This window comes from Azolla caroliniana, unplaced genomic scaffold (genome assembly GCF_043228905.1).
Source record: "Azolla caroliniana isolate FFs.n. ecotype wild unplaced genomic scaffold, voAzoCaro1.0.p SCAF_13, whole genome shotgun sequence".
In the NCBI taxonomy this organism is placed as follows: Eukaryota; Viridiplantae; Streptophyta; class Polypodiopsida; order Salviniales; family Salviniaceae; genus Azolla; species Azolla caroliniana.
This window is the reverse complement of record NW_028230448.1, coordinates 17,911,540-17,982,171: the sequence shown is the minus strand read 5'-3', so window position 1 is coordinate 17,982,171 and position 70,632 is coordinate 17,911,540. Positions and strand designations below refer to the sequence as shown.

Sequence of the window (70,632 nt, the reverse complement as noted above, 5' to 3'; positions counted from 1 at the left end):
TTCTAGCACAAATTGATCCCTCTCGAGCATCTTGTTCACAGTCGCAACAACCAGGTACAGACTATCGATAATTCAAATGTCATGATGGATTGCTATTCTTTAAGAAACTCTTGTATGTTCCTAATAGTTCTTGTCACCTTCGAGTAGTCCAAAATTGTCATGACACATATACAACAGAGCATTTTGGTAGTACTAAAAAATTAGATTTAGTACAACGATCATTCTGGTGGCCCCATATGTGACAATTTGTCGAAGAATTTGTTCGAACTTGTGATACATGTTGCAGAGCAAAAATGCCAAGGCATCATCCATATGGTTTATTAGAACCATTACCAATTCCAAGCAAGCCGTGGCAATCCATTGCTCTAGATTTCATCACAGATCTTTCGGTCTCTCAGGGATTCGATGCGATCTTAACAATAGTTAATCGATATACGAAGATGACCCATTTCCTGCCATGTACTAAGGAAATCTCTAGTGAAGAAACCGCTGAAATTGTCATGCGTGAAGTATGTAGGCATCATGGCCTTCCCGATAGTATCATCAACGATCGTGGACCCCAATTCATCTCAAAATTCTGGAAGCACCTCTTTAAAATGCCCAAGGTCACTTGTAACCTCTCCTCCAGCTACCACCCGCAAACAGACAGCCAAGCAGAACAAACAAATCAAACGTTGGAGCAGTATCTTCGGTGCTTTCTAAGCTATCATCAAGATGACTGGGCGAATATTCTCCACTTCGCCAAATTTGCGTATAATAACTCTATTCACTCATCGACAAAGTTTACACCATTTTATGCTTATACGGGTTGTCACCCTCGGTGGTGTGTATTTGAAACCCTAGAGTTACCCACAAATCCTTGCGTAGAGGATCATTTGGAGCGGTTAAGCAAGATACAAGCGGATTTATCTACTCATCTACAACAAGCTCAACAAACACACAAGGTTTACGCAGATCGTCATCGACTTCCATCCAATTTTAACATTGGAGATCGGGTATGGCTACTACGCCGACACATCAAGACTACTCGCCCATGCGAGAAATTGGATTATCGGCGATTATGTCCTTTCTGTATTATCGGAAAAATTAATGATGTCACTTTTCGTCTCGATCTACCTCCACAACTTCGGATACATCCGAAGTTTCATAGTTCTCTCCTCGAACCTTATGAAGACAGCACCATCTCAAGTCGTATTAAAGAACCTCCACCCCCGATCAAACTTGAAGATGGACTTGAGTACGAGGTTGCTGCCATCCTCGATTCCAAGATTGTTTGCAACAAGCTCTACTATTTAGTCGATTGGCTAGGATATAGTCCCAACGAGCATACTTGGAGAATATGACCAATGCTTTTGCTCTTCTTGAAGACTTCCATCTTCAATATCCAAAAAAACCGGGTCCCCAATCCAAAACGACTCGTGACACTCATCGTTTTAAAGGGGGGATAGTGTCATAATATGACAAGACTCGAACCCATGACCTTATGTTACATGGGTCACGCTCTTGACCATTAACTATAGGTTGTAATATAAAGAATATTATATTCATTGAAGTTTTACTATAGAAAATTGATGTATATTCCAGATTTCTCTCGAACATTCTAGAAACTTCAGTAGTACTCCTAAGAACACTATAAAAGGAGTTACAATGCATTATTTCGAACCAAATCGGTTCAACGCCAGTCTTAAGCCTCCTAGCCATCCTTGTATATTCTTTTCACATAATATATCGTTGTCATCATCATTCTCTCTCTCTCTCTCTCTCTCTCTCTCTCTCTCTCTCTCCTTCTCTAGAGTGTTCTACATACTCTTTTCCTCTTAGTACTAATGTTCATCTCTTAGTACTAATTTCCTCTTGGTCTCAGTACTATTCCTGACAACATGGATCATGCTTGAATGTCTGGATGAAGGTCAGTGACGTCGAAATTGACCAACATTTCTTCGTGTAGGAGTCATCTTCCCATCTGGTGATCTTGGGAGAGCCCTACATTACGACGGCCTGGATGGAGACAAAGGTGATCGATAACTATTCGGCCTATGCGAGGGTGAAGAGCCAGGATGGGAGGCACTCTGTCCAAATTTTCATGGTTAGACAAAACCATGAGAGGCGACGACCGTGAGGATTTTTGAAGAGCACTATCAAGGCGTGGGGCCACGATAGTCTGGACATTAGGTAGGAAATTTTGGCTCCTTGACAATGGAGGATGTATTGTAAGCGGCCGGGAAAGATGACATGTCAGGGGGCGTTGTCGTGAGGATTTTTGGTTATGGCGCGAAAACCGAGCGGGACGAATACAATGGGTATGTGCCACATTGCACATGGACTTTATAAATTTGTAAATAGGAATAAGAAAAACAAATGTATGAGGGAAGGTGAAATGTAAGGTGCTAAAAGTACACTAAGAAGTTCATACAGTATAAATGTGATGTGCACTTAGGTGCACATGCACATGTAGACTATGGGGAGTGCATGGAAATACGATTGTAATAAGTAGAGGGCATGGTGGTGTGTGTGTAAAAATGAGAGGGGAGTGAGTTCAGGCCCTATCAATTTCTTCTTCTAAAATCAAGGCAAATATTCCTCTTTGAAAAGAGTGGAATATTTGATCTCTCCTTTTTGTAATAAACCTTACCCCTTTCTACTATAAAAGGGGGTGAGGAGTCACCATAAAAGGGGACCGTCCCCATTTTGATGTTTTGAGGTAGACCGTTAGGGTTTTAGTTATTCTTATCCTCATTTAGTTTTAGGCTTTTGGTTCTAGGTTCCCCTCTTTTGATGTTGTGTTGGAGAAGCCATACACGATCCCCAACACAAATTTTTTTGGAGGAATCTAGGCGATGACGATCTGCAAGCCTCTTGTGTGTAACTTGTGCATCATGTAAATTGTGAAGAATAGCAACGTGAATTTCTTGGAGGGGACTAAGATGATCCGCAACAACAGGGTTGGTACGCACTTGTGGATGCATATTCATTGTCCACCGAGGATGGTGGCCTGTATTTGCGAAAAATGGGGAATAACTCGTAGAAGAATGGACCGAGTTGTTGTAAGCGAATTCAGCCAAGTGCAAAAAATCAACCCAATCATCTTGTTGGTAGTTGATGAAACAACGAAGATATTGCTCCAATGTCTGGTTGGTACGTTCAGTTTGGTCGTTAGTCTTAGGATGAAAGCCCGAAGAAAGCTTAGCTGAAATTCGGAGAAGTTTGAGTATATGCTTCCAAAACTTTGAAATAAATTGTGGACCCCGATCACTAATAATATCATCCGGAAGACCATGGTGCTTAAATACCTCCCACATAACTAGATCGACCACCTCTTGACTAGTAATAGACTTCGTACATGGCACGAAATGTGCCATTTTGGTAAGTCGATCAACCACTGTGAGAATTGCATCATAAACTTTTGAAACTGGGAGATCGGTAATGAAATCCAAGGATATAGAATTCCAAGGATTTTCCGGAATGGGAAGTGGTTGTAGTAAGCCATAGGATCGGTGGCGAGGACTCTTTGATCGACAACAGGAATCACAGTTGCGAACATACTCAACAAAACGACGAAGACGAGGCCACCAATATTGTCGAGAAACTAATTCTAGAGTTTTGCGAAATCCAAAATGTCCAGCCATTGGTGAGTCATGGCAATGTTGTAGAACTTGTAGTCTTGGGGGACCATCAGGAACATACAATAGGATTTGTCGAAATAGAAAACCACCATGCCAATAGAACAAACGATAGTCCTGCTGAGGGTTTTTCGACTGCGAACTAGAAGCACGATTTGGGACAATATGATCCAAAACCTCCTCGGAAAATTCATTAGTGGCCATATGATCTCGAATGGAATCAAGAAGAGTGGAATCTTCAAGTGTTGTTATGGCATTAACTACCATTAATCGTAGGCGATTAGGACCCAAAAGGATTTGTTTTTGATGCTCAAATGCAGGTTCCCCTGGACGAAGTTCCATATAAGAGCGTCGAGAAAGCGCATTTGCTTTACCTTGCTGCATCCCAGGGCGATATATGATTACAAAGTCAAAGTGAGTCAAAAATTGTGCCCACTGGGCTTGTCGCCGACTCAGGACTCGAGCATTTTGGAAATATGTCAAGTTATTATGATCATTGTAGACAATGATCCGCTAAGAAGAGCCTTCTAGAAAATGTCGCCATTGTAGAAAAGAGTCCATGATTGCAAGAAGTTCTTTGTCATGGATCTCGTAGTTGATCTCTGCAGTTTCAAACTTTCGGGAATGAAAGGCGACAGGATGTAGCTCTCCGTCATCTCCAGTTTGCGACAAGACACTTCCTAGTGCAAAATCGGATGCATCAGCTTCAAGGATGAAGCGTTTTGTTGGGTTGACATGCGCTAAGATCGGGGCCGTTGTAAATGCCTGCTTTAAACTTTCAAATGCCTCGGCTGCATCCAAACTCCAAATGAATGGTTGATTTTTGTGTGTGAGTTGAGTGAGCGGAAGCACGACCTTAGAATAATTTTTAATAAATTTCCTATAACTGAAAGGGGAGTCTGCCACTCTAGAATTGCTTGAACCTTCATGGGGTCCATAGAAATACCATTTGAGGATACAACGTACCCCAAAAATTCCACTTGATTTTGGCCGAAACTACACTTTTCTAATTTTGCATAAAGACCATATTCTCGTAGCCGACGTAGTACCTGACGAACATGTTCATCATGTTCCTCTTGGGTCTTCGAATAGATCAAAATGTCATCTCGGTAAACTATAGTGAAGATATCGAGAAAATCTCGAAAAATATCATTCGCCATATGCTGGAAAATTGTAGGTGCATTCGTGAGACCGAATGGCATCACAGTATACTCAAAATGTCGATAGCGAGTGCGAAAAGCAGTCTTCCATTCATCCCTCGGACGAATCTGAACTAGATTATATGCACCACGAAGGTCCAACTTTGTGAAATATTTTGCTCCACTAAGATGTTCCAAAAGATTCGGGATTAACGGTAAAGCATATCGATTCCGGATGGTCACTTTGTTTAGCCCTCGATAATCCACGACCAACCTAAGAGACCCATTCTTTTTCTTAACGAAGAAGATAGGTGCACTAGTAGGGGATCTAGAATGTCGAATGAATCCATTTGTGAGATTCTCCTCGATATATTCTCCTCGATATACAGGGGAAAGATTATAAATTGGGCCCCATGGAGGTTCTTTCCCCGGTTGCAAGTCAATAGGGTAGTTGTATGGCCGATGCTTCGGCAATGTATTGGCCTTCACCTTATCAAAGACATCTGAAAACTCTTTGTATTTATCTGGTAGTTGAATGTCCCCTTCATGTAAGGTGGATGACGGAGTTGCCACTATTGCAAAGAAAAACATATCCTCAGTCCCCCCTTCCTCACGTAATTGGCATAGAGAGATGGTAGATAACTTATGGGGTCTAGGATCAAATGTTGGAGATTTGAGGGATGTGACCTTTGTTCTTTCTTCTTGGGTCTCCTCAATTATTCTTTTCATCCAATCAATCTTCGGGTTATGGAGTTCAAACCAAGGGAGACCTAGAATTATTGGGTGTTCTGGACTACGAATGATGTTGAAAGAGATTATGCTTGCCAAATTGCCAAGAACTATACGAATTGGCTCGGACTCCTCGACTATATCACCTGATGCCATCAATGACTCCTACGGCTACTAGGTGCGGGAGCTTATTCAAGAGGATGTTTTGTGACAATGCAAAGTCACGATCCATGAAACAAGAGTTGGCTCCAGAATCTAGGAGGGCTAGGACTCGATGACATGTAGATGTGGTAAGCTCAACTTGCGCAGAAAAAACTCTACTCACTTGACTTGATAAAATGGAACCACGACTAGGGACTAACTCTACATATCTAGGATGGTCAACCAAATGGCTCCTATTTTGGCCGGACTTAATCGTTTAACACATCCTCTAATTGACTCAATACATTGAATCTATTCTCATGGCATGGACTATTAGGCTTGTTGACGTTATTAGAAGTAACAATGGAGCTCGAAGTAGGAATATCTTGTGCACTTACTTGGTATACTTGACGTCTAGGTTTATGTGGGAAATTCACGACGATATGTCCTGGACCACCGCAATATAGACATAGACGATGCACTCGACGTCGTTGTTTCTTAGCATCAGATAAAGGCCCTCGACGTTGTGTTGTCTCTATTTCCATCGGAGTTGGGCCATCCCTTGTAACGATGTCGTGAAGAATTTCGGCCAGAGGCGAAAACCGGGAAACATTGGCTACATCGATGGGGTGTAGTGTGTGTGCTCACCCTTGTACATTTAGTGTGAATAACGAGGGCGCCTTTATGGCGCCGAAGAGTAGTCAAGTCGGGACAGACGATCCCATGTAAGTCGGGATTTATCCCACATTGTAACGCATCCCTCTCCTTGTTCTATAAAAGGAAGGGAGCGGCCTTTGTGAAATGGTTGCCCATTTTGCGTTAGAGGGTATACCGTTAGATTTAGGGTTAGCTACATTTCTTCTTCTTCTTCTTCTACCCCCTTCGTGTTCGCTTAGGGTTTGCTTCAGCTCGTCTCCTGCGCAAGACCCCGCTTGGCGCGACAAGCCCGTAAGCTCCCCGACCGGCGGCTTGGCAACCGACAACTGCTGTAACCTACCTTGGTCCGGCTCAACGCCGGGAATGTATTCTCCCTTTTATATATATATACGTTTGCGTCTGTCTGTGTATATTCGTGTCTTTGCTGGTGTCGTGTGCTTCCCCCTTCCTGCGTTTCCTGTACATAAGGGCGTGAGTCGGGTTGGCCTGTGTGTGTGTGTGTGTGTGTGAGTTAGTGTCAAGCGCTCTCTCTCTCTCTCTCTCTCTCTCTCTCTCTCTCTCTTTGATTGCTTCCGGTGTGCTTCTGGGATGCCCCGGAAACGGTGAAGTACGACTTCCTACGCTCCGTCACTCCCTAGTCCAAGACCCCCGTGGTCCCACCTTTCTCCACGCACGCGCATAACAACGCGACATCTTTGGTGAACCCAACGTGAAAGGCGGCAAGGGAGGATGGAGTCGGAAGACGATGACCTCGCGGCGATGGTGGCCGAAGTGGTGTTGGAGTCGGCACGAGTGGTGATGAGGTGAGAAGTAGCGCAACAAGCAATTGAGCGAGTGGTCGAAAGAGTCGGCCGTTTCAACGGGGACAAAGTCCCATCTTACTTGGAAGCCTACAACGCGGAAATGGAGGAGCGTGGCGTAGACGAGGCGTTGAGGCTGGGGTTCTTCTGTCGGGTCGTAGATGTCCGGATGCATGCGGAAGTAAAGGAGCTCCATGAGGCTCATAGTTCGTGGGAGGCCTTCGAAGAGGCGCTCCTGAAGGCATACGGAGGACGGCGGAAGAGCCGGGGTCGACATGACTTCGACCAGTGGGTAGCATCGGCAAAGACCCACCGGGGCGCGACCAAGGCGTTCAGAGAGTTTGAGCGACGGCTTGCTCGGCTCCCAGAGCGGGAACAAGGTTTGGTGGGGGCGGACAAGGTCCTATTGTTCATCAGGTCGATCGACTGAGCGGAACGGGAGGCCATCGAGATTGAGCTCGAAGACGATGACGGAGCGAATGGGCTTACGGAGGATTGGTCGAAGGTCGGAAGGGTCTGCCAACGACTAGATGATGAGCGAGCCGAGAAGGCTAAGAGGAAGGGGTGCGACGGCGTGCCATCACAGCAGGAAGAGGCCGGATGACAAAGGGAGTTGGCAAGGATCGGCGTTGAGGCCCGGATTGCGGAGGCGTACGTAGCTCTCGAGGCGATGCTCGAGGAAGAGGAAAGATCGAGGCCACAAGCCGAGACTGAGGAGACGGACTTGCCCCACGCGACGACGGAAGATCGGTACCACGGTACCACGGGAGAGGGTGCGGAACAAAACGCCCTCTCGGCTTGTGGAGATAGAACGGCCAAGGACGAGGCCGAGATACAGATCGCGGAACCGGATAATTGGGACCAGCGGTTTCAGGCGTGTCAGCCCGAAACCCCGGGAATCGGAGAAACAAGCCCAGGCGGGGCTTGCGCGATCGGTAAGAAGACAACCGCCGACCACGAAGAGTCGGTGGCTACAGACAAGGGCGTAAAAGGGACGGGCGATTCTTTGTGTCTTCCCACACTTGCTCCCGAGACGATGGCAGTCGGGCCCAAGTGCCCACGTGAGTCCCAAGCGGAGGAAGGTGGCGGCGAAAGACCAAGAATCACCGGTGAGACGATATGGGGAAGGAGCGGATGAAAGCCCACGGACCCGATTCCGGAGAACTCGGCATTCGGGCCCGTATGCCCATGTAAGACCGAGGAGATGGATGGTAGTACCGAGGAGTCCTGGCATGATGCCAGCGAACATGGATGGGAAACGGCCGGTGAGGAGGCCGAGGACGGACGTGGCACGAGGAGATGGGCTTTCCGATGCGGATGGAGCAGAATCCGGTCGTGGATCGTTCGATCGGGGCCGGATTCGGCATGAAAGTGCCGATACGGAAGGGGGTGCGGGACGAGCCGCCCTCTTTTACATGGGGAGAAAGACCAACCAGGCGAAGGTCGGGATTTGGAAAGGAAGGTGATCAAAGGTTCGGAACAAGTCTGGCAAGGTCGGCATCGGAGCCGAAACTCCGGACATTGGAGAATCAAGCTCAGGCGGGGCTTGATTGATCATAGAGCAGATGCTATCCACCGACACCACTAAAAGGGGCGGTGGTCCGGACGAGTCGCCGAAGGACGTTGCAAAATCGGTTACCCCGCGTCCTATCCGGAGACTTCGGCAGTTCGGCCAAAGAGGCAACGTGAGACCGAAAGAGATGGAGGATGGAGGCGAGAACGCGGAGAGGAGAGAAATGACGAGTTCGGGAGAAGTACAAGGGATGAAGGGAACCAAGACCGGTCCCATGAGATCTTCGCACCAATCTGGCGGTCGGCCCGAGTGCCGGCGTGAGTCCTATAGGAGAGGTTGGTGGCGACAGGAAAACGGGACCCGGCAATCCGGAGAATGACGAACGGACCCGGACGAGAACCGGGCGGAGCGGACTCCTGGATGACCATTCCGGGAGGGAGGAAGAGAGCAGGCCTACGAAGAGGCCGAGGACACGGTACGTCGGTACCATGGGAGAGGGTGCGGAGAAAACCGCCCTCTCGACATGCGGAAAAGGACGGCCCGGGATAGGGTCAGGAAGACAAATCAGAGGCCCAAGGAGGATCCTTCACATCGGATCTAGAGACTTCGGCAGTCGGCAACACGGTCGACGTAAGACCAAGATACTGACGGTGGTAGCGAGGGGACGAAGGCAAGGGCTACGGATGGGCGGTCTATGAAGATCCTCACACCGATCCGGCGGTCGGCCCGAGAGCCGGCGTGAGTCCTATAGGAAGGGACGGTGGCGGCAGGTGAACGTGACCAGGCGGCGAGCGGTGCTGCAGCGACCTTACACACAATGGTTCTGGAGACTCTGGCGATCGGCCCGAGAGTCGACGTGAGACCTAGAGTGAAGAACGGTGGTGGCGGCAAGGCGGGCAAACCGAGGTCCCACGAAGATCCTCACACCGATCCGGCGGTCGACCCGAGAGCCGGCGTGAGTCCCATAGGGAAGATCGGTGGTGGCAGGAGAACGTGATCGGATGACAGAGGTGACGAACGGCAAGGAGGTATCAGGCTGGCGAGGCGGCCACGAACCAAATCGGACCTTCCGGCAAGGTCAGTGAGCGTAAGGAAGTCCGGTCCTACGGGATCCCCACACTTAACCAGAGACTCCGGCAGTTCGGCCAACGTGGCAACATGAGACCGAGAGAGAAGGTTGGTGGCGGCGGGAAACGAGACCCGACTACGCGGAAGACACGAGGAGAGTCCGGGAGGGACTCAAACAAAAGACACCCGAATTTCGGCAAGCATGGAAACGGAGTCCGGTCCTATGGCACCCTCACACCAATCCGGAGACTCTGGCAGTTCGGCCAACGTGGCAACGTGAGACCGAGAGAGAAGGTTGGTGGCGGCGGGAAACGGGACCCGACTACGCGGAAGACACGAGGAGAGTCCGGGAGGGACTCAAACAAAAGACACTCGAATTTCGGCAAGCATGGAAACGGAGTCCGGTCCTATGGGACCCTCACACCGATCCGGAGACTTTGGCAGTTCGGCCAACGTGGCAACGTGAGACCGAGAGAGAAGGTTGGTGTCGGCAGGGAACGGGATCCGACGACACGAGGTTTCGGAAGGAGCCGGTAGGGGCAAACACGAGGAGGTGTGTCGGGCCGGAAAGGCACACCTGGGACGGAACAAGAGTCTCGCAAGTGGCCATCGCGGGCCGGATCGAAGCGTGACTACGGGACAGTGGTTCGGCACGGGCGGTGCCGAACAAAGGAAGCGGAAGACGGCACAAGGGAGGTGCCGGGAAGGAGGTGACGAGTGCCTGGTGGACTGCACAGGGTCGGAGTCAGGGGATGGCAAAAGAGGCCGGAGGAGGATCCTCCACACTTGCTTCATAGATCTCGGTAGCTCCATCGAAGTAGCGAAGACTGACACGGCAAGCCGGGGTGACAAGCTGGTGGGGCGAGGGAACGACGACAAGCGGAAGACTCGGGACCTGTTGCAACAACACGAAGACGGGAAGGGCCAAGCAGGCTACTACGGGGTGTTCCTCGGATGCGGAGGACACCGGTATGCGGGTGAGCGGCAATGCACGATCTGGCCGGGAAAGGGGTCGACAAGGCGTGCAATGAACCGGAGTACGGCACAGGCAGAGCCAAACAACGGACGAGGGTATGTGGCACGCGGAGGTGCCGGAGCGGAAAGGCGAGCGCGGAGATAGGTTGTGCGGTTCAGAGGTAGCGCGTAGAAGGTCAGAAAGCATCCTCCACACCGTCCGGACACCATGGAGGTTTGAGCCGACGCGGCGATGTAAAGAGCATGGGGAAGGAAGGTGGCGGCGAGAGGATGAAGGCAACGCAAAGTAGCATGGGACGGCAATCAGGACAACATGAATGATCAATGGAGGCCAAGCGGGCCGCTACGGGCTTTCCTCGAGCGAAGGACATCGGGCATACGGCGGGGAGCGGGCGTTCATACGGCCGAACAAGGGCCAACGGAAGTACGCGTACTACGGAGATCGCGGCAGAGGACCCATCGACGGGTCGAACGAGCCTACGGGGAGGTAAGCGCGAAGGAAGAATCGAAGCCGACGGATCAAGCCGGCAGTGAGCCGGGATGCGGATCACGGAAGACCGGTTTCTCACCGGCCGAAATCTCTCACCCTTCAACCAGATTTGGCACGTACCGGTGGACGTGTAGTTAGGTGGGGGCGGATGTCGTGAAGAATTTCGGCCAGAGGCGGAAACTGGGAAACATTGGCTACATCGACGGGGTGTAACGTGTGTGCTCACACTTGTACATTTAGTGTGAATAACGAGGGCGCCTTTATGGCGCCGAAGAGTAGTCAAGTCGGGACAGACGATCCCATGTAAGTCGGGATTTATCCCACATTGTAACGCATCCCTCTCCTTGTTCTATAAAAGGAAGGGAGCGGCCTTTGTGAAATGGTTGCCCATTTTGCGTTAGAGGGTATACCGTTAGATTTAGGGTTAGCTACATTTCTTCTTCTTCTTCTTCTTCTTCTACCCCCTTCGTGTTCGCTTAGGGTTTGCTTCAGCTCGTCTCTTGCGCAAGACCCCGCTCGGCGCGACAAGCCCGTGAGCTCCCCGACTGGCGGCTTGGCAACCGACGACTGCTATAACCTACCTTGGTCCGGCTCGACGCCGGGAATGTATTCTCCCTTATATATATATATACGTTTGCGTCTGTCTGTGTATATTCGCGTCTTTGCTGGTGTCGAGTGCTTCCCCCTTCCTGCGTTTCCTGTACATAAGGGCGTGAGTCGGTTTGGCCTGTGTGTGTGTGTGCGCATGTGTGTGCATGAGTTAGTGTCAAGCGCTCTCTCTCTCTCTCTCTCTCTCTTTGATTGCTTCCGGTGTGCTTCTGGGATGCCCCGGAAATGGTGAAGTAAGACTTCCTACGCTCCGTCACTCCCTAGTCCAAGACCCCCGTGGTCTTGCCTTTCTCCACGCACGTGCGTAACAACGCGACAACAGGTCTGGAAACTTGTGGGGGCGTTGCGACTACGGAAGCATACGTTTGTTCTGGTTGGCGATGTAGCATTTGTTGGTGCTCAAAACGTCGCTCAAAAAGACGATTATCACATCGCACAGCTGGACTAATAGCCTCTGTTAGAGACTTCGGATCTTCATGGAAAGTAAGTAGAAGATCTTTGACGTCATTACGTAAACCTTGACGGAATTGATCCATTAAAGCCGCCTCATCCCAAGGGATATCACATGGCAAAAGACAAAAATCAGCTGCATACGCTGACGTGGGACGATCTGCTTGCCGGAGTCTTCGAATCTTGTTTATCGCCGTCCTAGTGCTATCGGTGTCTCCAAAACTAGCCTGAAACTCCTTAACAAATGCCTCAAAATCGTCTATCAATGGTGATTTCTTCTTAAGAAGTGGTGCAAACCATGCTAATGTTGTACCACATAACAAGGTTCCCACTAATCCCACACGAGCCGTGTCAGTTGGGTACCGATTGGGATGTAACTGAATAACCAAACGGACTTGATTCAAAAAACCTCGAAATAAAGACCTCGTACCATCAAATTTGGCAGGGAGACTAATCTTTGGTTCTCGAGGGGAGTTTTGAGCCCCCGACGCTTGTTCCCGTAATGAAAATATAGTAGCCTCGAGTTGGTGAACCCGTTGTGATTCTTCAACTTGTTGAGCTCTTTCGGTACTCACTTGTTGTAGGTCGCCCAATAGCCTTTGATTTTCATGCTCTAATGCCACAAATTTATTCGTGAGCATGTCAAGCTCGGAGAGAACATGGATATATTCTTGTTTGCTCACAGACTCGATGAAGAACGAGGGGAGAGGAGAAGAAATAAGAGAACTTATGGAAGAGGGAGAAAATGAAAAAGAAATTGGTTCAAACTGTCAAGACAAATAGAGAAAGAGAAGAAAGAGAGAGAAAAAAGGGAAAGAGATATATTGATGAGGCAGAAAGAGAGAATTGAAAAGAAAGTATTGTATTGTGATATAAGATGGAGTTCATAGAGTAGGCAATAGGGAGCTATAGGATGGCATTGAACCAATTTGGTTTTTGGATGGTTGATAACTCCTTATTTATAACTCTCTATAGAGTAATCTAGAACACTCTAGGATATTATGGGGTAATCTAGTAATCTAGAAGGTTTATAGCGTATTCTAGAAGGTTCTAGCATATAGAACACTCTAGAATACTCTAGGACATTCTAGAATATAAAGTAATTCAGTTTATCCTTATGATATTAGATTATATATTCTAAAAACAATACACATCAACTTGTTATTACAATGGTTAAGGATTTGACATGTGTATAACAAGGTTGTGGGTTCAATTCCTTTCCAGACAAAATGTGAGTGTCATCATGACACTCTCTCTCTCTTCCGTGTAGTCTCCCTCGCTCCCTCCCTCCCTCTCTCTCTCTCGCTTCTGTGTAGTCTCTCTCTCTCTCTCTCTCAAATTTCTAACTTTCAAGTTTTTCTCTAGCCTAACTAGTAAACCACATAAACGGCTTAACCAGTTTGAGCCGGTTTGGCAAGGCTCAAAACAAGCCGAACCGAGCTCAAACCATTTAGTCAAGCTCAAGCCTAAGCTGAGCCGAGCCGCTAAGCCATTTTAGCTAAACGGTTTAGGCTTGAGCCGAACCGTTGCCGACCCCTACTTCGAGTTGTGTTTTAGTTCAGCCTAAATGGCCGCGGTTGTAATCACATTGTGGCTTTCGTGCCCTATAATGGAATTAGCTTGATGAACCTTGTCTAAATCTAGCTCTTTATCTTGTTAATCTTCACACATTGTTCATCCCCTTTTGTGCTCGGAAGCACGTAAGGGTTAACCTCCCATTCTAATTCGGGCTCTAATGACTCCCTCCTTTTAAATATTTTAATCCTTTTTCCTGCAACTGGGATACGAATTTCTGTCCCATCTAATTCATTGAGGAAATATGTGGCTTTATCTGTTATTTTCCTAACTTTATAAGGTCCAAACCATCTTTTTGCAAACTTTCGAATAGTACTGTATTGATTATCTAGGCTACTATCATATACTAATATCCAATCTCCCTCTTGCACCTTTCTAGGTCATATTCTTTTCATCTTGTCAAATCTGTCCTTATTCTTGATTCTTGCCTCTTTCAATCTAGTAGCTGCTTTTTCTATGTCTTCTATCCTTGATTGAAGTTGTCGTATTCAAACCGCAAGTAAATCTTCCCTACTCATTTCTGATTCCCAAGGCAACACAGCCCATGTAGGTATCTTTTCTTCAATTGACATTATTGGCTTCTGTCCTGTGATTAATTCTGCAGGCATATATCCAGTAACAGTGTTGTGAGTTGTCCTATCAGCCCATAGTGCATAGGGTAAGATTTTTGGCCAATCACTAACCCGTCCTCTACGTGCATTTGCCTAAGCTTTGACTATTGGCCCATGTCCCCTTTCTATCTTTCCATTAGCTTCTAGATTGTACACCGTTGTCAAAGAAAATTGAATTCCTATTTCGTCGAAAAAATCTTGAGCTTCCGCAGAATTGAGTTCTCCCCTATCTGCCACTATCTTCCCGATACATCCATATCTACAAACAATGTCCTCCAAGATGAATTGACATACTCCTAATGTCCCTTTTGTTCTCAATGAACAACCTTCCACTTGATTTGTTAGATCTTCTCTAGCAAGAACCAAGTATCTCTTTTGTCCTACTCCAAGTGGCATTGTTACCAAATCTATCATCCACTTGTAATGCACCCCCGGTGAGTATGTTGGGTTTAACTCATCAAAAAAATTTATATTTGAATAATATTGACAAGTGGGACAAGTTTCTACATACTTCTTTATTTCCTCATAGTATCGAGGCCACCAAAACCGTTCTTTAATCTTACTGAAAGTGGCCCACACTCCTCGATGACCAGCCCATTCTTTGTCATGCAACTCTCTCATTACCTCCTTTCTTTGCACTTCAGAACCTATTACTCTTTGCGGGTTTCCAGTCTTGGTCTTTGGATGTCGCCATAGATATCCTTCATGCAGGAAGAACTTATGGGCTTTCTTGCGAAACTGCGCGAAATCTTTTCCAGATCGACCTTTGTACTTTTCAGGGGTTTGTAGGTATTTCCCTATTTCCTTGAATTCTTCTTCATACTCCTCTTCTAGAAACTGCATCCCTCCTCGGGTAATGCTTGTGGCAAGGACAGTTTGTTCTTTGTCCTCATCGTCCGAGTCTGGAATCTCCTCTTCCTTATACCTTGTTCTTGATAACATATCTGCTACTGCATTTTTATTCCCAGAGATATGTCTAACTTCAGGGTTGACTGATCTAATATAGATACACCATCTTAACATGGCTTGATCTGGAATATCACAATTAGCTATGATACCAAGAATAGGCAAACAATCTATTTCTATTATTACTTCAACACTGATTAAGTAATCTCTGTTTATCTTTACTGATGTTACTATCCCCCATAGCTCTCTTTTCACCTGTGCATATCTTCTTTGTCGACCACTAAGAACCTTTGCTCCGAATCGAATTGGATACCTTTCTTCCCCATCTTGTTGGCTTATCACCCATCCAATTCCAATGGGACTAGAGTCTACTGTGAGATATATGGGTCGGGTGTAGTTAGGTTGCTTTAATGGTGGAGCTTGTGCTAAGTAGTACTTCAATCTCTTCATTGCCTCTGAATGCTCTTCACTCCATTCAAATGTCTCTCCCTTTCTTAGGAGTCTATATAAAGGTTCGAATAAATGGGCATAATGCGGAATCCATTTACAATAAAAAACACATACCCCCAGAAACCTTCGTACTTCTGAGACGGATGTACATTCCTCTTGCATATTTTGAATTGCATTGACCTTGGCTGGGGATGGCTTTCTCTCGTACGGGCCACACATATGACCAACTATTAAGATCTCGTTTGCCCCAAATATTGACTTCGCCCCTGATAAGGTCAAGTGCACTTCTTCCATCCTTGATAGTACCTTCTCACAATCCTTGATATGGTCAGTGATGAATTGATGGCAACCACTTTCGTCCAATTCCTCATTCTTCTCTTCCTCCTTGCATCCCTTAATCGGAACATCATCTAAAAAAGGCATTGTAATATGAGGAATAAAATCACGAAGTACCTTGTTCATTCCATTCATCATATGTGCCACTGAGTTGGTCGCTCCTTGCGGCAAGGTACACATCCGTACTAACCCTATAGGTGTCTTGATAGAAGTTATATCTCAACTTTTGATAGCAACTTGAAATTGATCATACCCGGAATAAAGGTCTCCCATTGAATATATAGCTCTTCTTGCAAACATCTCAGCAAACTCATCCACAATTGGCCCTACTCCCGAGTTTCGGATTGTTACTTTATTCACGGGTTGCATATCTTGGATAAATCGGAGTCGCCCATCTTTCTTTAACACAATGAACCATCGACTCGAGTAAGGAGCGTTCGATGGTTCCAAGATACCCATCCTTATCTTTTCTTTCAGAAGTTCTAATAGTTGAGGGATTCTAGCCCTAGGCATGGGTATTGGCTTAAAGTTCCATGGAATATGAGGAATAATGAAAATAACCATGGGCTCTACAATTTCTGGATCCACACGCCCTATTTCCTCAGGTTGGAATGTGAACGCCTTTCCATGCCTTTTTAACATCTCCCTGAATTACTTTTCTTCAGAAGGTAATAGGAAGACACCCCCTCCTATTTTCATCCCTTGTATTGTTTCCGGAGTAAACACCTGTCCCACCTTTCGTGGATCTCTAACCATTGGCTCTATGGTTGCTTCTTTGATTGCCTTTTCACTATCCCCTGGAAGTGGAATAGCAATAGGACGAACCTTCTTCTCCACTGTCTTGTACTTTGTTAGTACATGTGCTTTATGATCCTTTTGAGCAACTTCTTCAATGACCTCGTACATCTTGATTGAATGGACAGGAACTTGGATTTCGTTGTCTTCTTCCATTGCTTCCAAATGAGTTATTGTATCTTCAAAACTTAATTCTTCAAACATATCCTGAATTTCTTCATCATCATCTATTAATCCAGAACACTTAAAGTACTCGAAAGCATTTTGTATTTTATTGTTATTTACTTTTAGTATAAAAGTAGCACCATTAGATGAGATTGTACAAGGAATATCTTTATTTACATTATTATTCATGGGGTTTTCTTTTATGTTTGGGCTATCACAACCCCTACCTGTAAAAGGCCTATCTAAAAATCCTGGGAAAACTCTTCATCCATCTCTTGAATTGGATGTTCCCTCAAGCATTCTTTGTTTCTTTCATGGTTGGGCCTCACAGTTAAGAATTGGACAGTCTTTCTTCCATCTTAACTCTTGATTCTCGCGAAAGCCGAACCATCATCAATAACCTTTGTTTCCATCCTCACTGCGGTGATGTAGGGCTAATCAAGGATGATGGGGTAGGTTGATCGATCTTGCACAAAGAAATTTTGATTCACCGACACATCACCAATTGTTACCTTCACACTAGGACATGCTCCAAATAGATCCTCCGTAGTCTCTATGGCAGCTCTTATTTTCCACCCATGATTCTTGTTGATCGGCCACCATCCTCGAGCGTAAAATTCTGATGACATCATGTTAATCTCAGATCCATGATCGATCAAAGCAATACATGGAATTTGCTGCTCCCCATATTTTGCAGGTGCCTCCGTTGTTGCTTGAGCCCAATGGTCCCTTGTATAGTGACTCCTATCCCCTTCATGGACGCCAACATCATTCTGGTTTTTTACACTTGCAGCATTGATGGTGCCACCATACAAATCTTGGAGTGTTGCTGCACACCCTCCCGTAATTTCCTCTGTCACCTGTCTCTTCCTTCTAATAATATCTATGATAACTTCATGAAATTCTTTCTTTGCTATACCCAACACTTCTCTTAAAGTAAATTCTACCTTACTATTTAATATTCTTCTTTCTAGTACCTTTTTTATATCCGTCGTTGTTTCTATGTCTGAGGCAAGCTTGAAAGATGGGCCTATCTTTCCTTTTACTTTATCAGCTTCCTTCGGCTCAGTAGCACCCTTTTCCATCTCCCTTCTTTTCTGTTCTCGTGTCTCATGTCTCTTTGTCAAATCAGCTTCCTCAACTCTCTTCCGCTTCTCTTCCACTAGCACATCTTGTGCATTCACTTGGGCGAATGCTGATAGCCGTCTATTGGATCATTTCATCCAGTGAAGTTTCATATTTTATCTCCCGCTCTTTTTAATTCATCCACTCGAACCTTCCCTTTTCTTGCATAATCCATCACATCTTGCCAAAAGCTAGATCCACCATATGAGTCTTCTACGCGGATTGTATCGCTTGAGTCGTTTCTCTCTCGGCATCTTCCATTAGCTTTTTCATTCCTCCTCGCCCGAAGTTGAGTTGAAGTGGTTGTCGAGTCTCTATCGAGTGAATCTTGCCATCTTGATAGTAGATTTTATTATGATTAAGAGCATCCCTATGCTCTTGACAATCTTTCTTCTGGTGGTCGATACTATCACACCACATACACCTTCGGACCATTCCACCTCCATGCCTTGATGAAGTCGAGCTTTATCCCGATTCTAGCTTCGTCACTTTGATCGACAAGTCTCTCATGCCTTTCACCAATTCGTGTAAGAGTGATTCTTCTACTTTCTTTTCTCTCGACTCGTTCCCCGTTTCTTCATCATTTCTATCGGACAACTCCATAAACCATAACTTTCTTTTGCAGAAATGGGCGCACGCCCTTTTCACCTCCTCCCAGTCTTCAATAAGTCCACTTGGACTATTCTGATCTTCTAAGAGCATTCCTAAGTCCTTCCTGTCTTTAATATTAGTAGCTTGTAGAAACAATATTACTTTATCTGGCACTATTATATTTCTATCTCTAACATTTAATTGCTCAAATCTTTCAGAAAACTCTTTTAATACTTCCAAAACACTTAAATGTTTATTAGACTCTACCCAATCCATGAAAGCTCTCCTTGTCATCCTTGACATATCGTTGAGGTTGTATTCATTTAGCAATGCTCTTTCAAAAGTCGCCCATGTCTGATGTTCCCTATGTAGCTCCTGGATCCTTTCTTGTAACCCAATCGCAGCGACTCGACTAAAGCTATTAATTTTTGCCGCTTCGTCGACACCTCGTTTAAGCATTTCCTCTTTGTAAATCTTCAAAAATCTTGTTAAATTCATACCTTCGAAGATTCCTACTCGTGCGAGAATATTGTCGACGGCTTTGTCGATGCTTGCCATCATCCCTTGTTCCCGCATCACTCGTTCCATCATTGTACACATAAGCCTCATTTGCTCCTCCATTTCTCCTTGTCGCCGCCTTCACGTTGGGTTCACCAAATGTGTCGGGGTAGTTGTGGTTCGTGCGGCGAAGTCGCGGGGACTAAGGAAGGGGAGTTGAAGAAACTTAACTTTTAATAAGGCTTGTATGGTGATGATAGAATGGTTAAGGATAGTAAGAAGAAGAGTTACGAGTAATGTGTGTGTGTGTCTGTGTGAGAGAGAGAGACGAGCATAGATAAAAGATAGAGACAATGTATGATTCAAGAAAGAAGATTGAGACAAAGTATGATTCTAGAAAGAAGATTGAGACAAAATATGATTCAAGGAACAAGAGTATATGATATAAACATGATGTATATTAAAAATATAATATTTTACCAACTTTACAATCCTTGATCGCAAACTGAACACATTCTCTACAGACCCTTGATTTGAACCCACGACCTCAACTTCGAAACGAGAGGTTCTCCACCCAATGAGCTAGTCTTCTTTACTTCATTGTATTATTTTCTTATTCTCTCTTCTTTATTCCCTCTTGTTTCCTTGCCCCTCTTTATATAAGTGTTGCCATGCATATGGTAATGTATGGGAGCATGGCATGCATGCAATGCATGAGTTACATGTAATGCATGATCACCATTTGGCACACATGCATTGCATGTGATGCATGATGGCTATGTATGAAAATAGATATGTGATAAGTATAATGATGAAAATGCATTCTAAAATAACTAACCTAGCTTAGTGGTGTATGCTTTGTGTTTGGTATACAAGGTTGAGAGTTCAAATCTCACTATTTTACTCAATACAATATATAGCTTCATTCTTATATCACGAAGGACATTTATTTTACAAACTTTTACAAATAAATAGCCTAGCCTAGTGGTATGTACATTGTAGTTCGTATATAAGGATGTGGGTTCAAGTCTCTCAAATATTATTAAATACAATATTTAAGCTCATTTTTATATCGTGAATCACATTCTTCACGACATCGTGGACCGCCTTGTTAATGCTCGAGAGAGCTCAGGGGGGCTCAACAGAGCCATTAAGACGATAGTTGGCACGATAGGACGATTTAATGGAAAGAATGTCACAACCTACCTGGAGGCCTGCAAGGCTGAAATGCTGATGTTGGCGGTTGTCTGGATTTCCCCGAGTGGTCACATTGAGCATCCGCGCGGAGGTGCTCAAGATACAGTTTCGACAAACAACGAGGGAACGTCATCGGCAAGCCCGACAACAAATGGAGGACCAGAAGACGGCTTGATTTGGACCCAGTTCCGGCCAACGTGTTTGATGGGCCATTGCAAGGCGCAGCACTTGATGAACAGATGAAGATGGTGCACGACCTTCCAATTGCCCAGGTTTGTAGGCATGGCGGGGGTCAATTTCGTGACCGATGCTATGATGATTAGAAGATTGTTGTGTCATAGCTAAGAATAGGAGATGGAAAAGCTCTAAAAAAAGCATGGAAAAGAAAGCAAGGGAAACTAACTTATCTAGTAGAGGAGAACTTCATATAAAGCAAGAAGAGTAAGGTGGTGGTGAAGGGTCTCTTTCTTGTGGTGATTTCTTTCCAATTCATGTAGTGTTGTTTGAGTTCTTATCAATAGATATTTGTAGTTGTATCTTCTTTCTCTTTTCCTTCTATCATGATCATTCATGATCAATAAATCTTTTGTAGTTTTAAATTTATATATCTTCTTTATCTTTTCTTTCTATCACCACTCTTTCATTTTGGCGCTCTAGGGAGGGTTGATCTTTTCCGCATCTTGGGAAGATTGATTGTGTCGTACTATTACGTGGATATGGCTTTTCAATTTGCCTTTGCAGGTGATGGTGTTTAGGATGTTGTAGCTTTTTTGGCATCCTTTGAGCATCATGCGGTTTCAATTGGGAAGGTGAATGAAATAGAGAAACTTCCCTTGTTGGTGGCAACTTTCTACTCAAGGGCTCGGGAATGGTATGAATCCCTATCTCCCAACCAACAATCCAACTACCAATTGCTTGTTCAACAATTTCGAAGCAAGTACATCCGATGTTGTAATGTTATGGAGGTGCGAGAGGAACTCTTCGCGTTGCGTATGTCAACATCGATGGGGTATTCGGAGTACGAAAGGGTGTTCAAAGAGCTTTGGTTAACATGGATCCGTCTATGAGGAGGCGTACAGGACGAGTGGTTGAAGATGGATCGCTTCAAGGCAGGCTTGAATCCTTACTTTGCAATGGAGGCGAATTTGAAGGACCCAACCAATTTTCAAACTCTTCTACAAGTGTGTCAAGTCTATGATAGACAACTAAAAGTGATGCGGATGGGAGGTGATACAACAGTAGCGATAGCTGGTGCGAATGTGGTGCCGACTCTAAACGCTCCACATCTATCCTCTATTTTACATGGAGGCCAGGTTTTTCCAAACATCTTTAATTCAAATATAACTAACCAAGCTAGTATACCAATAATGCGAGATGTAGATAATCTAAGATCTGATGCAACTTTCCCTGAGCAACTAAATTGATGCCTTGATGAGCTAATGAATCAATTCTGCCAAATGCAAGCAAGTTTCAATACCAACCAATTTCGAGAGGTGCCACAAGAAAAATGAGTCTCGGTTTGTTATTCTTGTGGTGTTGAAGTCCATATTGCTACACGGTGTCCTTCAAGATGACAAGGAGGTTTAGGACGAGGTATCTATCAAGTTCAAGGGGGTTCAAATTCCCCTAACAACCATGCAAACAACAATAATCAAGCTTCTATGGATGGAGGACCATTGCCAATGGCTCAAGTTCCAACAATACCTCCCAGTGTAAATCTTCTTGATTTTATGTATGATACTAACAATGATTGTGATGTTGTTCCAATCAAGAGAACTTGGGCAACCCATAAGGGCAAAGAGGTGGAAGGTGAGTCAAGTAACCCTTAAATAAAGAAAAAAGCTAAGGAGTCTATGGAGCCTAAGATGAAGAATCCTTCAAAAAGACGTCGTTCAAGGAAGGAGAAAGATCAATATGGAGGACATGCCTATGGGGAAAGGAGTGGAGCCTTTCCACTTGAAGCAAGAGTTGATTACTAATGGGCCCCAGATCACTTGGCCACAACTTCTTCAACTCTCTCCAAAAATACGGAAGGAATGGGGACGACTAGCGAGTATACGTCAAAGTACCAAAACAACACACTATGCGTGGGTTGTACGAGTGAAGGAACGAAAGGATATCCGACCTACAATGCCTGTATCTATAAAAGGTTATATAGTTAAAGATGCTTTAGTGGACAGTGGTGCTAGAATAAGTTTTATCTCAGAAGTCCTCATAAGTAAGCTTTGTATTCCCATTCATAAAAGTTCCTTTGCAAAAGTAGTTGTAGTTGATAGAGCCTTAGTACCTTGCATGGGGATTATAGAAGATGTTATCCTTGAGTGTTTTGGTATATGTATTTCTATGGTTTTCCATGTTATTCCCCTTAAAGGACCCTCTTATTCCTTGGTGTTGGGAAGACCTTGGATGCAAGAACTAAATGTAATTCAAGATTGGAGTAAGGGTTTGATGACTTTGGCACCTTCCGAAGGTGTCAACATTCTCTATGACATTCGTCTTCAAAAAGTGATCAACGGTGCAAGGGAGAACAACTTATCTTATAGTAAGTATAAAGAAGGGAGTAGTGCAAGTGATAGCGCTTCATCGGATTGGGAGAAGACAACATCATATGTGATGTCCAAGGAGGAGAAAGAAGGCAATAAAGAAGAAGAAACCATTACCCTTGAACAATGGGAGAAGATGATTTCCAAAGATATTCAAGCAGAAGAACGACAAAGGTTTGTTTCCCTACTTTCTGAGTTTCCAAGGTTATTTATAAATGACTATTCACAGATTAGAGGAGTGGATGTCATCAAACACCAAATCAATTTGAAGGAGGGAAGTGAACCGGTTGCTCAAAAACTTCGTCGCTTGGGGACAGTCCAAAAGGAGGCTCTATTAAAGGAGGTTAAAGCTTTGTTGGGGGTTGGTTTCATATACCCAATGGAGGATTCAGAGTGGGTGTCCCCCGTTGTGGTGGTTCCTAAAAAGAATGGCAAATGGCGAGTTTGTGTCAACTTCAAACCTTTCAATGCAGCTACAAAGCGGGATCACTTTCCACTCCCTTTTCAAGATGAGATTTTGGATGAAATTGCGGGGCATGAGATGTACACCGTATGTGATGGGTATTCCAGCTATTTTGCAAATAAGAATTGCAGAAGAGGATCAAAGAAAGACAACCTTCATAACACCTTGGGGTTGTTTTGCTTATAAGTGTATGCCTTTTGGTTTAACCAATGCAGTGTTTACTTTCAATTGTTTGGCCATACATATTTTTCAACCTTTTTTTGGAAAGTTTTTAAGGGTGTTTATAGATGATTTTGCCATCTATAGTACAAGGATTGGTCATCTAGAGAAGGTGCGTGCAACTTTCAAACGTCTTGATGAATGTAAAGGACAACTCAACCCCGAAAAGTGCCATGTTGGAGAAAAAGAGGTGGTGATGCTTGGACATGTGGTGTCTCTTCAAGGAATTAAAGCGGATCCCTCAAAGATCAAAGTGATTGAAAGTTTACCATATCCGAAAGATATCAAGTCGTTGGAAGTTTTTGTTCAAAAGGTGCGATACTTTGAGAGATTTATTCATATGTTAGCCCAAGCTCTTTATCCTTTTAGAGTCATCCTTCACACTAATATCTTTGTGTGGAATCCTTTTGTGCAAGAAAAATTTGATAGAGTAAGAGAGCTATTAACTAGAACCCCTATTCTTAAGCCACCAAATAGAAATTCTACATTCTTTCTTTCTCGTTGTCGCGTTACTACGCGCGTGCATGGAGAAACGAGGCGGGACCACCGAGGTCTTGGACCAAAGAGCAGGTGATAAAAGGGGAATGAGAAAGAGAGAGACGCCCTGTCACGTATGAGTAAGAAACACAGGGGCACGGCCCATCAACACAGAAGACGTGAAGGGACACAGAGATAGGGAGACACAAGTGTTTGTATATTAACGAGTAACAGAATACACAACAAAGCACACGAGCGGTTACAACCGAACAGGCCGGCGAACAGATGCCGATGCCTGTTCGTCTGCGCACGAAAGGAGAAAAGGGTGGAGGTGCTGCCGGAAGCACACGGGCGTTCCTCGAAGCAGCGCGAGCCTCCCGAAAACCTGCAGAGAAGAGCGATGGAGAACGAACAGAGGAGAAGTGTTCGGTTCCGGTCCGACAGCACTTCGTCCTCCTTAATGCGCGATCCCTTCTCCCTGCGTCTCCCTCTCCTTTATAGCGTCAAGAAGGGAGCCGTCTCCCTCATTTACTTCCTACCTACCAAATCTAACTACCCAGGATATCTCTATGTACCTAATTCTCTATTATATACATTAAGAGCGCGCACACGTGAAGGGCTGGTTCATGTGCGCTATTCACCAATTGCGCCAAGGGACGGTTTTCTTCACGACATCCACCCCCACCTAACCGCGCATCCACCGGTATGCGCCAAAATTGGGTTCTGGTTGGAGAAAACCGGTCCGGGTTCCATTTCTTCGTCCATCGGTTCGCCCTCCGTTTTGAACTGTTCTTCTTCGTTGTCGAGGCCTCTTAGATCCGGTTCGTCGTCGTGGCGCTTCTTGAACGCTTTGATCCGCTTCCCTACTACCGGCATCGCCATCCTCGTATCGTCGAGTTCCGCCAGGTGATACGTCCCGTTGTCGTTGGCGCTCGTTACCACATAAGGCCCGAACCACCGCTTCGCAAACTTCCGTGTTGCTCGGTGCTGGTTGTCGAGGCTACTGTCGTAGACTAGCACTCAGTCGCCTTCCTCGATTTTCTTCGGTCGTAGCTGGTGCGTTCGGTCGAACCGGGCTTTGTTCTTCATCCTCGCCGTTCGAAGTCTCTCCGCCGCTCGTTCCACGTCCTCTGGCCTCCGCTCGAGCTGCCGTATACGTGCCGCTAGTAGTTCTTCCCAACTCACCTCGTCCCTCCAATCTACTGTCGCCCAAGAGGAGATCGTCCGTTCCATCGGCATGATCGGCTTCTGTCCGAACATGAGCTCCGACGGCATGAACCCGGTTACCGAACTGTGCGTTGTCTGGTCCGCCCACAAGGCATAAGGTAACAGCTGTGGCCAGTTCCCGACCTGGCCTCCGCATGCCCGGACTAGCACTTTGACGATTGGCCCGTGCCCGCGCTCTACCTTCCCGTTTGCCTCCGGATTGTACGCTGTGGTGAGCGAGAGCTTGACCCCTAACCGGTCGAACAGCTCCTCGGCCTCTTCGGCGTCCAACTCCCTGCGGTCAGCCACGATCTTTCCGACGCACTCGTACCGGCATATCACGTCCTCGATCAGGAACCGACACACAGCCGCGGTCGTTTTGTTCTATAGGGCTCGGCCTTCCACCTGGTTTGTCAAGTCCTCCCGGGCCAGCACCAGATATCGCATCTGCCCTACGCCCATCGACATCGTCACCAAATCTACCATCCATTTGAAGTGGATGGTCGGAGGGTAAGTGGGGTGAAGCTCGTCCCGATCTTGAACTATGGAGTGCATCTGACAGCTCTTACAAGTTGTCACGAACCGATGCACGTCCCGGTACAGTCCCGGCCACCAGTACTTCCCCTTTAGTTTCTCAAACATGGCCCACGTCCCACGGTGTCCAGCCCAGGGGCTGTCGTGGTAGGCCTTCAGCAACTCCTCCTGTTCCTCCTTCATCGCCACTACTCGGAGCGGGATGCCGTTTCTCTTCTTCGGGTGCTTCCACAAGTATCCGTCCCGGAGAAAGAATCGGTATGCTTTCTTCCGGATCCGGTTGGCCTCGTCCTTTGTCCATGACGCGTCCGGCCCCATCGTCCTCAAGAATCCCCCAATCTGCAGCCACTCCCCGTCGTACTTGCTTACGTTGAAATCGTTAAGCGCCGGAGTGCTCCCTCCCTCGGTTGTTGCGTAAGCCACCTCGAAGAAGTCCACACCGACTTCCTCATCCTCCGAAACCATGCCGCCCTCGTCGTTGAATCACACCCTCGAAAGCATGTCGGCCATGGCATTGTCTTTCCCGGAAATGTGCCGTATTTCCGGATCCAGGGACTTGATGTACGCTATCCACCTGAGCATCGCCAGGTCCGGGGTTGCGCATCTGGAAACCATGCCGAGAATCGGCAGGCAGTCCGTCTCGATAATCACTTCTATCCCGATCAGATAGTCTTTATTGGCCTTCACCGTTGAAACGATACCCCAGAGTTCGCGTTTAACCTGGGCGTATCCTCACTGTCGCTCGCTGAGGACCTTCGCGCTGAACCGGATTGGGAACCGAATGTCGTCCTCATCTTCTTGGTTGACAACCCATCCAATCCCGGTCGGACTCGTATCTACTGTTATGTAGATGGGAGTGCCTTTCTCGTAGACAGCCTTCCGGAGTGCCGGTGCTGCAGAAAGAGCCTCCTTCATCTTTCGGACCGACTCCGCATGCTCATCTCGCCACTCGAATTTTCGCCCCTTTTTCAGCAACCCGTATAGCGGCTCGGCAATGTGGGCGTAATGCGGGATCCATATGTGGTAGAACGCGCATGCTCCCAAAAACCTCCGTACCTCCGTGACCGAGTTACAGTCGGGCTTCATTGAGGAGATGGCTTCCACCTTAGCCGGAGACGGTTTCCGGCCATACGGCCCTCATAGATGTCCGACGACCATGATCTCTGATTGCCCGAAGGCCGATTTCTCCCCGGAGAAGGTGAGCCTCGCGTCCTCTAGCCTCTGCAGCACCCTCTCGCAGTCGTCAATGTGTGTCGCCACGAATTTCCGGCATCCGTCCGGTTCAACCGTTTCGTCCCTTTCCTCCACCGGACATCCCTTGATCGGGATGTCGTCCAAGAATGGCATGGCGATGTCCGGTATACAATCCCTCAGCACCTTGTTCATTGCATTCACCATGTGGGCCACCGAGTTCGTCCCTCCTTGTGGCGGGGTGCACATCCGCACTAGGCCGAGAGGAGTCCGCATCGTCGTAATGTCTCTGCTCTCTACGGCTAGTTGGAACTGATCGTACCCCGAGTACAGATCACCGACCGAGTAGATCGACCTTCCGGCGAAGGCCTCCGCGAACTCGTGTATCGTTGGTCCAATTCCTGTGTTCCGAATGGTCACTCTGTTGACCGATTGCAGGTCTTGAATGAAGCGCAACGTCCCATTCTTCTTCGGTGCGGTAAACCACCGGTTCGAGTACGGGGCACTCGACGGTTCGAGGATGCCCATATCGACTTTCTGCCTCAATAGCTCCATCAGCTCCGGGATGTGAGCTCTCGGTACCGAAATTGGCTTTAGATTCCATGGTACATGCGGTACCGTGAATATCACCATCGGCTTCACGACTGTCGGGTCTACGCACCCGATCTCTTCCGGTGAGAATGCGAAGGCTTTCCCGTGCCTTCCGAGCATTCTCCGAAACCGATCTTCTTCCGCCGGCAGTAGGAACCCGCCCCCACCTATTTTGAGCTCCCGTAGCGTTCTGTCGGTGAAGGCGTGCCCTATGCAGGCCGGATCTCGTAAACTGGGGTCCGACGCGACCCCCTCGATTCGCAACTCGCTGCCCTCCGGTAAGGGTGCCGCGACTGGCCTTACCTTCCGGTCTACAGTCTTGTACTTCGTGTTAACCCGGGCCGTCCGATCCGACTCGAGCCCTCAACTGAAGTCCGCGATGACTTCGTACATTTCTTCTGAACAAACCGGTATCATCCGGTCCTCTTTAAGGCCCTCTCCGACCACTTCTCGTAGTATTCCCAAGGTATCGTCGAAGGAGACCGCCTCCACGGCTCCATAGATTTCCTCGCTGGGCCCAAGAACTCTGCACGCCCGAAGTCGCTCTTCCGCCCTTGTCTTTTCTCGGCCAACAACGCCGACTATCGTACACCCTCCATTTTCGGAGAAACAAAACTTCCTACTTATGGTACAAGGTTTCTTCGGTTTCGCATCTATCGTACATATGTGGGGTTTTCCCGGAGTGTCCGGACTGTCGCGGCCCCACGCCTTGGCAGCCCTCTCTAAAAATCCTATCGGTTCTCGCCACCGAGGGACTCGTGGTTTCGCTCGTGGTTTGGTCGCACCGTCAGGAACTGGACCGAATGACGCCCGTCCTGACTCTTGACCCTTGCGTAAGCCGACCCGTTGTCCAGCACCTTGGTCTCCATTCGCGCTGTCGTAATGTACGGTTCTCCTAGTATGACCGGGTGCGAGGACGTCTCCTGCACAAAGAAGTGCTGGTCTATTTCGATGTCGTCAATCTTGACTCGCACGTTTGGGCAGGCCCCGCGCCCGTATCTTCCACTCGTGCTTAGTGTTGATCGGCCATTTCCCTTTCTTGTAGAAGTCCATGGACATCAGGTTTATTTCCGAACCGTGGTCCACCAGCACCACCACCAGTTCCTGAACATCTCCGATCTTCACCGAGGTTTCCGTGGTTGCTCGGGCCCAGTGTGGCCTCGAGTAGTGGCTCTCCGCCCACTCGTCTTCCAACGCCATGTCCTCTATGTGCGCCGTCCGCACCTCCACTGGCCTTCCCGGTTCTGCCTCCGTTGACAGCCTCTTCCTCTTCACCAAGTCCACAATGGAGTCGTGGAACTCCTTCTTGGCGATCCCTAGCACCTCCCGCAACGACAGTTCCACCTTGTTGTTGAGGATTCGTTCTTCCAGGACCTTTCGTAGGTCCGTGGTCCTTTCGATCTCCGTGCCAAAACGGTAGCCACCCTTTTTGTGGTTATCTCGGGCACTGGACTCACCGGCCTCGTTCCGTTTCGGCCCGAATTGGGTTTCGTATCTCTGTGAAGATCCGGCCCCTCTAGGTTTACCTACCCGTTTGTCTTCAACCAGAGCCTCGTAGTTCTGGCAAGCCGCTTCGACGAAACCCGTCTTTTCTTCGACCGGGTCACTCCACCCAGTTACCTTCTGGACTCGCTTCTCCGCGCGGTCCGCCTCGTCTCTCTTTAGTCGGGCACCGGCGAGGCCTTCCAGCACCGTCGGCCAGAACTCGGCTTTGCTCTCGTTCCGGGCCTCGCTGCCTCCGACCCGAATACCGGCTGACGCTGAGTAGTGGACGGTCTCCACGTGCCGGGCTGCCGCCTCTTCCATCAGCCTTTTCATTCCTCCTCGCCCATCGTTTCGGTTCAGGGCCCTCCGGGTATCGCTGGCGTGCACCCGACCTTCCCATAGGTACACTACCCGGCTTCTCAAAGCCTCCATAAATTCCCCGTAGTCTTTCCGGATGTGGCCGACCTCGTCGCACCACATGCACCTACTTCCTGCCGGAGGCCGTCGGTCACAAGCCTGATCGCCGCCTTCTCTCCTAGCCTGGGCGATCTGGAGATCCTTTACCGCTCGTGTCAACTCCTCCAAAGCTGTTCCCCCGGACGAGCCTCTGACCATGCCGGTCGAAGCCGAACCGGTTTCGAGCCACTCCCGGGTCTCTTCCCTTCGCGCCTGTGGTATCGGTTCGAGCTTCCTTGCTGCGACAGGTTCCGCCCCGGCCGCCTCTGTATCAGCCCACTCCCACCGTTTGTCAAAACGGCCGCAGACTCTTTTTACCGCGGCCCAGTCGGCCGTCAGCCCATCTTCGGTTTCCAGTAAGGAGCCAACTTGCCACCGATCCCATGCGTCAACCAATTTGACAAACAGTAGGACACGACTTGTGTCCAGAACGGTCCGATCGAGCGCCGAAAGGCATGCAAAGCGTTCCTCAAACTCCCGGAGGAGTACCGACGCATTTCTTCCTTTGTTGGGGGACTCCACCCACTCCATGAAGCTCCGCTTCGAAAGTCGAAGCGCGTCATCCAGCTCGTATTTCTCCAGAAGCTGTCCTTCAAACTCCTCCCAGGTCCGGACCTCGAGCACCTCCGCATGGATGCCCGGCATCGCCACTCGAGGGAATCCGGCAAGACGCCTCTCTTCCGGAATATCCCTCATCAACATCTCCGCCCAGTAGGACGCCAAATAACTCGTGGCATCCTTTCCACTGAACCGGCTGATCGCCTCAATAGCCCTGTCAAGGGCGCCAATGCCCTCGCGCGTGCTCACTATCCGGTCCACGGCCGAAAGCCATGGCCTCTGCAAGATCCAAACCCCTCATCTTCTGCTCCTCTGCCGCCTGTCTCACGTCGGGTTCACCAAATATGTCGCGTTACTACGCGCGTGCGTGGAGAAACGAGGCGGGACCACCGGGGTCTTGGACCGAAGAGTAGGTGATAAAAGGGGAATGAGAAAGAGAGAGATGCCCTGTCACGTATGAGTAAGAAACACAGGGGCACGGCCCGTCAACACAAAAGACGCGAAGGGACACAGAGATAGGGAGACACAAGTGTTTGTATATTAACGAGTAACAGAATACACAACAAAGCACACGAGCGGTTACAACCGAACAGGCCGGCGAACAGATGCCGATGCCTGTTCGTCTGCGCACGAAAGGAGAAAAGGGTGGAGGTGTTGCCGGAAGCACACGGGCGTTCCTCGAAGCAGCGCGAGCCTCCCGAAAACCTGCAGAGAAGAGCGATGGAGAACGAACAGAGGAGAAGTGTTCGGTTCCGGTCCGACAGCACTTCGTCCTCCTTAATGCGCGATCCCTTCTCCCTGCGTCTCCCTCTCCTTTATAGTGTCAAGAATGGAGCCGTCTCCCTCATTTACTTCCTACCTACCAAATCTAACTACCCAGGATATCTCTATGTACCTAATTCTCTATTATATACATTAAGAGCGCGCACACGTGAAGGGCTGGTTCATGTGCGCTATTCACCAATTGCGCCAAGGGACGGTTTTCTTCACGACATCGTAGTGTTAGCTCTCATGCTATTGGCTCTATTCTCATGCAACAAGATCCTCATAATAGGCTAATGCATCCTATTTACTATATAAGTAGAGTCATAAGTGATGTGGAAAAAACCTTTATGGATGACCGAAAGGCAACAAATTTGACGGTTGGAGGCTTTATATTAAGAATCCCTAATGGACAAGTGGTACACGCTGAAGGGATTCCGCTTCCCAATGCCAACACCAACAATGAAGTGGAATATGCAACCTTGTGCTTTGCCTTGCGACTTTGTAAAGCTAGGGAAATCAAAAGATTAATCATCTAAGGTGATTCACTATTAATTGTCAAACAAATTCACGGCATGTGGAAATGTCAAAGTGATGGATTACGTGGCTTCTATAAGGAGGCACTTAGCTTAATAAAGTCTTTTAATAAAGTACAAGTAAAACATGTAAGTCGTGTGGACAATAAAGAGGCCGACTCGCTTGCACAAGAACAATTAGTAAAGATTATAGGGGACCCTGTGTGTATTTTAGAAGAATGTAAGGGTGCCGAATCTGGGATGGTGTTTTCTTCACTAGTTCTAGTGCTTCATCCAATTGGCCTACACAGCTAAACAGATCAACCATGCAAATTTGATGCCCAACCAATGGATGAATTCCATAATTTCTAGTCATGGCTTCACAATATGTTTGACCTTTATCTACCATGCTTGTATGACTACAAGTATTGAGCACAACAAGAAAGATGACCGGATTTGGTAAAACTCCTTTTCTTCTCATCTGGTCAGATATAGAGAAAACATTTTCAATTTCTCCAACTTGACCATATCTTGTAATCAGAACATTCCATGAGACTATATTTCGAGTTGGAAGCATATCAAGCACTTCACGTGATTTCTCTAAGACTCCACACTTAACATATAGATCAACCAATGCATTGCCAACAACCTGGTTTCTCTTCAACATGCCCATCTCCTCAATCTTTGCATGAATTTCTCTGCCCTTTTCTATTGCTCCATTGCTAGAACAAGCTTTTAGAGTACATGCAAATGTGACAGAATTAGGAGAGATTCTCTGCTTTTGCATATGATCAAAAGCATTAAATGCCTCCTAGTCATGCTCACAATGCACATTACCTGTGATCAATGTATTGTATGTCACTGTATCACATATGGGAAGTTTGTCAAACAATGCCTTTGCTTTTGTTAGCATGCCACATTTCGAATACATATCTACTAGTGCATTTCCAACAAGTTGGCTTTTTCTTGAAAGGCCTTTCCTCTCAGCATCGAAACGTATCTTCGCGCCCTTGTTCGTGAATCTAATGCACCCCCAAGCTTTCAAAATGCATGCATATGTGACCTCATCTCCAAAAATTCCTTGAATTTGCATATTCTTGAATTGATTCAACGCCTCCTCACCTCTTTCCCTTTTTCAAGTGAGCCACATTTGGCATACATGTCAACTACTGCATTGCCAACATTTTGGCTCGTTTTCGATTCAACACCTACTTCAACTGCTGAATTTGTAGACACCAAACTTTCCATGTTGCCCATTCAGCTATTTTCTTCAACATGTGTGTACTTGCATTGCGTTGAAGTTCTGAATTGCAGAATTTGGAATATATTTCGCCGAATACAACAATCACCTACAAAAGAAAATGATTCTATTGTCCGCGTCCCCTCATGAAAGTATGCTTCAGCCCCCAACAACATCACCACACATCCTTATCAAACAAAGACAATATGCTTCCTTTTCCCCAACCAACATGTCGCCGATTACCACCAATGTCCACATCAACCATCTCGCCGTAGAATAGCAAAGTCTTGTACGTACCTAAAAACACAATGACACTACTCTCTTAATCCCTTCATGAAATTCCACTTCTTCCCCCAACACCATTGTCACTCGTCCTTTACTAAAATAGACAATGTTCTTTGTTTTCCACATCAACCGTTTGTTCATTTACCACCAAATTCTTGTACAAACAAAAATATAGTGAATGTGTCGTCCTCATCCCCTCATAAAAAACTGCTTTAGCCCCCAACCCCACCATGAGTCACTCATCCTTAGAAAATAGAAAATTTGCTTCAATGACCACATCAACCATCTCGTTGTATACCACCAAGAACTTGCACCTACAAAAACATAATGAGACTACTTTTGTAATCCCCTCATGAATTATTCTTCATCCCCCTACACCATCATCACTCATCCTTTAAAGAAATAAAAATGTGTTGCGTTTTCCACATCAACCGCATGTTCGTTTACTACAAAAATCCAAATTGAAATGCTTCAATGACCATTGCATCTCATTGTATACCACCAAAGTCCTGTACCTACAAAAAACAAAATGAGACTAAAATTTCTTGGTTTCCACATCAACTTTTGTCTCGATGTTTACCAACAAAATCCATCGGAATCCTCAACCATCTCGCCGAACCACCAATATTGAATAATTATTGTGGATTTCCTATTAAGTCATGTTGTATGCAATATGAATGGTGTCGGTGGCAAAAACAACCAACGAGGTGGAACATAGTTCCACTTAACATCATCACCTGCATCCAACATAAAAGGAATAGCTGACCAAACTCTTCGAATTCTCCTTCTTTTTCGGTTAGCTACATTTCCAAAACCCTTATAACTATCATATTCACCTTTAACCGTATTTACCAATAATTCCCAGAAAGACGTAACCTGATCCACAACATTAGTTTGTTCATCATTATATATTTTAGAACACATCGCTTTCCAAATAATCCATAAGGCCAAAGAGGAGATAATGTTCCAAACATAACACCGGGAGAAGAACTTGACTCCCTGCAAGGAGCTCGATGTAGCGTACACTTGAAAACTTTTCACATGTAAAGTTAACGATGAATTATGATGATGATAAAGAACCGTTTGTTGAGCCAACATTCCCCAAAAGACCGTACCCCACGTGAAGATAGTCGACCTATACTTACGACCTAAAAGCCTAAGAATACAAAGCCAGAAACATTTGGCCGCAACACATTCCCAAAAAACATGATGCAATGTCTCAGTTGCAAACCCACACATAACACATGATCGACCAGGTATTGTTCCCCTAAGTAAATCTCCTACTAGCAATGCATAATGAATCATTAACCATCCAAAATGCAATGCCTTGTTCATACATTTAAGTGACCAAAACTGTTTCCAGAACTTCAACATATAAGAAGATGACACATTACCTTCCTCCCAATATTTTTTCCCTCTAGGTATTGACTCTATTTGTTTCAACAAAAAGTTTCTACCCAACACCACAAAATATGTGAAGAATGGAAGAACTTTCATTTGCGAAGTGTTAGACCTAGACAAATTCCAACCATAATTAGAAGATCATAAATATTTTTTTATCTAATCTAGCAATTACTCGCACTAGCACTTACTTGGTAGAAGACATAATTGAAGACTCCTCCTCCACTAATAACAACTTACCATTATCCAAAACTTCATAAAAATAGAGGCTGCCATTTTGGGTTATATAAGAACCGACCAAGCTACCTTTGTTATAGTATTGTCTACAATAGTATTCCCCCAAATAAAATTCCGCACTAGTCGTTGAACTTTAAGCATTATTGACCTAGAAAACAACCATGTAGACGCTATATGCCAAATGGAGGACAAAAGCACGGAATTAGCAACAACTACACATCCTGCTAGGGATAACTTTTCCTTATTCCAATATATTAGCTTATTCCTTAATCTTAACAACAAGGGCGCAATCATATCTTCTACATTTAATCCTAACCCCACGCTATATCCTAAATACCTAATGGAGTGCCCTTTAGGGATCCACATGAATCCTTCGGTAGGTACATTAAATGGTGGATCTCCCGAAGCCATCCCAATTAATCAATTGTGCACCCTGGGTGCATATGGTAAGTCATCCAGAGCTTTTTGATACAAAAATGCTGTTTTATGTGAAGGTCCAAGGTAAAGAGAATGTTTTCCACATACACCAAGTCCTTGTGGGAGCAGCCCTTCCTCAGGGATCCATCAAATCTCCTGCACAACAAACGTCACCATCACAAGGTAAGGCCCACCCCTCCATCCTCCAATGTTGTTTCTCCTTTGGGGAATCCCTGCATCTTTTTGAAAGCTTTCTCTGTGGCTCTCTTCACAGAGAACCCCTCATTCCCCGGTCTCTGGCCACAAACCAACCGAGAAACCATGTCCGGTCCGTGTTGGGTCGTCCAACCCACCATTTGTCACGGACAGGTTGAAAGATCTCAGCTTGCTTCACTCCGCCGGTAAGGTGATTCGTAATGATGCTGACACCGATGATGGGCTTCCGCCGAAATTGCGGTTTCGAGATCGGAATTCTCTTTTGAATTCGATAAAGTTGTGCCAAAAAGAGAGGAACTTAGTGAAGACGCGATTGATACATGCTGATGTTGTCAAGAAAAGATTGCTTGTAAAATCGAAGAATATCTGTATTGCAAATGCCTTAATCACAACGTATGCCAAGTGTGATGCATTGGAAGATGCAAGAGCATTCTTCGATGAACTTCCGATCCACAATGTCGTCTCTTGGAATGCTCTGATTTCTGGATATGTCCAAAATGGTCTCGGTGATGAAGCCTTGCGATGCTTCAGACAAATGAAAGATGCAGGTGTCAGTCCTGATGAGGTAACTTATACATGCATTTTTAAAGCTTGTGGTATGGTTGGATCTCTAGAGCTTGGGGAAGATATTGATGCCGAGATGAGAGAAAAAGGGTTTTTGGAGAAGGATGTGGTGCTTGGTACTGCATTGGTGGACATGTATGCCAAATGTGGTTTGCCAGAGAGAGCACAAGAAGTGTTTGAGCTGCTTCCAAAAAGGGATGTTGTATCCTGGAGTGTTCTGATTACTGCATATGTACAAAAAGGTCTTGGCAATGAAGCACTGGAATGCTTCCGACAGATGAATGATGCTGGAGTATGTCCTGATGAGGTAACTTATGTGAGCGTCTTGAAAGCTTGTCGGATTGTGGGATCTCTTGAGATTGGGGAAATTATAGATGCCAAAGTGAGAAAGCATGGATTATTGGAGAAAGACATCGTGCTGGGCACTGCCATCATGGATATGTATTGCAAATGTGGTGCATTGAAGAAAGCACGTGAAGTGTTTAACCAGCTTCCAATTCGGAATGTTGTGTCATGGAGTGCTCTGATTGCTGGATATGCCCAAAATGGACTTGGTGATGAAGCATTGATATGTTTCAGAGAAATGAAAGATGCAGGAGTCTGTCCGAATGCGGTAACTTACATTGCCATTTTGAAAGCTTGTGTTATCATGCAATCTGTAGAGATTGGACAAGATATAGATGCTGAGGTCAGAGAGCAAGGCTTATTGGAGATGAATGTGGTGGTTGGCAATGCATTGGTGGACATGCATTCAAAATGTGGTGCAGTGGAAAAAGCACGAGAAGTGTTTGAGCTCCTTCCAGAGCAGGATGTCGTATCTTGGAATGCCCTCATCACTGGATATAGCCAGTTGGGTCAAGCTCATGTAGTTTTGAACATGTATAGTAAAATGAGGGCTCAACTTATTGTGCCGAACTCGATCACTTTCATTGTTTTGCTGAATGCATGTAGCCATGCAGGCCTAGTGGATCAGGGCGAGAAGTTGTTTGATGAAATGTGTGTTGTGTATAGTTTAACTCCAACGCTAGAACACTACACGTGTATGGTTGATCTATTTGGGCGCGCAGGACATTTCGACAAGTTAAAGGCCTTGCTCAGTAAGTTTCCTGATTTCAGCCATCTTCCGCTTTTTCAGAGTATATTGGGTTCTTGTATAAAATGGAGGAATGTGAAACTTGGGAGATGGGCATTTGAGCAATCAATAAGAGTGGATGACAAATGTGGTGCTGCATATGCTTGCATGGGGAACATATATGCAGCAGCTGGAATGCAAATAGAGGCTGATAGAATTGAAGCCTTAAGAATTAAGAATAGAGTATGTAAGATATCCCTGGATTAATTCATGTCTATATAGGAGTGCATATTCATTTGCTATTGGTCAATCAGTCCATCCTCAAAGTACACATGTACATGCAATTTTGCTAAGCTGGAAGACATCTATCAGAAACTAGCACATAACGGATGTTCAGGAGGTGTTAATTTTGTTCTCTTTTATGAGATTATTTGTAATTATTTTATTTTTTATTGTATTTTATATTTCACTTGCTTCTCGGAACTGTTGAAATTGGTCAAGATGACATAGTATGGTTTGTGCGAATTATCTAGGGGAAAATGGTCTGTAGATCGGAGGAACCATGGCTGGTAGGTGAAGTTATGAGTGGAGAAGGTCGAGAAGGCTAAATTTTCTTTATGAAGAGACACTTGGTAGCATGTAAAATAATCGCCTCATTCAAAGAACCTTCTCATTTGATGAAAACTCAACATAAATCCTTCACCGGCATGGCTGTAGAGAGTGTTTTGTAATGATTGTTGTGCCCATGTTGATGTTGAAACTTGTTTGAAGCTTGTTGAACCTTCTATTCTCCTATTTAGATACTTTTTCGAAGCTTGTTGAAACTCCAAGGTATTTGAAATTGTGAACTGCTTCAATTTACTTAATACAGTAATGGCTACTTATGACCATGCATTCGGCCTTAGCAACATTGAATGTGAAATCACTATACTCACAAATAGCATGCCTCTTTTCTAAAGTATTTTTAGTCTCAATTGAGGATATGCCTGAAGTATAAACATCACTATCCCAATGAATTTGTTCTTAGCCACGTGGAAAGCCATGTTCATGGAATGTATGTTTTGTATCCACAAGCTTTGTAGCTTGGTTAAGAATATACCCAAAGGTACATGATAAACTAAAAGCAATGGACTAAAATGCACAATGGCGTTTTTTTATCATGTTCTCTTGAGACTTCTTCGATGTTTTCTTCTTGTTGGTCAACACATAGACAAAATACAATAAGCAAGAGAGACCATCCTTCTTTCACTCCCATTGTGTTCATGACACTTGCGGAAAAAAATTTGGTTGTCTTTAAGATGCATCTTGCTTCAAGATATAACAACTATTTATGCTTTCATGTGTACTGGTACGCAAAAGGTTTTTCCTATTCTTTCTCACAACATTGCCCTTTGAATCATGAGGGTCAAAGTCTTATTACAATACACAAAACTGAAGTTCAATGGTCGTCCCGTAGCTCTGACTCTCCTCTATTATCAACAAGATGATCAAATAATATTTTGTTTGGGACTAAACCCATAACACAATATGCCCAATATACTCTAGGTGTTGTTTTGGTAGTCGTTAGCATGGGTTTTTCTTTCTTTTTACTGGTGCTACACACTCGAGACATCTTTGGAAAGCCAAATTCCACGTTTCCCCTTGAGACATTTTTGAGGTTGTGCTTTGGATGGTTTCCATATTCCACAATGCTTTTGTGTTGTGTCCTTGTTATTGGATCGGTTCACATGGGAGCCATCTTTTATGACCATTAGGTGATGAGCCGGAGGAGATGGTCATCATTCAAATGTAGGTTCCAGCCATGGGTTGGAATGCATCGGTCATGTAGCGGTTTTAGGCCTCTCTTGTGTACCAACAACCCTAGTCATAATCCTAGTTTGACTCACATTAAGGGAGACGTTGTCGTGAAGATTTCCGGCTACGATGAGAAAACCGGAAGGGACAAATAAAATGGGGATGTGCAACATTGCACATGCACTTGTAAATTTGTGTAATGAGAATAAGTAAACAAATGTAATGGGAAGGGTAATAATCTAAGGTGCTAAAGGTGTATCACAAAGTTCGTAGAGGCATAAATGTGATGTGCACTTTGTAGAGTAGAATGAGTAGTGGGCATTGAGAGTGAATGTGATAGGAGAGAGAGAGTTAAGGCCCACCGATTTAAGATCAAGGGAGATATTCCCCATTAAAGGAAAGGGGATTTGACTCCCTCTTGTAATGTGCTCACCCCTTACTACTATAAAAGGGAGTGAGGGGTCACTTGTGAAGGGGTTGCTTATTTTGAGTGAGAGAGGTATACCACTTAGGTCGAGGGTTCTTTTGGGGGTTTTAGGATTTCTTCTAGGGTTTTCTTCTTGGGTTTCTTTTAGGGTTTCTATGCTTCTTTGTTTACTTATTCGGTTAGAGTTTTCTTGTAATCGTTTTGGTGTGGCCTATGCGGTCTTTGTTGTAATCGTTCGTGGAATCTTAATATAACTTGTTGTGTAGCTTGCCTCCATCTATTATATTCTATGTTTATGTGCTATTCTTCCTCTTCTCCTCTTGAGCTAAGCTTCCATTTTGTGTCTTATTCCTTCTCCTCTACTCCTTAGTCCAAGACCCCCATGGTCCCGCCTCGGATCCTACACGTGCTCGCAGAATACCACGACAACGTTCTTCACGACCATAGTCCCCTTCATAGTCGCATACAAACAATGTTTGTTACAATCATAATGGGGGTATGGACTATGCTCATCGACATGATATTCATGGTTATTCTATCTCTCTAGTTGGGAATCTTTCATGGGTTGTCATGCTAGAAGTGGTCAGTTTCAAGTGGTGGCAGATGTTGACCATAGTATCGGAAGATATCGACCATAACCATGCTTGGCATGGCATAGGGTGCATTGGATGCATAGAATGCAATCGATGGTGGAATGACTGGCATTGAGTCTTATCTTACATGAACAAATTGGTGAAAGTGGATCTCCTCAGCCATGGAGATGTTTTGCTAGATTTAGTTCATGTGGAAAATATGAGTAATTTAGAGACCTCGATTAATTATGTGCAAAGGAACCTAGGGCATCGATAAGAATGTGCTTTTGATCATCTTTATGGGGCTAACAAGGTAGCATATAGAGGAGCTCATGGAAGCAAATGACGAATTGAGGCAACCCTTCCTTTGGGAGGTTTAGGGTTTGGGAGTTTCTTAGGATGAAACTTTAGAATGAAACCTCAACACAAAGTTGTTGCTAACATAGTTGTTAAAAAACGTGTATACGTTTTAGAATACTCATAAGTATTCCACACATTCTACGTTTTAGGACTATCATATTTTCAAATTTTCACACATTCTATGTATTCTAAAATTGGTGTATTCTATGTATTTAACAAGTATTTGTCATTTCAAAAAAGTTTAAAAAAATTGAAAAAAAACTTTAAATTTTAAGAAGTATTTAACGTATTTCTAAGTATTTAACATATTTTATCTATAATATACGTACTCTTAAGTATTTTTTAAAAAGGTTAGAATACTTTGCATATGTATTCTACACGTATTGTATGCTAAGTATTCTACAAGAATGGTTACTTAAAACATTGAATGTTGTATAAATGACCTATTTGGAACATGTTGTACAAATTGTAGGCTCACACCATCCGAAGAGAGTCTGAACTTAGCTATCTAAGATGACTCAGTATCGTCGATGTGTCACCAGTCTTTAGAGAAGCCTAGCTTTACTCTAGCTCTGTGCTCAACATCATGTTGGTGTCATTGAAGGAAGATGGTGCAAGGACAATATGACGTCTCTACTAAGATGAACATAAAAATGATTGAAAAGGTAATTTCAAAAGATACAAGGCATAGGCATGTTTATATTAATTCTTAGAACGTACATGCATGTGCCACACTTGGCATTTGAGTGGTTGGATCCTAACCATTGGTTTAGAAAGAGACACCTCATTCTTTTCAAACCATTCAAATTCAACGTTGGTCGTTTATCTCTCTTGTCAACCGTCAATCGTTTCATTGCAACACTAGTGGCATGGTGCATATCATGTTTCAAATAATTGCTCGACTATTTTTAAGTATTTCTTGTAATCTTATACGTAATTTTTAATATTCATTTCCATGACAAAAACATTTTTGTTCATCAACTTCATTTTTGTGTTTTCTAGCCTATTCAATGAATTGATAGCTCAACAATACTATGTATAAGTTAGTAATATAAGATCCCACCATGTGATATTCAGTGAGCTAATTTCTATTCCCTCTTATAGAGAGCCAACAAGAGGACAACGTCTTTGGTGGGGGTAGTGATGAAACCAAAGTCAAAAGTAGTAGTCACTTTTGACAATCATGTTGACTCAAATGGGAGGAAAAGAACTGAGGTCATCTCAATGTTTACTAATAATGCAAAGTTGAAAGGGTTGCACATGTATAAACTAGGATAGGACCTCAAAGTCCACTACGCCAACAGAAAAGAAGGGGGGAGGGGATGCTTATGTTTCCCAGATGTCCCCCAATGTCTAATAAAAATTATAAAGACATATATACAAACCTAAAGTATAACCCAAAAATTAAACATGTTGTCACATAAACACAAATAAGCACATGCACACAATTTTTTACCACACACACACACAATAATACAAATACACGTACATGTACAAATAAACACAATTATACATCAAAACCATATACACACACTTTTGCGCATATGCGCAAACACATACACATATTCATATGCGCATGGTTGCACCTCACACACACATCTATGCACATAAAAATAGTTAATTACACATCCAAATGAGAATGCTCACACGACAAAATCACATTTATCCAACTGAACACACATATTCATATGCACATAGTTGTACCTCACACACGCATCTATACACATAAAAATAGTTAAGTACAAATCCACATGCAAACATTCACACTATTGTGATCGTGTGAGCTCCATAACAACAAAAGCAAATGCATATCTAACTAAACACAAAGTTAGACATACCTTCTTTGTGCAAAACTGAAGACAAAGGGTTCAACAATCACCGAACACAAACACTTTGCCCATACACACATTATCCATGCTCACAAAAGGGTATTCATGTGAATTGGAACGAGAAGCTCGGCTTGAAGAAGGCGGAAGAGGTGCCATCGCAACTATTGTCACCAGCAATCCCTTGATCGACAATGGCATCTCCCCTGGTTCCGCATTCACATGGGAGCGGGATCGTTACCTTTCTATCGAATATAGTCAGGCGAAATCTCCACGTAGTGCCGATGGATTAGAAGTGTAGCAATCAGGGAGGTTTATGAGTGAAGGACGCAACAATACGGTATGTTTGCGAGCTACGTAGTTATGGAAAAGAATGTTGCGGCAAAAGCAAGCATAGTTTTGGATATATAGCAGTGAAGTGTGAGCCCAAGAGTTTGGCCCTATCAATGTACTCACTTTTATGGAGATTTACTATATAATTCCTTTCTAGATTTTTTAAAAGGTAAAGGAAAGCTCAGTAAAGAAGAAGGTTGGGAACTTAGCTCTCTTCCCTCTCTCTGTTTTAGTTATTCCTTTTCTTCTTTTGAGAGAGAGAAAGAAAGAAAGAAACGATTGAAATTTTATGTGCCTATCGACTCACACAAATGAAGGAGAAGAATTTGGTGGCTATGCAGGTTTGATCCTCCCTTCGTTTCATTACATTTATATGCCTTGGAGAAGAAAACCCTTGGGGGTTTTAGGGGCTTTTTTGCTGAATGAAACATAGTTTTTTGCCCCTAATATTCCTTGCAGGTGTACCACCTGCAAATCCGGGCCTTTGTGGCTATATCATCTACTCTGTTGTTGTTGTTTGTTATTGGAGTTAGTTGTGTTGCTGGTGCTCCTAATGCAGCATCAGTGCCAGTAAAATGGAAGGTTCCTGGGAAGGACTGGTGCAAAAGTTTGAGATCAACTTCAAATGAATCAGTCGACATGTCAGTGAAGAGGATGAGGGGTCATACTGCATCAATCGTGGACTTTGGTGGCATCGGTGATGGACTTACGCTCAATACACTTGCATTCCAACAAGCAGTTTCATATCTGAGCTCATTCTCTAAGAAGGGTGGAAGTCAATTGAATGTGCCCCCCGGGAAATGGCTCACAGGAAGCTTCAATTTGACCAGTCACTTCACTCTTTTCTTGCATAAAGATGCAGTTATACTGGGATCACAGGTACTTGATTTTCTGAACAATCTACTTAACACATGTTTACATGTAAATATGCATTTGTGTCCCTTATCCTTTTACAAGCTGAGAAAGGTGTAACAAATATCACAAAGCTTTTCAGGTAGCCTTTTATGGCTGCCAATGATCGGGTTTGGAATTTTTTAATGATCAAATATAACATAACTAAGGATTGTAATGTGCACAGCCATATGTTTTCAAAACAACTACTTTCATCATACTTGGTAACTTAACAATGACATTCCTATGTATGCATAAATTCACATTCGCATAACATATTTACATCAAGAACTCTTGTTTTGATTGGATAAGAAGTCTTTCAATATATTTGTAGCCACATGGGAGTTGTTGATGTGATAAGTTGTCAGGATCCAAAAGATTGGCCGATTATTGATCCATTGCCTTCCTATGGAAGAGGGAGAGAGTTACCTGGGGGTAGGCACATGAGCTTACTTCATGGTGAGAATCTGAAGGATATTGTAATCACAGGTATAGAATTTGCCCAACTCACTTGAAAATGATCACTAGATTCTGGTTGTCAATTTGATTGATAGCAAAGCCAAATGATTGGTGATGAATTTGTAGGTGATAATGGGACTATTGATGGCCAAGGAGCGGTATGGTGGAACCTCTTCACCAATGGTAGCCTTGATTATACACGGGGACATTTGCTTGAGCTCTCACACTCACGGGACATCATCATTTCAAACCTCACATTTCGCAACTCTCCATTTTGGAACATTCATCCAGTGTACTCTAGGTAGAAGCATTAAAACATGTTAATACATAATGTAGGTGCCGAGAACTCTTGTTGATTGTTATATAGCATTTGATGGCACATAGATGGTATTTAGCATTCATTGGTTTTGTCATAGAACAAAAACACATAGCAATATGGATTATTAAACAGCCTCCTTTTGTTAATTTGGCTGCTTGTTTATTCTAGGCATGTGCTGATCCAGAATCTCACCATTCTAGCTCCAACTGAATCAAGGAATACTGATGGAATCGATCCAGGTAATATGATTATTTGTGCACCATGCATAACTCTCATTCTCATTATCACAAGGCTGTGATTACAATTAGTTGATCATATGTAAATACAGATTCAAGTAAATATGTGTGCATCGAAGATTGCTACATTAATGTCGGGGACGACCTGATTGCAATAAAGAGTGGGTGGGATGAATATGGCATTGCATATGGGCAGCCGAGTTCACACATTGTGATCCGCCGCATCAAAGGTGCGACCCGTTCGAGTGCGGGGATTGCATTGGGGAGTGAGATGTCGGGTGGGATCTCAAATGTTTATGTGGATGATCTTGTGCTTAACCATGGGTCCACTGGGATACGTGTTAAGTCGGCCGCTGGAAGAGGTGGGTACGTCAAACATATCTATGTTTCCAATGTCATTCTGTGGAATGTGAAGACCGGCATCGGATTGACGGGTTTGTACGGAGATCATCCCGATGACAAGTATAACCCCAATGCCCTACCACATGTGGAGAAGATCTTCATAAAGAATGTGGTAGGGTATAACATCACATTAGCCGGTAATTTCCAGGGTCTACCTCAGAAACCATATAAGAAAATCTATCTCAGCAACATCTTGTTGAACATCAACTCCACAAATTCACAAACTTGGAATTGCTCATACATTACAGGCTACGCAAACGCCGTTCTTCCGCAACCTTGTCCATCATTTTTGATTGAGAAAATCAAGTCCTAAGGCTCATTAATTAAAAACAGTAAATCAGGTTTTGAATTTGCTGATTAATTCACACTGCAAAAAGTAACATGAATGAAAGGATTTGCCCAGCTTTTTAGGCGGCTCTATGTATTCAATATGTTAAATTTTCATTTCACTCTAATCCAAATGTTTCAACCAACACAACTCAAGTTTCAGACATAAATGCATATTGGGATCATTAAGGAATGAAAAGTTATAGATGTTGTGTATGTACATTGTATGAAGTGCATTTGTTACGTTCATATTTCTTGTTGCATCATTTCTTGGGGTGTTTGTATTTCTTGTGTCTAATGTGACATTTCGATGGTTATGTTCTCTTTATCTAGTCTTTTATGTGGGGATACCATAACCACCATGCCACAAACAAAATAGCACATAGCAATTAAAATGAATGAACAAAAACTCATATACTAAATTCCCTAGTGTTCAAAGGTATTTAATTTTTCAATTTATTCAAACTAGTATTGATTCTATCCTCCTTTTCCATATCATGGAAGACATTCCCTCATTTAGTAGTCTTGCAATTCAATTGTATGCAAAAGCAAGTTGATTACTTATAGCACAACGTTAATTGATCCCTTTATGAAAGAGACTATCATTCTTTCCATTGTCAAACTCATGGTTTCAGGTCTTGAACAATGTTCTTGATCTACCAAAATATATAATACAAAAGTTATTTTGCTGCAAGCAATACAAGACAATGAACACTAACATATACTATAATAGTTGTTTCCTTCTAAAAAGTATCAGACAATGAGTGCCAACATATAGTACAATAGTTGTTTGCCTCTAAATAATGTGAGATAGTGAGTGAAATGATTGCACCACCCTTCAAACAACCATGTTGACAATGTCCACTACAATAATTAATAATTGCATAGACCATAAAGATGTATAAGGTACATGAGTATCCATGTGCATTTGTCATTTTTGCCCACCACACAAAATTTAGATAAAAAATACGATATGAGTTATGTAACAGAGGGATACCTACTTTGGGCCAATAGACCATATTGCTGGTAAAGGGCAAAGGTCATCTTTTTTTACTTGGATTTCATTGGGTGGGTGAAATGTTGTGTTTGTATTTGGGTTTTCAACTCTTTAGAATATCTTCATAAATGTACAAAATCCAAATATAAATAGCAAAATACAAAACAAGGGAATGGATCTTGAGTTCTACATATAAGATTATAATGACGATCACAATGCCAATTAACTATAGCAAGGGCTTCGTAGTGAAGCTTGAAATTGTTCAAGAAAAATATTAGCAACTTCAAGAGTTCACCCAAATGAGGTATCCATATTTTAAACATTTGTGCATTCCAATCAAACAACTATTCATCCACTAGTAACCAATGCCAAAACAACCAAAATTTAACCCTACCCTCTAGTTGCCAATAAATTTACATGTTCACATCGAAGAGTAGTAATAATGCATCGCCCATCCTAAAAAATGCGAATACAATTTACATTCTTTACTTCAATCCCACATTTCTTTATCAGTAGTAAATAAGATGTTGCAAAGTGGTAGTCAAGACAAACCATCACATTTTTAGTCACATCAATAAGCACGTCTTGATGTGTCTTTAAAGGCTTCTCAACGTGGCCACACAATGCAATCTCCTTTTAGTGTTCTAAACAATGTCTAGGGATATAGACACTGTCACTATACGCAACATGGAAAGCAGTTATTATCCATCTCTCCATGCCATGCAAGATTTTGGATGATCTTTTCATGTAGTCTTCTATATATTAATACTTTGGTCACACAATGTAATCTCCTTTTAGTATCCTAAACAATGGCTTTGGGTACACAACACAAATGTAAGGAGCGAGTATACTATAAACCTATGCATGCCATGCTAATTTCATGATTCTCTTCTGTTCTTGCATACATTCATACTTTAAGGATGATTCTAATAGGTGACAACAATAATGACCCTTCCTACCGATGCAAGGCCCAAGAAACATTTATTGCTGACTTTCGTTCATTCATCTTCACAAAAAATTGTTGGAATCTCATCTTAATTTTGAAGTAGCTCTAGTCAAGATAGCATAAAATTGGCCTTTGTTTTGGGTTAACATGTATAGTAAGGTTTATGTCCCTTTCAATTGTAGAGTTTTATCATTGCCCTCATGGAGGTGGTGATTCTGATTTTCCAAAATTTCTATTGTGTTGTAAATCTTCAATGATTAAATTGAACTCACCATGCTTGGTTGAAGTTAATATTGCTTTGACCAACAATCATTGGTAGAGAAACGAGCCTTCTTTACGTAGAGGAAGCATCGAGAATGTCCCATTAGACGAAAGCTATGGATGTTGAAATATCTTTTATTCAAATGAATGATAGATGGCAACCGCTTGAAAATGCAATTAAGTATCCATTGTCTTCTCATTTCAAGATGAAAGATCTTGAGCAACGGGAGTTCCTTAGTATACTTTTTCCATTATTACATCTCATTGGAGTATGGCAATTCATAGATTACTTCTTTGTCCGAGTACAAGTACCTGAATTAGGTCTTTGAGGATCACAAAATAGAGAATTTTTGGTGCACATTGTGCCTCTTGTACCATACCTTTCCTAAGCAAGAATGGTGGTTCACCTGAATTTGAGGATCACACCAAGCACATGTCACCTTTTACTCGCATAAGTCAATATTCGGGCAGTCCTCATGTCTCAAATTGGTGTGTATGTATTTGTCCAGCATAACTGAATATGATATAATGTCCTCCAGTGGTGATGAAATGTATGGTTATTCGGAGGTTAATTGGGCTTAGTATTCAGATGATAAAAGATCCATTCCAGGATACTGCTTTATATCTAGTGGTGAACCCACCCATTTCATGGTTAACTACAAGGCAAACTTTGGTCAACTTTCTCTACTGAATATCAGTACAGAAGCAAATTTCTACACATATGTTGAAGTACTATGTTTGATGCAGCTAATGAGTGATATGCCATACAACAAATGCCAATAACTATTTATTCTGAGAGTGAAAAGTGTCATTGCTTTCACAAAAAATCTTGACCACAGAAGAACAAAGAATGTTAATGTTTCCTATAACTCCATTAGGGCACGTTCATGCTAGAACAATTTGGTTAAAATACGGTAAATCAAAGGAAAAGCTTGAACAAATTGGTTAGAGTATAGTCATTCCAAGGAAACCTCGCAAATATGTTACCAAATCTTTAAATGGCAAACCACTAAAAGATGTGGGGTACTGTATCTCCTTCAAATTGTACCTGAAGAAGAAGATGTTGAGGTCTCAGCTTCGATTTCACAAAGCTCCAATCAAGATCTCAGATAATAGGTTTCAGTTTTGGATTCACCTTCATTCTTTTTTCCTATCAGTTTCAGGGTTTTTTCATGAGGAATCAGCTTGCACTTATGGAGATTATTTTCCTATTTTGGCAAGTCACCACTTACCTGGTCATCACCCACCTCTTTCTGTTTTTGCAAGGGAAGCCTCCTAAACATATACATGATTAGCCTAGCCCTCTGTTGGCACTTAAATAGTTGTGCTGTGCACGCCCATGCTGTGTACATAAAAATCTATTTTCCTCATTACAAGCTTCTAGCTTTCACTCAGGTCATTATTCCTTTCTAACAAAAGCCTCAACTATACTACCTGCCGCTGTTTGCATTTCAGATGTTGCAAACATATTGCCCATGCAGACATGCACCCGCACAATTTTTATCCAGTTGTATTGATTGCTCAAATGCCCATCTCCCAAACTTCTCATTCCTCCATTTTATACAAGAACTCAATATACTCTGAAATAGTGGAGGGTGGCCTGAATGGGAAACCTTGTCAGAAGGCTTTCATCTTGTCAAAACAGCCTGCACGGCCGAATAGATCAACCATACAGGTGCAGTGTTCTAGTATTGGAGTTATACAATATACAACTGACAGCTCATCAAACAACTTTTCACCTTCCTTCACTAAACCCACATGACTACATGCATTCAGCAAAACAAGGTAACAGCATCTGGTACACCTTCAACATTCATTCTACTATACAGGTCCAAAACCACGTTAATTTGACCTAACTGGCCATATCCAGCAATCAGCGGATTCCAAGTCACAGCATTCTGTACTGGAAGGTGCTCAAATATTTCTCGTGCTTTTTTCAATGCCCCACATTTCGAATACATGTCTATGAATGCAGAGCCTAGGATAACATCTTTCTGTAACAACCCTTGATTTCTAACCTCAGCATCTATTTCTTCCCCAATTTTTAAGGATCCAACAATGTCACAAGCTTTCAAAATACAGATATAGGTTATTGTATTGGGACAAACTCTTTCATCTTTCGTTTTCCTGAAGTATTTCAATGTTCACCATTGAGTCCATTTTGAGCATATCCAACAATCATGGCATTCCAAGATACAGCATCCCGCACTTGAAGCTGCTCAAATACAACTTGTGCTTTCTCTAGAACACCACATTTTGAAAACATATCAACCAATGCATTGCCCAACATTAAGTCTTTTTCCAGTAGCCCTTGCTTTCTCACTTCAGCACATATTTCTTCCCCAATCACTAGAGACCTCACAATGCCACAAGCTTTCAGAATGCAAACATAAGTTACCGAATTTGGACAAACACATGAACCTTTCATTTGTTTGAAGCATGTCAACGCTTCATCGCCAAGTCCATTTTGAGCATATCCAGCGATCAGGTACTCCAAGTCACAACATTCCGCTCTGGAAGCTGTTCAAATACTTCCCACGCTTTATGTAGAGCACCATATTTGGAATACATGTCCACCAATGCAGTGCCAAGCATGATATCTTTCTCCAATAACCTTTGATTTCTTACTTTGGTGTATAGGTCGTCCCCTATCTCCAGAGATCCCACAACACACCACAAGCTTTCAAAATGCATATATAAGTTACCGTATTTGAACGAATTCCCACTTCATTCATTTGTTTGAAACATTTCAGTGCTTCATCCCCAAAACCATTTTCGGCATATCCTGCAACCAGAGTATTCCAGGATACAACATCCTGTTGCGGAAGCAACTCGAACACTTCTCTTGCTTTCTCTACTGAGCACATTTGCAATACATGTCCAAATATGCAGTACCAAGCATAATATCCTTTTGCAATAAACCTTGCTTTCTGACCTCAGCATCTATATCTTCCCCAACCTCAAGAGACCTGGAAATGCCACAAGCTTTGAAAATGCAGAGATAAGTTACTGAATTTGGACAGGCGCTAGAAACTTTCAATTGTTTCAAGCATTTCAATGCTTCATGCCCTAGTCCATTTTGAGAAAATCCAGCAATTAAAGCATTCCACGTCACAATTGTTTTTTCTGTAAGCTGTTCAAACACATTCTGTGCTCTCTCCAATGCACCACATTTACAATACATGTCCACCAATGCAGTGCCCAGGACAATATCTTTCTCCAAAAGCCCTTGTTTTCTGATCTCAACATCTACAAATTCCCCAATCTCTAGAGATCGCACAACCCCACATGCTTTTAAAACAAAAATGTAGGTGATCGTATTTGGACATACTCCTACATTTTCCATTTGTCTGAAATATCTCAATGCATCACTACCTAGCCTATTTTGGGCATATCCACCAATCAAAGCATTCCAAGACACAACATTTTGCACTGGGAGTTGCTCAAATACTTCACGTGCTTTCTTGAGTGCACCACATTTAGCATATGTCGTAATCAAGGCATTCCCAATATAAACATCCTTTGCAATCAAGTTTGACTTGAGAATGTCAGCATGTATCCTCCGCACAGTTGATATGTTCTTCTCTTTCTGGCACAACTTTATCAGGTTCAGAAGTGTGATCCGGTCATGAAACCACAATTTCGGAGTAAGCTGATCATCATCATAAATCTCCATACCCGCAATGCAAACAAGGTCGGTTCCTTTAACTTGTCGCTCACAAATGTTGGGTTCGACGGTGGACCTGACATGAAGCCAACATGGTTTCCGTATATATTTGTGCTTGAAATCGGGGGAATTGAGGTTTCTCTGTGAATAGAACCACAGAGAGAGCTTTCAGGGTTGTGAGGTTCCCCTGAGGAGAAACGCTTTGATGGTTGAGGTGGGCTTACCTTGTGGTGGTGATGGTTGTCGTGCCAGAAGTTTGCTGGGTCCCTGAAGAAGCACTTAGTTTCTTGGATGGAGAACATAACAGAACAGAGAGTTCAATGCAATTCAACACCGAAGGACTTGAGAAATGTATACATATATGTATGTATGTATGTATGTATGTATGTATGTATCATTGTATGTATGTATGATGGAGAACATAACAGAAGAGAGAGTTCAATGCAAAATTCAACACCAAAGGACCTGAGAAATGTATATGTATGTATGTATGTATGTATGTATGTATGTATGTATGTATGTATGTATGATGGAGAACATAACAAAAGAGAGAGTTCAATGCAATTCAACACGAAAGGACTTGAGAAATGTATACATATGTATGTATGTATGTATGTATGTATTGTTACTTTGAGGCTTATAATGCTAGTGCTTCACCCACTTCCTTCCACTAGAGGAGACTTAACTCTTTATTCCCTTTGCGATGCTGCATTGTAGGATTTTCACAAGTTCGGAAACACGCTTAAAACTTCTTTGATTTGCGAGGAAGGCTAACAATGGTGCTCGACTGTTAGCATATCAAGCACTTACCAGTTCCCTTCTAAACTATACCTTATAGACTCCCATCAATTTCTTTTAGAGATAGATGTAATGGATGGCATCGACCTTAAGGATGGAATGATTCTCCAAGGCTACTACTATAGAGGGAGAGAATTCTTGTACAATGTGATTGTTATGAACGATGATGCCTAGAACAACCTTTCAGAGCATTGTGTAACTGTTGATAACAAATGAGGTTATATTTATCAACAAACTCGTCTTACATCTTTTCGAAGTGTATTGAACTTCATATCTAAATGCCAAATGATGTTTTTCTTTTTGAAGTGTAATATGTTCTATTTTTCTTTAGAAGACTTTGATTTATGAGATTTAGTGTTAGAATAAAATATGCTTTGATGTTCTAATCTAAACCCGTGGTTCTTATTAGTGTGATTTGTAAGGCTTCACCAAAAATGCATTGAAGGAACTCATGATTGAAATGCATATCCTCACTAGATTTCTCACTCCATGTGGCGTGCTCAATGGGTACCAAACTACATATCACCATCATTGTACAATGATCAATGTTGATGTGGAGCATTGTTAAACCAATAAAGAGCTACCTAATGTTACCGTTGATTGCAACTCAATGAATGGAGTATAACCATGGGGTTGTGGTTATCAATGACCATTTAAATCACACATTATAGTTTTCCCTTCATAACCATGGGGTTGTGGTTGTCAATGACCATTTAAATCACACATTATAGTTTTCCCTTCATAACCTATAATTCATCAGCTCTAGAATCCACTATCAAGGGTTCAAATCCCAATTATTATAACTTTGCCTATCGGCTATCTTTAAATGTTGCTCATTTCGTTCGTATGTACATACATGCGTACATGAATATATCAACACCCACATTTTTTTGTGCTTTGATGGGCTAATCAAATATATCAAATTTGACATTTACTTGTATCTCTTCTTCTTTTCGAATCACCGAGACTTTCCGATATTAGAAATCTTATGGCATCTTATGGTCTTTATGGTGATCCTTGCTTACATTATAACATGTGTAGAGAAACCCATTCCTATGTTTCCTTTAACAAGGAAACCCTCCATTTATTTCTCTTCAACTCTTATCACATACTCTTAAAACCTTGCCCCTTTATGGGATTCCACTAACCACAAATAATGGGGTACCATTATCCTCTAATTTAGGTTGGGAGACCACAACTATGGAGGTGAACTCTCTTGAGTCTCATTGTAGTTTTGTTTGCTTTAAGGCTTCTTGTAATAAAGTGTATGCAGCACAACATCAAAGGTGCTATGAAAAACTCATAACTAGCCCTTTATATATATTTTTAATAGAAGATCAACTTATTAGGCTAAATGATATATTCATGGACCCTTTATTCTTGTGCGTGCTCTATCAATCAATGAACCATTTGCATGTAAAGAATTATGGGAAATCACTTTGACGCTTTAAATAAGAATCACTGTTGAGGATTTTGAGAAAATATGCTTGAAATCACATCCTAATTTGACAGAATTCTTGCCAAAAAGCTAACATTCAAACATTTCTATTAGTGAACCATTTGGCAATGAATGCAAAATCATGTTTCACCTCCCTAAAACATACTTCTACCAATTAGCAAATATGGAACCAAAAAGATACAAATCAACTTTTTGGTATTATCCAAGGATGATTTCAGTTAAACATACACATTGAATTGAGAAGACATGTGTATTGAATTGAGAAGACATGTGTAAGAAAGTGAAATCACTTTTCCCTCACAAGAAAACATTTTTTACAAACTAAAAAAAACGCATAAGATATGTGAACCAAGGATAGTAGACCCCTTGAAATTTTTTGGTCTATTTGATTTAAGTATTGAAAACAATAAACCATTACAAGTTATCTAGACCACACTAGTGTAGCGTATAACGTCGATACCAAACCTTAAATCAATCAACCAATGAAGTGCCCAAAGGAGAATCTTTCACCATATCTTGTTGGCAATAACTGTTTCTATTATTGCCTTCATAGTTTCCTGTTGCCAATAACAAGGTCCAACAGTGAAAAACCATGGCATAAAGAGAATTTGGCTAAAAGTAAAAAGAATATGTCAAACAAATGCTTGCTTGGTAAGACTCACCAACGAATGATCTTTCAGTCCGAGAGAAAGAAACAAAGGTCTTGATTGGCCTGCATTGCTGCAAAACGAAAATTACACATATGAAATAACATACTCCAATCACCCATCATAGAGGATCTTTATCTTCATTTGACAAACGAAATATCACTAAAAGCTCTTATTTCCAAGACAATGCATACCTGATGTGTTCAATGAGTTGTCTTGCACAGGCTTGCAACATTGGCTGTAAAATAAACATCATAGACATTATTGTTCAAGGAAACAATATCATAACATTGGTCAAAATTCCAATCAATCCCCCAGTAACAGAAAAAACATGTATTGATAACGCTACCAAAATAAGAAAGGAATAACAAATATGTAATAGATTAATATTCTTAAAGAAACATACAAAAGCACAAAAGCTTACCTCATCGCGTTTGCCCAAAAGTACATTTACGCTGAATGTAGCCTGAGCACCATATGCCTGTTCCTTTCTGCAGTAAACCATATGACTACGTGAACCTTGCAAGGACTTCGCACAGTTGACATTTTTAGTAATCACAATTATAACTAACCTTGACATGTACATCATTGAGGCTTCACAAAATCAACACTTGTTATTCACACTTACAGAATATAAAAAATGACATTTCTTTGTATCGAGGATACTAATTTCTTCTCCATTCATGCACTCTCCAATGCTTTTAACATTATTTGCAGTAGTGAGTAATCACTAACTTGGCATACGATAAGTGTCTCATAGGAAGCATAAAATAAATAGAACACCCCAAAAACCTTCATATTGAATAAGAATCGATTAAAGAAAACTGGATTTGGAATCAAACTAATAAGATCAGGGGTTTTAACAAGCCATTTTTGGAACAAACTTTCTGGCTCACACAAGCTCCATGGAGAACACAATATTATAGGATCTATGGTTTAGAATTGACTAGTTTAGGATTTCAAGTTTTATGCTCAAGAGGGGGTATGGGTAAATTGGTATAGATCCTGCATACATGAAGTAGAAGGGGAACTGGCTAACCTTGCTTCTAGCATTGTTCCAAGCTTTGAGACTTGTGTCGCCAGTACCTGGAGACCCAATTTGCTGTATTGTTATTAATTTCACAAAGGAGGCAACATAAGGTTTTCTACATCAGAGAACTTACAAAAATGAAATCATCATAGCTGCACAGTGTAAATTCAGTCATTGTACCCTGCAAACATAATTGTAATTTGGAAGATTGCTTCAGAGAAGCTAATAATGTAGAAGAAATGTCAAGAAAGTATATAGAACCTGAATTATCTCTGAAAATTGCTTTCCAGGAACAGGGAATTTAGGCGCAGCATCGATCTGTAGATAAAATGACTTTATAATTTAAAACAATTGTTGCTAGGATTTACCTACAAGACAATATAAGGTTTCGAATTGCTTCATGAGCAAATTCATAAAATGTCTTGTTGCTGTAGACAAAACTTACCTTACAAACTTTTTTACCTGGGAATCATGTTGATTAGAATTGGCTTGATTCTTCTCTCCATCCATGCCTGAAAACAGCTAAGTAACATATGATTGCAACGACTACCGAACAATTAATAGGAAGTTGAACATAAGAGTCACAGTTTGTATACCACTGGTTATGGAACAGTTTTGAAGCTGCTCAGGAAGACCCAAAACTTGTTTTTTAATAATGTTCTCATTCATCTTTTAACGCTCAAATCACTGCTTGGGAAGGTCAAAATGCTTGTGAAATATGTCAAATGTTGATTTAAATATCGTTCAGAATTTAGTTGACTAAGACAATAATGTTCAAGTATCAATGCTGTAGAAAGCTATAACGAGAGAAAGATGTGTTAACATCTCCAAGAGCCCAACATTGTCTATGGTGGATACTCAACAAGACATTGCATATGATATGTTAGTCTCATGTAGGCGAAAAATAAAAGAAATGGGTAAACAAAGGCCCACAGTACCACTGCTATCGCATGGCCACTGTACACTGTAGAAGGAGCAAAAATATGGACACCTACAAGAAGTTCCCAATAAAAATCTCGGCTCCACTTTCAGTATCAAATGCAATGGATTTGATTTGATGATCGAAAAGATGCTTAGGGTCAACGTGGAAATAGAAAACCATCATTTGATGTATGATAGCATCTTTGGATCATCGACATATCCCAGATAATCTTTCCACTCATAAATCAAAGTTTTCACTCTAGACTAGGAAGATTTTCACTTCCGTCAATCTTAACATTCTGGATATGTCTCAAAAGATAGTGAGATGTGTATATATGCCCTCTTTTTTAAATATTTGTAGTTTGTAGATGATACAATAACCTGTAAATCACTTCATTGTAATCATTTTTAGTGAGTTTTCTTCTCATATCAAGATTTGTTTCCTATCGATAATATAATGCATTGCAATACAAATGTGTGTGTGCTGTGGGAACAAGACCAAAGCAAAGAAATAGAACAAAGAAAACAACGTCTTAAGAAGCTAATGATAAAACGTAGGAACGTGCGAAATAAGGGGGGGCTCAGAAGCAGTGAATGGGGAATCAATCAGGTTTGTCTCAAAAGTATTAGCATGAGGATGGAAGGAAGCGGTGCAAATAATTATAGGAGTACCATTCAGCAACTGTCTCTCTCATCATCATCACCACCACCACCACAATCATTGGCCTCTTAATCATCATCATCATCAACCTCACCAGCATCCCCAACATCATTACCATCACCATCACCATTAACAGGATCATCAGCAGTGGAAGTACTGACGATTGCCAAGCAACAGCCAGTGGAAGTCCTCATCTCATTGTAGAACTTCAAAACTATGAAGCAATATCTCCATGATTCATTGATGTTAAACATGACTATGGCTTAAATCTTGTAATCGAACATTGTGAGCCATGATTTTGGATTCTGATTTTACAATTAAATCTTTATTGAGTGATTGATTCATATACTCTCCATATTTCTCTTGTGAGCTTGTGTATTGTTTCTTGGAACAGACGTTTTGGCAAAGGAACAAAATTTATATGAAAATTTACGATTGCAAAAATCTTTGCCTTTATCTACAGCAGTTATGATTTCGATGATTCTCTACATAGAACTATTTTTTTCACAATATACATACTAACAAAGAGCTGAAAAGAAAGTACTTTTGTTGGTGAAAAAGAAAAAACGAAAAAAAAAAAGGTTTCTGGTGAACTCTGATCTGATTCATGTCTCCTGATTGATGATATCTAGATTTGTATGAATTGATCCTAAGTTCAACCAACACTAAATATATCTCACACAATGTCGTCATTAAAGTCAATGATTTGGCCAAAAGCAGGACGTTCTAAGAAAGATGTATTGAAGACAAGCAACTTAGAATTTACGGAAGATCAAACAGCCGATAATTTCAAGAAGGAAATAAACAGAAGAATAAGGAGTACATTCTTAGATCAGACACTAACCTGGAATCACAATCTGCAGGCTTCTTCGCGATCCTGTTATTTTCCTGTGTTGCACGACTAAATACGAAAAACAGTAGTGTCTTGGAAATACATACATATATCATTATAATTTATATGTATATGTATGTATGTATGTATGTATTTTTGTAGACTTTCTTCTCCTTTGTATAGTAGACAAACATGGGCCCCAAATTCTCCGAAACTACAAATATAGCCTGCCATATTTTGAAATCAAGTAGCCCATGAGGTTTCTTCATGATATATTTATTATCCCTTGGATGATCCTTCCCAACACTTCTTACTTACATTGCTCACATAACACATAGTTTAAGGATCAGAAACAGGAGAGGAATGGGCCACATCATAGCTTGAATATTGAAATCGAGTAGCCCTTGAGATTCTTCATGATATATTATCCCTTGGATGATCCTTCCCAACACTTCTTACTTACATTGCTCACATAACACATAGTTTAAGGATGCGTAATAGGAGAGGAATGGGCCACATCATAGCTTGAATAGCACGTGAAGCTAGTGGGGGGGAGGCTTCTTAAGTTAAGCCCAAGGCCATTTCATGAAATATTAAGACTTGACACGTTTGGGGAATAGCCACGGGCCTCCAAATCGAAACAACAACAAAAAAACTATTCTAATACCATTATAAATGCGACTAAACCTATTCTATAACCGTTGGATATAATTTTGAAATCACTCAAGCTTTATGTAATATAATATTTTGATGGATGCGATTGAGCTTGTAAACTTCAACACCCCTCTCGAGTACAAAGGGTGTCACATCTCTCTCTCTCACACACACTCTTTGCAAAGTGCATTGTTAGCTCCCAATTTACAAACATACCTCTGACTTTTATTGTGAACTATGGGACATGGGAAAAGATCATGGCAATTAATGAGCATGTCTTTTCCTTATCAAATCCTTAATATTATCATTATGTGCTTGACCATAACAATAATTTAGGTCGAGATAAGGTTCATTTCGTTACCCATTAAGTCCTCCTTCATGGTCACGGTAATGTTAGAAGAAAAATGGGTCAAAGTTCATGATACATGCACAAAAAGAGCTTTAGTTGGGAGGGAAAGAGAATAATGAAGGAAAATCCTAAAACTCAACAATACATACATAAAATCTAGATTAGTATGGAATCTCTAAACCATGGAGAGCAAGCTAACCTCACTTGCAGTTTGCAATAAGACATAGATAGGGGAAACTTGAAACCTCTAACCTAACTTTGAGAGTTCGAGACAATAAGGTTTATGCCAACAAAGTTTACCTTAAAATACATTAGCCAAAACCCTTATCAACGGGAAAAAGAGGGAGATAATATAACATTAATCAATGAACAACGTAACCATGAAAAATGGCACAAAACCTTGTGTGATCACTGATGACCAAGCACATTATTCCATTTCACTTGCAATTTGCAAATAAGACATAAGTAGGGGAAACTTGAAACCTCTAGCCTAACTTTGAGAGTTTGTCTTAAAATACACTACCCGAAACCCATATCGATGGCAAAAAAGAAGAAGACAATAAAGGATTAATCAATGCACAAATGAAGCATGCAAAATGGCACAAAACCTTGTGTGATCATTGACGACCAAGCACATAAACACACATGGGGCACATGGCTAAAGGGGAAACCATGAAACAAGGGAAGATTCTAAGGTAGCAACAAAAACCATTGAAAAAATAATAAAGTGCTTGTACTATACAAAACCATACTACATTATCGTGACATGATCCTGTCACAAGGAGAAAGTGACTAGAACCCTTGGATTTCGACATCCTAATGAAGGATAAGTTTCTTTGTAAGGAAGTGGTTGAAAATAAATATCAAAAACCTTAGTAGATTAAAACACTTTCCTACTAACGTGGAGGGAGTAGGATCAAGCCCCAACTGAGTATAAATCAGCTTTTGTAATATGTTTTGTTTGATACATGCTAATCCAAACATAGTCACCCTTGAGCTATAAAAGAGAAAGATTGGCTCATTTGTGGGGTTGCCTAGATTGGAAGGGACAAAGAAAATAATGGAAAAGAATATATCAAATTTGTCATTGTTCACAATTAGGATGCCGAATTTCACCTTTGGGATCCAATAAATATACCATCTTGTATGTGATTCCTTCCTAAGAAGGGATATTACTACTCTAGAATGAGGGAGTAGGAAGGGAGAGACCTCACTCAATGAGAGGAGAATTAGGAGCAAAGAGACCTATTGGCCAAGCAAGAGCTAGGAGCGAGAAGAGATCCAATATCAAGATGAGAGATAACAGGAAGAAGAGAGGTAGGAATGAGAGACAATCGCTAGGATTTAGAAAAGACTCGGTAGGAGTCAGAGGTAAGTTCGCAGCAAGATGGAAACTAAGAGCAAGACAAGGCCTAGACTTGGTAAGGCTACGAACAAAGATGAACGACCAAACACCAAGGTATTCTTCTAGTTCTCAAATCCCCGTGGTTCCATCACACTTTTAGACACATATGTGCATCAACATGGAGGTCATTTTTGAAAAATGAAGAGGGTTGCCACCCATGGATGGATGCAACTCACAATTTATGCCTACAACTTTGAGACTTGTGCACATGGCAAATTATTTCTTGTGATCTAGAAAGCCAACTCCAGGTCAACAAGAACAAGTGGGGCCAACTACATGTGGTTCATTACTCGGGGATATCCAACCATATCATCATGATTGATGAATGGTTTTGCGAGTTACACCTAGTTGGGTTCACTATATGGAGATGGGTGATGACACAAATAACTCGATTTAATATAGCAAATGTGTATTTTTTGACAATGGTAATGGACATCAAGAGTGCGTTAGAACATCTTGCATGTCTTTACCTGGTACCACAAACAAAAATATCATGCCCATCAAAAAAATTATAGAACAAGGACTTCAAGTCTAATTCAATAACTACCATTGTTTCTTAGAAAACCTCGAAGATAAAGGTTGATTGGTATTACATATTCGTCATATATAGCACAACCCATGAAGACATAAACATTGTGTGGGTACTAAACTTAGTATTTACACCTAGGAAAAGGGGGGATAGAACAAATTCGCTTCTAGAGATTTAGATAAAATGGTCCCCTCAATGTAAAATGGGACAAGCCTTTTGTGAAAAACCGCTATAAACGCAATTTTTTGGTTGCGTCTTCTTCTTCGTTTAGTTTTGCTATCCTCTTGTAACCTAAGCTAGAGCTCGATCCCTCCGTTTTTTATCATTTACTATAGTAAGTTGAGTGATTAGGGTTAAGCCCTACTTAGCCAAATCCTAATAACTCATTTTGTATGTGTGGATTTTTCGATTAAGTGAGGTGTGGTTAGCATTTCTATGTCTAATGCTTGTTTTTATATATGTGTATGCTTGAAATTTAGACCACCATCCATTTCCATGAGCAAGAATGAAAGGACCAGCCCCTTGGATGTATACATGAAACCTATGGTGAACTGTCACTACATCAAGGGTAGGTTCCGAATGCAAACAAGTGCGTGAATGCATATTATCTAAAATTAGTCGGACATTATTGTACATATCAAATGTGACATGCCTTGTAAATTTGATGACAACTTCTTGTTGTGGTTATCTTATCTAATTTGTGCACAAAGGTCTCACTTCCAAATGACTATATCTAGCTTAAGGCTATATTGTGTACTTTATCCTAATCTTCCATATCTTTTTTGTTTTAACCAAACTATTCCTCTCAAATTAGTTTCACCTCATCCAATCTCCTGGCCCAGATCCATCTCTCTTAAAATAAGTTCTTTTCTGTTTGTGCAGGCTCCCTCTGTACATATTATGCAGTACTAATTTCTCATTTCTCATGCATACATACATACATAAATGCATACTATCCCTTCATGTTTTCCACAGACACCAAGCTCTCATGGAACTACTACTTCTTCTTCAGAGACCCATCAAGCTTCTCGGATAACCACCACAAGGTAAGCCCACTTCCAAGTGTCAAAAGTTTCTCCCTCTGGGAAACCTTGCACCTCTATGGCTTTCTTCACATCCCCCCTTCCTTAGGCACAAACAAAGCAGGGAATCCATGTTGGATGCATGTTGGGTCTCCAATCCACCATTTGCAATTGATAAGTTAAAGGACACGAGCTTGCCTCATTCCACTGGGAAGGTGGTTTGTGATGATGATGTACTGTTGCGAAAAGTTCAGTTTGGACATCGAATTAGGCTTTTGAATCAGATAAAATTATGTCGAAAAGAGAAGGACATATCAAAGGTGCAAAGGATACATGGGGAAATCGTTAAGCACAACTTGATTGCAGAAGATGCTTATATTGCCAATTCTCTGATCACAGCTTATGCCAAATGTGGTGCATTGGAGGAAGCAAGAGAGATATTTGAGCATCTCTCAGTGCGGGATGTTGTGTCTTGGAATGCCTTGATTTGTGGATATGCCCAAAATAGGCTCGGCCATGAAGCATTACAATGCTTTGGAAGAATGCGAAATGAGGGATTTTCTCCTGATCCAGTAACTTATGCCTCTGTTTTGAAAGCTTGTGGCATTGTGAAGTCTCTCGAGATTGGGGAGTATATATATGCTGAGGTAAGAAAGCAAGGGTTATTGGAGAAAGATGTTGTGCTTGGTACTGCATTGGCAGACATGTATGCCAAATGTGGTGCTTTGGACAAAGCACGAAAAGTGTTTGAGGAGCTTCGTGAGCGGAATGTTGTGACTTGGAATGCGCTGATTGGTGGATATTCCCATAATGGACTTGGTCATGAAGCATTGGAATGCTTTAGACAAATGAAAGTTACAGGGCTATGTCCGAATTCCGTAACTTACATCTGTATATTGAAAGCCTGTGGCATTGAAGGATCTCTAGATATTGGGGAAGATATATATGCTGAAGTCAGAAATAAAGGGTTATTGGAGAAAGATGTGGTGCTCGGCAATGCATTGGTGGACATGTATTGCAAGTGTGGTGAACTGCAAAAAGCACAGAAAGTATTTGAGGAACTGCCAGAGCAGAACATTGTCTCTTGGAGTACTTTGATTGCTGGATATGCCCAAAACCAACTCAGTGATGAATGCCTGAAATGCTTCAGAGGAATGAAAGATGCAGGATTCTATCCAAATTCGATAACTTACATCTCTGTTTTGAAAGCATGTGGCTTCATGAGGTGTCTAGAGATAGGGGAAGATATACATGTTGAGGTTAAACGTCAAGGATTATTGGAGAAAGATGTCATGCTAGGAACTGCATTGGTGGATATGTATTCCAGGTGTGGTGCACTAGTGAAAGCAGAAGAAGTTTTTGAAGAGCTTCCAGAAAAAACTGTTGTGTCATGGAGTGTCCTGATTGCAGGATATACCCAAGTTGGACTTGCTGACAAAGCATTGAAATGTTTCTTGCAAATGAAAGATGCAGGAGTCTGTCCAAATGCCATAACTTATGTCAGTGTTTTGAAAGCTTGTGGCATCTTGAGGTCTCTGGAGGCTGGAAAAGATATATGCCTTGAGGTTACAAAGCAAGGGTTATTGGAGAAAGATGTCATGGTTGGCAACGCATTAGTGGATATGTATTGCAAGTGTGGTGCACTTGAAAAAGCTCAGGAATTGTTTGAGCGGCTTCCAATGCGTGATGTGGTCTCATGGAATGCCCTGATTTCTGGATATGCCCAAAATGGTTTTGGAGATGAATCCTTAAAATGTTTCAAACAAATGAAAGGTGCGGGTTTTTTTCCAAGTGCAGTAACTTATGTCAGTATTTTGAAAGCTTGTGGCATGGTGGGGTGTCTTGAAATTGGGGAAGATATTGTTTCTGAGATCAGAGAGAAAGGATTATTAGAGAAAGATGTCTTAATTGGAAATGCATTGGTGGACATGTATTCAAAATGTGGCATGCTAACAAAAGCACGAGAAGTATTTAATCAGCTTGAGGAACAGGATGTTGTGGCTTGGAGTGCCCTGATTGCTGGATATGCCCAAAATGGACTTGGTGATGAAGCCTTGATATGTTTCAGACAAATGAAGGATAGGGGAGTCTCTCCCAATTCTGTAACTTATGTGTCCGTTTTGAGAGCTTGTGGTATTGTTGGGTCTCTGGAGATTGGGGAAGATATATATGCTGAGGTCAGAAAGCATGATTTATTGGAGAAAGACGTTGTTCTTGGCAATGCGGTACTGGACATGTATTGCAAGTGTGGGGCATTAGAGAAAGCACAAGAAGTGTTTGAAAAGCTTCCAGTTTGGGATATTGTTACTTGGAATGCACTGATCACTGGATATACCCAAAATGGGCTTGGCGATGAGGCATTGAAATGCTTCAAACAAATGAAAGATATAAATGTCTGTCCGGATGAGGTAACATATGTCTGCATTTTGAAAGCTTGTAGCATTGTGGGGTCTCTAGAGATTGGGATGGATATAAATGCTGAGGTTAGGAACAACGGGTTATTGGAGAAATATTTCGTATTTGGCAACGCGTTGGTGGAGATGTATTCAAAATGTGGAGAATTGAGGAAAGCACGAGCCGTGTTTGAGGGCATTCCAATCCATGATGTTGTGTCTTGGAATGCTGTGATCGCTGGGTATGGCCAGTTTGGTCAAGTTTATATGGTTTTAGATCTTTATAACAGAATGAAAACCGAAGATGTTATGCCAGATATTGTTACATTCGTTGTTTTGCTGAATGCATGTGGTCATGCAGGTCTAGTGAAGGAGGGCGAAATTTTATTTGATGAAATGTGCGCGCAATACTGTTTGATTCCGACTCAAGAACACTATACATGTATGATTGATCTGTTTGGCCGTGCAGGATGCTTTGACAAGCTGAATGTTTTCCTTGACACGGCTCCCTATTCTGAAAATCTTCCTCTATTACGAAGTATATTGGGCTCTTGTAGAAAATGGAGTAATGTGAAGCTTGGGAGATGGGCTTTTGAGCAATCAGTAGAGTTGGATAAAAAGTGTGCTGCTACCTATGTTTCTATGGGAAATATATATGCATGAGTTGTACTGAGGCTTGGAGTTGTGCCCTATTTGGTAACCCATATTTGTATTTACCCATGCACCTGGGTTCAAATCACATTAACCGCACAACTTTACTAAATGACACTGAAATGTAGGCATTAAATACCCACCTGCAAAAAAAGAATGGAGGGTTTTTGATAGTTAGATGGATGATGAAAACCACATTCATTTTTGAGGATGGAAGGTATGATCAAGACTATTGCTGTTGGTGATGAACTTTATCATTCAATGGTTAAGACATTGTCATATGCGCTGTGAATTAAGAGGAAGCATATACTTACCATGGCTCCTTTGTAACTGATCAGCAACTGGTTCATAGGGTGTATTTGTGTAGTTTTGTGAGATCCAATCAGAGCCTCTGACTAGGAAACTAATTTGATGTATATCAATGATTGTTTGTATGTGTATGCGACCAAATTCATCACATTGTGCAAAGATGCAAACAGTCTTCATATTTTGTGTCGTAGATGTATGTAAGACCAAACACAAGCATTTAAACATCAATCATCATGTATAAGGGAGAGACATCTAGCATATTCAGTTTTTTCACATATCGTTAGTGACAAAATTTCTGGTTTAGTTGCCATATTTAGGCTGCTTAGTATTTTATTATTATTTAAGGGTTTAGACATTTTGATCTAGACTCAAGGTTTGTGGCTGGCCCTGAATATAATTGATTATAAACTATTGAGGAAGATAGAGTACTAGAAGAAACCATTGTTTTGATTGGAGTATCGTTTTGGAGGATTGAAGAGGCATTGCAAGATCATTGTGTCAAGATCATCATGCTCTCTTATGAAAGATTGATACGTTATGCCTGTTAAACTGTACATGTATAGGATTTATATGATACAGACCGAGCAATGCAATGACAGGCAAGACACAAAATCCTTGTATTGCGGAGCCCCTGAGTGTGATATAGAGATACAACTTCCATGTTCTCCTAAGTGAGCAGATGCAACGATATCTTGGAAAACACCACCTAAGTTCATTCAACTGAGGTCACTTTTATGCATGCTTCAAATTTGGAATCAATCTTGTGCCTGGTACTCTTTTGTTGGCAAACTTAGACAAGGTCAATTTGATCAATCCTTGATGTTCAGAATGTCTCTCACTAGATTTTTCCCATGCTAGGGCATAACTAAGTTTTGGTGCTATCCACTTAAACCTTAGCTACCCACAATCCAAAAATATGTTGATGACAGGGGGTTTGTTACAGAGCTCAAATTTGGTTATGGCTATCTCAGAAATTTTTCCTATTTGAGTTTACCTTTATATGCTTAGTCCAGAAAGCTATTTCTTAATGTCATGGAAAGAGTTTTGTGGCTTAAGAAAGGATTGGTGGTATGTTGAGTCAGAAAAACTGATGCAACATGTGACTTTAATCTGAATGTTTGCACCCTTTGTTAGACATAATCAATGATCAACCCCAAGTTGTCAATTTATCCCCACGTTCTTAGAGTGCACATTTTCTGTTAGCACCCAAATGAGTAGCTATTGTATAACTCAACCATATGGGTTGATGAGGTGTCAATGTGGGGAACCATAGATGAGTAGGATAGAATGTATTCAGGAAAGAGGGAAGTAGGGTAATGGGATTATCAACTACCAACCGCATGATCAGGTTGATTTTTTGTACTAAGTGGAGTTTGGTTACAATAATTTAGCTCATTCTTCTAGAAAACATACTCCTTTCTTTGCCAATTTAGATGTCATCTTTGCTAAATGATGCTTGAACTTCCAAAAATCTCAAAAAAATCTCACTATTGAGAATCATCTACTTTAGCTCGATGATATTCACACTACTCTTTCTGCCCTTTACATTATCTCAAGCCTCATGTAAGAAAATTTTCAGATCATCACCACCTTGACTCATCAACAAAAGAACCTAAACCCAAGATATTCACGATACTCTTTCGTACCATTTACATTATGCTCAAGCCACAAATAATAGATTTGCAGATCATCACCATCTTAACTCATCAACAAAAGAACCTAAGTTTTGAGTTGGGATTATGTATAGTGCTTATGAAGTAATATAAAGACCACTAAACCTTGCACGAAGTTAGATTATCAACACCTTCATCTATATGTTATTGCTGATGAGATCAATGAAGTCACATTTCATCTTGATCTCCCATGTGTGCATCTTCATGCAATATTCCATGCTCTATCCCACATCGTGTTATTCTTCCACCACCTCTAGTTGAGCTCCTTGATGTTCAAGTTGAGCATAATAAATCATTTTACTTGATGGATTTGTTAAATTATACACCTAGGAATGAGACAGTAAACCTATGAAGAATCTCACAAATGCCATAAACATTGTTGTTGAATTTCATCATTAATATCATAATAAGTCAAGTTCTAGTTCATGCATCGCAACTCATTTGAATGAAGGGGATAGTGTCGCAAGCATCTGTATAATATACATCAATATCCCAAGTCCTAGTTCATGCATTGTGATTGATCTATAGTGTCATTGCGACTCATCAATCTCTTCATTAAAGAACGGGAATAATGTCATTGGTATCTATAGAAAATACCATGAATGGTCGTAAGAGGGCTTGAACTCATAATCTCGATTATATATATCATAGTTATAATCAATTGCTTATTGTTTATTAATAATATAACTTTCGTAGAGAATCTTAGATACATTTAATATTACAAGAGGCTAATGCATAATCGTCAAATGGCTTGCTTGCATGAATGCCAAGTGGAGGTCATGCATATTTGTGAGCCTCCAAGCATACAAGTTTCTAACTATGCTATTTAAGCACGTACACTAGTTACTGACGAACCATTGTAGTTCAACACCAGTCTTTAGTATATTCTTGTAATCTTGTTCTTAACTGAATGTCCAACAATATACATATGTGTTTGGCATTTCTTACCATGCAATCACAAGCCATTGCTTTTGAATCTACATGCATTAAATTATGGGCACTATCAAAGAAAAGAAAAAATCATTGCAAAAGAAAGAAAAAACATGTGTGCTCATTTATCCAAGGTAAGGGATCATGAGGGCTTTTTTTAGAGAGTGGGGATCTACAAATTCCCACTAAGCTTTGAGATGTAGGTGTTTGGTCCACCTAACCATGCAGACATGCAATAACCATCACAATTTTATACACCACATAAGGTTTTAACCCGATTTCCACTTAAGATAACAACTTTTTATTATACACATGTGTATATATACATTTGCATAATTGGAGTAGATTAAATTAAAATATAAGTTGCAATTTACATTATTGTGTGTGTGCACGCGCTTGTGTAATCTCTTCACATTTGGCCCTTGACAATATAAGAAAACAATTGAAGAAGCCTAGGTGCATGCATGAAGAAATCGTAATTTAGTTGTGCAGGTCAAAGATATTGGCGAGAAGCACATGCTAAAAATTATGCACATGTTATCATATTCAAGAATAAAGATATTGCATTGCAGGAGCATAATACTTTCATTGTGTCAGTTGAACTTTTCTCTTGATTGTATGGTAGATTTTTGTTGTAAGATCGTTCCATGTGTCTTTCTCTTTTACATAAAGAGGTACATTATAGTAACTTAATATGTCAAATTTCTATAGACCTTTATTTTAGTCCTCTAAGATCCTTTGTTATTTACGTGTACAACTTCTAACCATGCAAGAAAATAATGTAAACCTAACACAAATATATTCCGTACTCTTATTTGTGGACCATTGTCTCATAGGGCCCTCTAAATGATAGATTATAATATAACATCTAATAAATTCCTTTAACATAACGTATTTTATGAGCTCAACAATCCTTCACCTACTATTTCGCTCATGTATTACCTTATTGTACTTTTCTTTTCAACGATTGTTTATGTTTACTACTTGACACTAATTCTTAACAAGTGGACAAGTGCCACATTAAGCACGAGAATAACTGAAGTCATAAACCGACAAAAACATGCAATGATTACATATTCTTCTTAGGGAGTAGCACATAACAACATAGAGTTAAAGATGAGGCCACAAAGTAAGGTAATAAGAAAAGATTTGTTATGTTGAACAACTAATACAAGAACAGAATCAACATGGAGTATATTTTCTATCTCTCTTACAAGTGACGTTCTTGAGGGAAGGGGGGGAGGTAATCAATGTGGTGGAAAGTGTCAACCACGTTGCCGATGCATCATGAAAAGTTGCGCCAAAGACTTGAACAAAACTTTATATGTTTGTGAATTAGTGAGAGAAAATTATTATACATAAGTATCAAATGGGCGGTGTTAAATACCATTAGTTTTAAGTCTCTAGAGAGTTACTTTAATTTATAACCCACTAGGCTCTAGCTTTCTTTTTGTGCCTCTTAATTTGTTGTGTAAATAAAAATAAGTCGTGGAGCATTTGCGAGACCAAATGTAAGGGTCCTCATATAGATGCAAACAAGCAGATAAGGACAACCGATTGCAGAATCAACATCCATGGAAGAGAACTAGTTTTCTTTTAGATGCTACTCGTTACCTTGAATAATGATGAATTTTTTACTTGGTAAGGAACAATTCAAATCCTCCCATATATTAGATTTATTTGTATACTGAAACGATTCTAAGACTTCCACATTTTCCCACTCAATAATGCTCTCAAAAGGCTTTAGTTTATTTGCTTTTCACACTGCTTGTTTACATGGAATCATGATGAGCTTTTGCGCATGTCCACTTGGTAAATAGAAAAATCTAATCTGAAAAGTTACATGCTGGATTTTATTTGTATACTCAACAAAGCTTGCACATTTTTCCACTCTAGTGTGCAATTTTGAGACAAAACTAAAGCCAAAATTACCTACCTTGATTTGTAATTTAAACCTTTAAATTTGTTATGAAGTGAGACATCAAGACATTGAATTGATCTAAACATCTCTTAGGCAAAGTCGAAACCAGAAGTAATACACATGTGTATTTCACACACATGTACAATTGTATAGGTGCACATGGGTGATGGGGTTCAACGAGGTTAGGTAAGGGTCCTTATGTATAATCATGAGAATGCAGAAACATGCTTCCATCAAGAGGGAGGACAAACCCACCTATTAGGTACATTAGTTTATGGTAAGGGGCACCCATCAACCCAATCATTGGTTGTGTTGGATAACTATCCATTGAGAATTGGGATTCTAATAATCGTTGTAGAATTTATTGGCTCTTTGTACATGTCTCCGTAAACTACTTATGGAATATATGTGCATAACTTCAATTCTAAAATGTGACCTAGAATTTTCCTTTTTAGCTTCAAGATAATAATCGTCAACTGTGTACTTTCATCCTCTATGTGTGTCTTTAAATAGAAACCATGGATACAAGATAAGATAATTTGTCCACTATGATGTTCACATATTGCCATTCACGTGTGGACAAGACGTAGTGCTTCTAGATTACAACACCTCAAAATTGCAAATCGGAGAAGATGCATGCATTTTAGGACATTAGTGATTTCTCAATTTGTGCGAGTAAAAGCAAAAGTTACGGATATTAGATACAACAAATGAATCTAAAATTCACATATCAAGGTGAAGCAATTTGAGATAGTCAACAATGTCGACTATTTAGAATGGACGTGCCTTACCAACATGCATGGTAGCATCGTGAATACTTTGGTACTATTGTTGGAGATTAAATATGAAACACTAAAGAGCTAAAGATTCTATAAACATGTCATCGAAGTGAGGCCAGTGCTAGAAAGAGGTCTAGTACTTAATGCAACATGGAAAATAGGATCCCTAGCACATATATAGTAGATTTCTCATGTCCAACCAAACCTAAAGTTGGAAAAATATTTCGATATGCGTGTGAGACATGGGAGGAGTTAGAATAAGACATGTCCACAAACTCGAAATTCTATGCAAGCATATCAATAAATAGTACATATTGGGAAAAGCATGGATTAATGGATGCAAGATGTCGTAGTAGTACATATTGACCTCATCCACATTTTGTTAACAAAAAATGCCATCACGTTGATGCGCACCAATATATGTTTTTATATTCTCATGGATGCTGAAGTTGCATATGGGTATTTGGTGTGTTGGATATGGATGTCCATAAAAAAAATATGTCAGAAATACCCCAGACAAAATAAAGACCCAATTTTTGTTTCCGATTGAAAACTACGTAGACACATCAATATCCGCTGATTCCAATTGCTAATCTGAGTGTAGCTAAACGTAATTGGGTATATGGATGGATGGATGTGATCCGAGGCATTATTGGTTGGATGATTTGCCGAGTATCTTTACATAAACGTTGGTGATTTCAAACTCAACAACTGCGCGTGGCTTTTTCTTTCTTTTGGTTTTGTTTTGTATAGTCCACTTAGGGAATGGTCTTTTTCACATCAAATCCTCTCATTTCTTCTTCTTCTTGTTTTTTTGTTGTTGTTTAAACTTTAAACAACTTGTAATGCCCCTCCAATGGAACAACTTTTATGTGATGTGGCTTTGAAGATGAGGGCATTAAGAAGCACACAAACAATAAATAAAGACATGAGAATTTATCTACACAGTGTGTAGCATTACTGCATATTTACTTTTAGAA

The 70,632-nt window shown here is 42.0% G+C and overlaps 7 protein-coding genes across 9 annotated transcripts; 3 read left to right on the top strand and 4 right to left on the bottom strand.

Annotated features, from left to right (window-relative positions):
- Window positions 1-31,648: 31,648 nt before the first annotated feature.
- Window positions 31,649-32,688, bottom strand: LOC147856482 (putative pentatricopeptide repeat-containing protein At3g11460, mitochondrial). Its single transcript, XM_087329125.1, has 3 exons — window positions 32,563-32,688; window positions 32,278-32,449; window positions 31,649-32,172 (listed from the first exon to the last, which is right to left on the bottom strand). Exons 1-3 carry the CDS (start codon window positions 32,686-32,688, stop codon window positions 31,649-31,651), a joined length of 822 nt encoding a protein of 273 aa, XP_087185251.1.
- Window positions 32,689-35,106: 2,418 nt separating this feature from the next.
- On the top strand, window positions 35,107-37,322 carry LOC147856481 (pentatricopeptide repeat-containing protein At2g13600-like). The gene is made up of 2 exons (XM_087329910.1): window positions 35,107-35,203; window positions 35,295-37,322. Exons 1-2 carry the CDS (start codon window positions 35,114-35,116, stop codon window positions 37,137-37,139), a joined length of 1,935 nt encoding a protein of 644 aa, XP_087186036.1. The 5' UTR covers window positions 35,107-35,113; the 3' UTR covers window positions 37,140-37,322.
- A 5,062-nt stretch (window positions 37,323-42,384) lies between these two features.
- On the top strand, window positions 42,385-45,038 carry LOC147856480 (putative polygalacturonase). 2 transcript variants are annotated; one of them, XM_087329171.1, is made up of 6 exons: window positions 42,385-42,525; window positions 42,644-43,063; window positions 43,444-43,564; window positions 43,661-43,835; window positions 44,022-44,092; window positions 44,182-45,038. In XM_087329171.1, exons 1-6 carry the CDS (start codon window positions 42,496-42,498, stop codon window positions 44,802-44,804), a joined length of 1,440 nt encoding a protein of 479 aa, XP_087185297.1. In that variant the 5' UTR covers window positions 42,385-42,495; the 3' UTR covers window positions 44,805-45,038. The 2 variants fall into 2 exon arrangements, with proteins under 2 accessions (XP_087185297.1, XP_087185298.1); XM_087329172.1 differs by having other exon boundaries at window positions 42,409-42,525; window positions 42,718-43,063.
- A 2,060-nt stretch (window positions 45,039-47,098) lies between these two features.
- On the bottom strand, window positions 47,099-50,967 carry LOC147856478 (pentatricopeptide repeat-containing protein At4g18520, chloroplastic-like). Its single transcript, XM_087329173.1, has 2 exons — window positions 50,914-50,967; window positions 47,099-50,830 (listed from the first exon to the last, which is right to left on the bottom strand). The coding sequence occupies exon 2, from the start codon at window positions 50,696-50,698 to the stop codon at window positions 49,877-49,879; it is 822 nt and encodes a 273-aa protein (XP_087185299.1). The 5' UTR covers window positions 50,699-50,830; window positions 50,914-50,967; the 3' UTR covers window positions 47,099-49,876.
- LOC147856479 (pentatricopeptide repeat-containing protein At4g18520, chloroplastic-like) lies at window positions 48,795-49,716 on the bottom strand. The gene is made up of 3 exons (XM_087329124.1): window positions 49,515-49,716; window positions 49,171-49,395; window positions 48,795-49,090 (listed from the first exon to the last, which is right to left on the bottom strand). Exons 1-3 carry the CDS (start codon window positions 49,714-49,716, stop codon window positions 48,795-48,797), a joined length of 723 nt encoding a protein of 240 aa, XP_087185250.1.
- Window positions 50,968-53,312: 2,345 nt separating the features above from the next.
- Window positions 53,313-57,114, bottom strand: LOC147856477 (proteasome assembly chaperone-like protein). 2 transcript variants are annotated; one of them, XM_087329176.1, is made up of 10 exons: window positions 57,050-57,114; window positions 55,220-55,310; window positions 55,086-55,135; window positions 54,885-54,941; window positions 54,757-54,804; window positions 54,633-54,679; window positions 54,018-54,084; window positions 53,788-53,831; window positions 53,609-53,666; window positions 53,313-53,503 (listed from the first exon to the last, which is right to left on the bottom strand). In XM_087329176.1, exons 2-10 carry the CDS (start codon window positions 55,290-55,292, stop codon window positions 53,453-53,455), a joined length of 495 nt encoding a protein of 164 aa, XP_087185302.1. In that variant the 5' UTR covers window positions 55,293-55,310; window positions 57,050-57,114; the 3' UTR covers window positions 53,313-53,452. The 2 variants fall into 2 exon arrangements, with proteins under 2 accessions (XP_087185302.1, XP_087185300.1); XM_087329174.1 differs by having other exon boundaries at window positions 55,220-55,331; window positions 57,050-57,108.
- A 3,786-nt stretch (window positions 57,115-60,900) lies between these two features.
- LOC147856476 (pentatricopeptide repeat-containing protein At3g09040, mitochondrial-like) lies at window positions 60,901-64,768 on the top strand. The gene has a single exon (XM_087329170.1). The coding sequence runs from the start codon at window positions 61,128-61,130 to the stop codon at window positions 64,050-64,052; it is 2,925 nt and encodes a 974-aa protein (XP_087185296.1). The 5' UTR covers window positions 60,901-61,127; the 3' UTR covers window positions 64,053-64,768.
- Window positions 64,769-70,632: the final 5,864 nt, after the last annotated feature.

Excerpts from the sequence above, each read along its gene's own strand:
- LOC147856482 (XM_087329125.1), bottom strand. The coding sequence starts at position 32,688 with ATGGAAAGTTTGGTGTCTACAAATTCAGCAGTTGAAGTAGGTGTTGAA. Across the intron at positions 32,450-32,562 it reads CACTTGAAAAAGGGAAAGAG|GGCGCGAAGATACGTTTCGA; the intron begins GTGAGGAGGCGT and ends TTCACGAACAAG. Across the intron at positions 32,173-32,277 it reads ATACAATACATTGATCACAG|CTTGTTCTAGCAATGGAGCA; the intron begins GTAATGTGCATT and ends GTACTCTAAAAG.
- LOC147856477 (XM_087329176.1), bottom strand. The coding sequence starts at position 55,292 with ATGAATGAGAACATTATTAAAAAACAAGTTTTGGGTCTTCCTGAGCAG. Across the intron at positions 54,942-55,085 it reads CTAATCAACATGATTCCCAG|ATCGATGCTGCGCCTAAATT; the intron begins GTAAAAAAGTTT and ends TTTTATCTACAG. Across the intron at positions 54,680-54,756 it reads GCTATGATGATTTCATTTTT|GTACTGGCGACACAAGTCTC; the intron begins GTAAGTTCTCTG and ends TTGGGTCTCCAG.
- LOC147856478 (XM_087329173.1), bottom strand. The coding sequence starts at position 50,698 with ATGGAGATTTATGATGATGATCAGCTTACTCCGAAATTGTGGTTTCAT.
- LOC147856481 (XM_087329910.1), top strand. The coding sequence starts at position 35,114 with ATGTTTTCCACATACACCAAGTCCTTGTGGGAGCAGCCCTTCCTCAGG. Across the intron at positions 35,204-35,294 it reads ACAAACGTCACCATCACAAG|AGAACCCCTCATTCCCCGGT; the intron begins GTAAGGCCCACC and ends CTCTCTTCACAG.
- LOC147856476 (XM_087329170.1), top strand. The coding sequence starts at position 61,128 with ATGTTGGATGCATGTTGGGTCTCCAATCCACCATTTGCAATTGATAAG.
- LOC147856480 (XM_087329171.1), top strand. The coding sequence starts at position 42,496 with ATGAAGGAGAAGAATTTGGTGGCTATGCAG. Across the intron at positions 43,064-43,443 it reads CAGTTATACTGGGATCACAG|GATCCAAAAGATTGGCCGAT; the intron begins GTACTTGATTTT and ends ATAAGTTGTCAG. Across the intron at positions 44,093-44,181 it reads TACTGATGGAATCGATCCAG|ATTCAAGTAAATATGTGTGC; the intron begins GTAATATGATTA and ends ATGTAAATACAG.
- LOC147856479 (XM_087329124.1), bottom strand. The coding sequence starts at position 49,716 with ATGCATTTTGAAAGCTTGTGGTGTGTTGTGGGATCTCTGGAGATAGGG. Across the intron at positions 49,396-49,514 it reads GCGGAATGTTGTGACTTGGA|CTTGTGGCATTGTGAGGTCT; the intron begins GTACCTGATCGC and ends GCATTCTGAAAG. Across the intron at positions 49,091-49,170 it reads TGCTCAAAATGGACTCAATG|CTTGTGACATTGTTGGATCC; the intron begins GTGAACATTGAA and ends GTATTTTGAAAG.